Source organism: Sminthopsis crassicaudata, chromosome 1 (assembly GCF_048593235.1).
Source record: "Sminthopsis crassicaudata isolate SCR6 chromosome 1, ASM4859323v1, whole genome shotgun sequence".
NCBI classification, from domain to species: Eukaryota; Metazoa; Chordata; class Mammalia; order Dasyuromorphia; family Dasyuridae; genus Sminthopsis; species Sminthopsis crassicaudata.
In genome coordinates, this window is record NC_133617.1 from 240,738,305 (window position 1) to 240,810,393 (window position 72,089).

Genomic DNA, 72,089 nt, shown 5'->3' on the forward strand with positions numbered 1-72,089 from the left:
ATTATTGGAATATCTTCCTTAATATTAGGACAATATATGTAGATCTAAAGCAGAAAGGGCACAAAAACATTAAAAGACTGTATTTGGCCTAAGTTAATAATCAGTTTATGACATTTAAATTGCACTTCTAAACATCTCAAGAAAATAGGAAAAAAAAAAACAGTAATGTGCCAGCATTCTCTCATGATCATAAATTTGAAAAAAAAAAAAAAAAGTATAGTCCATGTATAAATTTCAGGTAGCTTTCAGTAAGCCTTCATTGCCAATTGAAAAATGTAGGAGAAAGATATCCTAGACCTTTGCTTCTTAAACTGTGGTTCATGACTCCATATACAGTCTTATAACTGAATGTGGGGGTTGCAAAATTTTGATTTATTATTAGTAAACGTTTGACTTTTATACCTATTTTATATACTGCTATACCCAGGGTCGCATAAAAGTTTCTCAAGCAAAAAGGGGTCACATGGAGGCAGAAAAAGTTTAATAAGCCCTGTCCCAAATTACAAAAAAAAAAATGCTATGAGTCCCAACTTTACTGTCCTATATCTGCATGATTTTGAACAAGTCGCTTAGCTTCACTGATCTTCATTTACTGGAAAAAATAAAAGGGGGGAGAGATATTGAACTAGATGTTCCCTAAAGTCTTGCCACTTCTATAATATCTAAATCTAAATAGTATTTTCCACAAATTCCACACTAATACTATGATCATCCTTGAACAAATAGCAAATCCTACTGTCTTTGTCTTGCTCTGACAGTAGTCATCAATCAGTGTGTTAACACAATCATCAGGAATGAGAAAGAACTTGCACCCAAATTGAAAGATAGATGGTATTTGTGTCATAGCACTTAGTTCAATCCGCCTAATACATTTAGCTTTTATCCTGCTCAAAAACCCAGAAGGGGACTTGGATGTGAAGTCAGCAGATCTGTCTCTTCTTCAAATACTAAAGTGTTTAAAAAGGTGTTTATCTAACAAAATGACATATTCTAAACTACTGCTCTGTTCTCCTTGGCATCTGAAATTGGGTTTCCTTGTCAAGATACTGTTTGGTGAATTCTAAACATGGTACCTTCAATATATTCAGTAGACTTGGGGAAACCATTTCATATTCAGTGAGGATCTCAGACTGAACCTGAGGTGGCAAAATCAATTCATAGAAGATTTGATAGCCGTCCAAGTGTTCACTGCTTAGATGAAGATAATTGTCCTCACATGTATCCTACACTTTTTGGACAAGACAAAATAGGTATCATTAAGCAACTCATTTTTCATAGGTAATTGTAAATAGATTAGATGATATATAAAAATGATTTGGGCTTTATTTTGAATTGGTCTTCAATCATTGCTTTTGTCAACTCTTCTTCCATCTTCTTCTTTGACTTTCCTCCATTCCTCTCAAGTTGTTTTTATTTGGGACTCTCCATAGAGGAATTTTTCTTATTAAATGATAAATAGAAATGGAAGAACTGGAATTTGTAAGCACTTGAATGTTCACATGACTAAATGTAGTTAACAACAAATAACAAATAACCAAACTTGTAAAACAGAAATGGAGGATTGGTATTATTGTTGTTAAAATTATAATCAGAGTAAAATGCTTCTGATAGCCAAGACTGCTAATAGAGAGACAGATAAGGCTCCTGGGCTAATTTCCCAAACTAGTTCTTTTATATTGACGAGTGATGTATCTCTGTGTGTATTTCCTTATGCTATAAATGTTCTTGAGGAGATGATGTGTATTCATCTGTGTTTTGAGTTGTTCTGAGGTCTTAGGTAGAGAGTATATAAAAATGTGTAGTACACATGATTCTAATTCACAAAACCAGTGACCACATTTTCTGGATCCTACTATATTGTTTCAGAGCTGTCTGTGTCAGAGCTCAGGAGATGCTAAGAGATGGCATAGGTTTTTCGCTTCATGTAATCACCATCTTATACTCTGATAATTGGTTATATTTCATATCCTGAAGGAGTAAAAAGATTCACCGTATGTTTGGATATGTGTGTGTGTGTGTGTGTGTGTGTGTGTGTGTATTTCACTTACCCCAACATAAATTGATGGTATTCTATAAGTTTATCAGATAAATTTGTGTTTAAGTTTAATTTATTTTCCTCTTTCTCTTTCATAGGTAAATAATTATTCTTTGGAGACAGTCATCTTTTAAGTATAGAAACAGTGGTCCTTTCTTTGTATGATTATCACTCTAATTAAGAACATTACCATTTTCTGAAGAAATGCAAAGATTGACAAAACACATAGTTCAAAGAAAATAGAATTCTAAAAAATTTTAATGAACAGATTATGAAGAGATCTGAGTTGTTTGACAGCATTTATTTGGTGCTTTAAGATTTGGTAAGCACTTCATAAATATTTTATTTCCCATGATATCATTGTCACATAAGTGGTATTCTTATCCCTTATTTTTTTACAAATGAGGAATCTGAGGCAATCAAAAGTTATGTGATTTTCCAGGACCATTTGAATTGAACTCAAAAATTTGATAGAGGTCACAAGAAAATGAACACAAGCATAGGATACATTAATAGAAATATGATGACCAGAATGAGAGATATACTACTGTATTCTATCTCAGTCAGACCACAGCTGAATATTATGATTAAGTCTAGGCACCCTATTTTACAAAGAATATTGGCAAACCAAAGTGTGTTCAGAAAAGGCTTCTGGTTAAGCTGTCCACATGAAAAGCCCATTGATCCCCTTTTCCCAACAAGCACCCCAGCACAAATGTAAAAGGCAACAAGATAAAGTGGTGATCAATAAGGCTAAAGCTGAGTTCATGCGCTACCTATGACATACACTGGCTGGGTAACTGAGCAAATCACTTAACTTAGCACAGTGCCTGTCACACAGCAGGCTCTTAGTAAATGTTGACTGATTGATTGACTGATTGATAAAGGGAAACACCAGTAAATTACTTTATGTTGTCCACAACTGTTCTGGAAGATGGCCAGAGGCCAGCCCCACTTCCAGTAAAAAATAAAAATAAAAAAGGTCTGTTTGCTGAAGAGAGTATCATCCTGAGTAAGCAAGATCCAAGTTAGCAGTTCTTCTGCCTATGGACTTCTGGGATTTCAGGTGGAGGGAATGGGAATGGAAAATCAGGTCCCCTAGGTCACTTCAAGGGAAGCAAGGACAAGGCAGGGCATGTGCCAGGGGGCTCTTCAAGAGATCTAAAGTCAGTTGTCCTGAACAAACCATAGCAATAGACAAATCCAAGTCTAGGTTGATGAATGCCCAGAAAAAAAGACAGCACAATGCATGTACAGAAAATGCAAGGAGTCTTCTAAGTAGCTTGAGATCACCAGAACTGCAACATTTGGTTGAAGCTTTTCAGCACTGCAGCTAAGATGGATCCTTCTCCTGGAAAAGACAGAAACTGGGACAAAGCCATCATTGGCATTAGGTAGCACTGAGCAGATATGTCAAAGGTGGGGAGAACTGGTATAAAACCAAAATTCAAAGTCAGAAGCCTAGAACTGTCATATATCCTGACTCAACCAGACTAAAAAGAGCTAAGCGGGGTCTGCTCATTCCATCCAAAAGTAGAGGAGGGAACAGAACAGGTCTTGGCACAGTCCCAGTCTAGTAACTGATTCCAAAGTTATGATTATACAGAAGAAAACTCTAAATACTAAGAAGAATTACTATGGATTAAGAAAAGTCCAAGAAGTAAATACAGAAGAGAGTAAATTTCATAATAAGTATAAAGAGATACTTGGGGTAGGGATGGAAAGAATGGTTTGACCAGAATGTTTTCAAGACTGGAGAGAATAAATGAAGCAAAATTTTTAAAATGAAATTAAAGTTATCAATTATATATTGAATCACTGAAATAGTTTTGCACAAATGAAATCATTATAGTCATGATTATAAAGGGAAATCTAATTGGGGGACAGTGGGAAAGAACAGCTTTGTATTGAATTTCTCTGGTAAAGTTCTGATAGAAAATTGCAAGGCAGAATCATGATATAGTAGATGCAGACCCAACCTTAAAGATAGGAAGACTTCAGTTCCTGATTCATCTATGATATACTGCTTTTATGACTTGGCAGATCAATTAATCTCTGAGTATTCTCTGCTAGGACTTTTTAAACTTTTTCCACCTGTGATCCCTGCTTGCCTGAGAAATTTTTATGTGACCCCAGTATATGATTATATTAAATAAACAAATCAAATGTTTACTGATAATAAATTATAATTTCATGACTATACATTCAGTTATAAGACCCTTTTTGGGGTTGTGACCCATATAGTTTAAGAAGCTGGTTCTGGCTCTATCAGTGTCCTGGACTACAACAAACTCTAATCAATGCAATAATCAATCAAGATTCCAACAATCTCTTGGTAAAGAGGTAGTAGACAGGAAATACATACATTAGATGTAGTCAATTATTGAATTTGTATTGTCCATTGGTACACATGTGCTATCAGGGAGAGATTTTATTTGGGAGAAATTTTGGGGGAAAGTGAGAAGTGATATTGATGTTGAAGAGAAGTAAAGAAGAAAAGACTATTAATGAGACATTTGAAAATACAAAAGGAAGAAGAAATTTCAGGAGGAGACACCAACAAGAAGTTTCCTGTTGTTAAATCATGTCTAACTCTTTGTGATGCTATTTGGATTTTCTTGGCCAAGATATTGAATTTGTCATTTCCTTCTCCAGCTTATTATACAATTGAGAAGGCAGAGTTAAGTGACTTTCCCAGGTCAAATTTGAACTCAGATCCTTCTGACTTTAGGCCCAGCACTCTACCATCTGTGCACCAACAGGAAGCACAATGGTATTAAAACTATGTTAAATTCCATATACATCATAAAAGAAATTTATCATTTAATATATAGTCCTTTTCTGTTCTTTTTTATGTTGAAATGTTCATGTATATTGATCTTTGTTGGATTTATGATAATTTTTTATTTGAAATTAAGTGTCCTCAAGAGAACAATCAAAACCTGAGATGTTTAATAAGGTTGAAAAAGAATTACATAAAAATGAATGGGAAGAAGGGAGAACATGGTATAACCAAAATGGTAAACTCTCATTTCCCTGGCAATTAAATATGTTTTCCTAAAGTGGTATTGAGACCATCCTTGAGACTTGATAGTTCAGTGGTCTAAAGGTTAGATGCCCTAGTACAAAAAGCCACAAGAAAATTGATTTGCTCTTTTGTGCTTGGCTTCTGGAACATGGCTTCTTTCTACTGAATCAAATTCGTATTACCCCAGTGTCTATTCTTTTTGAATGTCTTTCTGCTATGGCTAAGTAAATCTACTCAGGGAACACTAATTTGAGTTAAGTTCAGCCCAAAACAGGGAAAGAAAGGGGAGGGGTGAAGGGGAGGAGTAATAAGATAGCCATCTTGGATTGTTTGAAATACTCTATTTATTAAAATACTGATTACTGAACTACTCTGAGTATTGAATTTGACATTTAATAGACTCCATGGGACAGAATTAGAAATAATAAATGGAATTTTCAGAAAAGCAAATTTTGTCTTGAAATTAGAGGTATTCCAAAATGCAAATGGAATGGCCAGCCTCAAGAAATAGTATTTACCAGGTAAAGGTTAAATGTTCTAGAGGGAAACTTTTGTTCTGAACAATTCTGAGATGAAATGTTACTTTTAAGGAGAAATTTACAGTGGAATCACAAATTAGGTATTACTAATATAAAAAGGAAACTTTTAGCTTGTGAGGAGAAATGTTTATCTATCACACATTAGCTGATTATTATAGAATGTTATGCCCCCTAATTCCTACAATGTGAAAGAGATAATTGTAATCCCACCTTTCTACAGCCACCAGAAAAGAACTCTTATTTATAACAAAGTACAACTAAGCTAAAGATCAATATAGTGGTTGAGTTTGACAAGTCCACACCCACATTTATATATCTTCTCTCTCTATTGAGATGGAGTTCACCATGTATATTCTCTAATAAAGCCATTCTTAACATTGAATAGCTTTCAGAATAGTTTTCTAACATATTTGATTGTGGCTTTTATGTAAAATGCTTTCTTTTTTATTATAGTAAGTTTATTTTTTAATACACATTGCTTTATGAATCATGTTGGGAGAGAAAAATCAGAACAAAAGGAAAAAACCATGACAGAGAAAAAAAACAGAAAAAAGAAATGAAGACAGCATACATTGATTTATATTCAGTCTCCTTAGTTCTTTTTCTGGATGCAAATGGCATATTTTGTCTTAAATATATTGGGATTGCTTTGGATCACTGAGAAGAACCAGGCCTTTCATAGTTGATCATTGCTGTTATTGTGTACAATGTATTTCTAGTTCTGCTTGTTTTGCTCAACATCAGTTCATAGAAATCTTCCCTGCCCTTTCTATAATCAGCTTCTTCATCATTTTTGTAGAACAATAATATTCCATTACCTTCATATATCAGAACTTGTTCAGTCATTCCCCAATTGATGGGCATCCACTCCTTTTCCAATTCTTTACTACCACAAAAAGAACTGCTACAAGCATTTTTGCACGTGTGGGTCCTTTTCCTTCTTTTATGATTTTCTTGGGATACAATCCTAGTAATGGCACGTCTGAGTCAAAGGGTATGTACAGTTTTATAGCCCTTTGGGCATAGTTCCAGATTGCTCTTCAGAATACTTAGATCATTTCACAACTCCACCAAAAATGCATTAGTATCCCAGTTTTCCACATCCCCTCCAACATTTATCATTATCTTTTCCTGTCATCTTAGCCAAGCTAAGACATACCTCAGAGTTATTTTAATTTGCATTTCTCTAATCAATAATGATTTAGAGCATTTTTCATATAACTATAAAACACTGTTTTTTCTACTTCTCCAACTTATCAACTCATAAAAATTTTCCAAACTGTCTCTGAATTATTTATATTTTTTCTTATAGTATAATAATATTACACTCCATTTCTGTACCACAATTTCTTTGTTATTCCCTAACTGATGGGATTCATTCTATTTTAGGTCTTTATGGCAGATAGGAATTATAGCTATGATTTAATTGATAAGAGTGAACTCATAGGTAAAGAAATTATCTTTACCAATACAGTTATAACCTCTGCACTTAGATTTTAAGAGATTTCTAGAAGCAATTGGGTTTTGGTGATTTATCCAGGCTCACATAACTACTTTATGTTAAAAGTAAACTTGAACTCAGTTCTTAAATGACAACACTTTGTGCTATCTTTAAGGTTTTGTGCTCATATAAAAATTATGTAAAAGTCATCCTTAGAGCATATACCTAGTAGTTATATCTCATATTTTTGTCAGTTTTTGGTCAGTTTTTTATTTTGATCACTTTTTCCATATAGATGAAATAAGTAGTCATCTCTGTGGTACAATGTGAGGGTCTTGGGCAAAATTACCTATCTACTGTGAGCCCTAGTTCTTGCAATTCCCATTTTGCCTTCTTTAAAATAAAGCTCTACAGATTTCTATTGAAATGCAAATTCCCATGAAGATGTATTCTGATGGAAGTGGATATCTTCAACATAAAGAAGATCCAACTCACTTCCAGTTGATCAATGATGGACAGAAACAACTACAGAGAAGGAACACTGGGAAGTGAATGTAAATTGTTAGCACTACTGTCTATCTACCCAGGTTACTTATACCTTCGGAATCTAATACTTAATGTGCAACAAGAAAATTGAATTTACACACATATATTGTATCTAGGTTATACTGTAACACATGTAAAATGTATGGGATTGCCTGTCATCTAGGGAAGGGAATAGAGGGAGGGAGGGGATAATTTGGAAAAATGAATACAAGGGATAATGTTATTTAAAAATTTACTCATGCATACATACTGTCAAAAAATTTTATAATAAAGTGACTTTGTTTTCAATAATTTTTTTTCTGTAGGTACCAAACAAAGAAAAAAAAAAGAAATGCAAGTTCCCCCTTTTTAATGAATCCTTTATTCTTATAATTCTCTCTTTCCTTTTTAAATTCCATAACTCTCTTACTATCACACACTTTGTCACTTAATCTTACCATTTATTGTGCTCTAATTAATTCATGATGCAAGTTTTGGATCCTAAATTATAAATTCCTTGAAAAAAGTAACATGTGGAGATAACAAAGTGCTTGGGAAACCTTAAACTGTAATGTAAATGTCAGTTATCATCATCATCACCATCACCACTATTGTCCTAGAAAGAAAGTATTTCGATACTGGCTTGAGTGAAGTGGGTACACTAATAATGCTTTAAACCTTTATTAGCTTTTAACACTGTAGTTTGTATCATCAGATTGCTGTGGAATTCACCTAGCAGACACCTGAAAAAGTAGAACACAAGGCAAATAAATTCTGCTTTGGGGAAAGTAGAAAGGACCAAAAAGTTACCAAAATCTAAGAGTCATGATAGGTAAACTGGAAGAACAGGAAGGCAGCATTTGCTGTCCATAGTCCTAATGCATCTCCCCAGATCTGAGGCTACTTGTGTGCAGCGTATAAAAACACACAGTATCAAAGGCTCTGAATAATGCTCTTAAGCCAGCCTTTATATTATGGCTTGAACCATCCTTTATACTGTGCTACGGACTTGATAATTTTGGACAGATGGAGAACAAGAGAGTCAGGTGTATCATGTCTCTGACAGAATCATGCCCCTCTAGGGAGACTGGTTGCCTGGTTGATTTTCCTCATGTGTCTGTGTCTCTCTGTGTTCACCAGATCACAGAATCTCAAAGTAGTTTAATAAATTGGAAAAAATTCCTCATCCATGTTTGCCCTATATACCAATCGGATTCCACTCAACCTCCTAGGCTTAAACAATACTACTGTTACTTTCTATATTATTTATTAACATTAGAACAAACAATAAAGCAAAAATAAAACTCTTTACCATGAATCAGCTCTGAAAAGGAGCATGGCCAAAGTCACCTTTAATCATAATTTCAATTTCTGACCTCAATTTTCCAAACTCAATCTTAATGTTTAATTTTCACAGTATACCAATTGAAGTCCTTTTGCAAAAATTCTCTTCCATGTTTCTGTGCAAGATAAGGGTTAAACTAAGTTCTCTCAGAAAATAAATTATCTTAGTTCTTTTTCTCTGTTCTCACTTCAGCCATCACAGTTAATGGTCTCTCCAGAACAACAGTTAAAATTCTCTCTATCTCCTCACTTACTCCTCACAGTGATAGTTAAACTGTCACTCCAAGAGTCCATTGCCTCTTAAAGATACAGTAACAATATCTACAATCTCTGTGGGAGAGCTTTTGAAGCTGGTATTATAGTAGTAGGAAGGGACCTCAGAAACCATTTAGTCCAACCTTTAATTAAACAGGGGGAATCCATTATATTATTACTGACAAGTGGTCATCCAGATTCTACTTAAAAACTTCCAGTGAGACAAAATTCTCTTTATTCTAAGAACTCTGATAACCTCATCCTTGACAATACATTTGAGCACTGCCCTGTGTGATCAGAAATGTCTGTAACCAGGGCTCATGGAACATGGCAGTCAAATATACTTTGAATGTTTCTTAAAGTCTGATTGGCCCAGTCTGATCTTTCTTCCGTCTTATTTTAATCCATTTTTATTTTTCTTTCACAATGACAAAAGAGACAATAATCACAGATACAGGAAAATAAAGAGGTATATTGGTTCCCCAAAACTGATCATTAAATTTTCAGTAAGAACATCAACACCCTTAAAATTAGCAAGTGCTACAAATCAAGATTGAATTTGTTGTTTTTTATTGTTTAAAATCAAGAAAGTGATGAAAAATGTTTAAAATTATAGATGCAATGTATGTCATGTGTATTTTTTAGAGGTGACGGGAAGAAGGGGACTGGTTGTTAAACATTTACCAGAGCATCTCCAATTCAGTGCTGTAAGAATAAATTCTGAAGCTACATCAAAAATCCCAGAAAAGTAAATAAATAAATTTCTAGCCAAAATCACCTTTTCCTTTTCATACACGGCTATTCCCCTCTCTACCACTATCCCACCATATCTAACAAAAATATCAGAGGTGCTCTAATTATTCATCTATGATATAATTTATTAAAATTTCTAAGTGACAAATCTGAGATTTGAAAGAGACCTCAGAAGCCATCTAATTAAACCCATATTCAAAAAGAAGCCTTGGCAAAATATGTCAAACAAGCCTCCTCTTAAAGCTTCCAGTGAACATGATCTCATCACTTTACAAAGCAAGTCATTGGTTACATAAGCAACTTGCATCTTCCCTTTCAATACGGAGTGGACTAGTAATGAATCCTTGGGGAAAATGGGTTGAAGAAAGGGGGGAAATGCTCCCTGCCTCCTCCTTTATCATCCTATTATTTAAGCTTTCCTTTTCTTTTTTTTCTCACTATAGATGCAGATAACAGCACATAGCATCTGATTCAGCAGGATACTGAAAGGATTGATCACCTTTTAGCATTTAAAGATCCTCGGAGAATAGTGCTGGAGACATTTTAAATAAAATACAATGAAAGCTTGATTTCTATCAAGGATTGGCTGTTTCATTAAAATGTTTGCTTCAGGTTTCCCTATAGAATTTCCCCAAACATGATACCTGATGGTAGGGATACTAAAAACTAAACTAAAGATTAGGACAGCTTGCCTAATCCTAGTAATATTTCCATTGAAGATTTTCTTGTCATCCATAGAAGTTTGTGTTCCCTATCCCCTGAGTCAGAGAAACCAAGGTCCTATTTAAGACACATATTGGCTAGTGATTGGGGGAACGCATTAATTCCATTTGCTCACCAAGAAGCTGAATAACTAAATGTTGTAGAACAGATGCTGATATGCACTGGGAAATAGATTTTTCCCACCAGGAACTCTCTATACTAATCAGATCTGTCCAAAAAATAAAATAACATTAATTAAAGCATCTTTAAAAGTACCTTTCCCAAAACAACACTGTGGAATGGGTAGATCAAGTTTTATTATTAATTCTATAGATGAAGAATTTTGGGCCTCAGGGGAATAAGCAGCTTGCTTATAATAAAGTCACATGAGAGTAAGTAATTTATAGAACTTGTAGGTGACTGAACAAGAATTCAAACCCAGAGCCTTAGAATGAAGAAGTCCTCTGGTGTTTCACCATACATATTGAAATGTTCATTGGGTATGCACAATAATCATTTAATTGCCAATAACAGTTATTGCAACATAGCTATTCTTTCTTTTAGTTGTTCTTGCATGCTCTTGAGTCTCAACTATTTATGCTCTTGAGTCTCAACCTGTATGACCTTGAGAATGTCACCAGAGGCATTTTTAATATTTATTTATCTAGTTATCATAGCTCTCATTTCTCAACTTGGTTCAGAATTGTAGACCTTTTAAAGATAACTCAGATCTGGATATTCAGTTGCTGATGGCTCTCAAGCTGGAAAAAAACACAGAGACCATCTTGTCCAGTCTCTCCCCTCACATCTTATGAGGAAATAGAAGCTCAGGGAAATTAATAATTTGCCTGAAGTCATACACATGGGATAATGTTCAATTTGACCCCTAATTCCTGATAGCCAATAATCTTTCCATTATCTCATTTAAGATGAATGTAAATGATTAGTAAATAAGAAAATGATCAGTTTCCTTCTCAAATGAATCACTTTTATTGTCCCTGTAGAAAATATGATCATACAAAAAACTGAAAGGACCATTTATGGGTCATGTTCTTTTCCAGGTGGACTGAAAGGTATGAAATATCCAACTATCCCTTCCTATTTATGCTAATCACCCTCATTGTTTACACAAGCATTTCAGAAATCTGATGGAATTCTTAGCTTGACTTTCCTCAAAAAAACTAGCTTCTCCTCAGAAACCTTTGTTTCTGACTGGATTCATCTATGTTTCCTTGTGATCATGAGCCATAACACTCCTCCATGTTGATGAGAAGACTTTTTTTTATTAAACAGACATTTCATTAGGGAAAGAATCAATAGCAGCCCTACTCCATTATTTAGCCAAAAAATCTTCTTCCTCCACACTCTACAAGTACACACACAAAAGTTTTTTCAGCATCTATTAAGGTAGGAATAAAGGGAGTGTTCCTTAAAATGATAAGGAACATCTAGAAAAAAAGACCAAGGTCTCCCACTGCATCCAGGGCCTTCCCTAATCATCCTGATCTATATCATGACATTAAACCCAGGTATCTCTGAAGGAAAAAGTAGGGAGGTGAACAACATTGCACACCCTCGCTTAAATAGAACTCTCTTAAATGTGATAGAATTTCATCCTTTCTTTTCTTCCTTCCTTTTTTCTCTTTCCCTCCCTTCCTTCTTTCCTTCCTTCCTCTGTACCTTCCATCCTTTCTTCCTTCTTTCCTTCCATCCACATAGAATGCTATTACCTTACCTCCAGGTGCTCTGCCCAAAGGAATTTATTTTTTGTTGTTGTTGAGTACTGAAATCTCCCAAGATATTGTTTATCAGCTAGATTTCCTTCTTAAAAACCAAGCCTTAAACCCAAATCACTCTGACCCTTATTGACTGGCCAATAATAAGTTCTAAGTCAAGCCTCATTTAGTCATTGTTTAGGTCCTGATTGTCTCAGAGTGAATGTAAATACCAATTATTTCTGTTCTGGCCAGAAATCCTGGGTGTCTCCCCATCCCAGATTGATTTTCTTAACTTGGCAAAAGAAATCATTCTTTGTCTAAATTTTTATTTCATCTTAATGACTGAATGGGTGCTGCATCTCCATGAGATCTGCTGAAGACCTTAGCTTAAAAAAGCATCTTGGGCCATCTCCAATGGTCCTGATCTAGATCTTGTTTCTGGATTCAGATGGCTTTGTAGGAGAAAGTGAGGCTGATAACTTTGCACAGTTTACACTATTTCTCAATGTAGAGATACTGACTATATATTCAAGAAACATTTACTAAATAGCCTATTAAGGAGCTCCCCTAGTGCCTCTTAAAAGGGAAAATAAAACATAGCACCTACCCTCAAAGAGTTTAGAGTACTGGGAGATGACTTCAAATAGATTAATTAATTATTTCTCAGATACAAATGAAAAAACATAGGGACCTAAGAGTGGAGAAGGGATTGGGGAGGGGAGAGAAAGGGTAATTATTATTTCTTAATTATTCTTATGATGGTGCCTAAGGTAGTATTCTCAAATGTTATTTTCCTTTAGATAGTTCTCCCTTGCTTACCAATTTCCTCATAGTTCCTTCCTTTATTTTATCTATATTAAGATAAACCATTTTGTGTAGTTGCCTTAACATCTGATAGGTTCTATGTAATAATGTTATTGTGTGATAAGCAAAGGTACCAATAAATATAAAATGCTCCTGTGTTTTTTTTTCTCTTGCCCTATATTTTCTAGATTAACAAAAGTATCAAAGTATACTGGGAAATCTCTTAGAAAACAAATAGCACCAAACAATATTCTGATAAGCTAAACATTTTTAAATTAAATTCAGTCAGCTAGACTTTCTTTCAAAATATATAAAGATTTGAAGGTAAGGTTTTTGTTTGTGTTTTGTAGGAGGTGGTAGAAGAATTGTGAATTTCTCTCAATTTTTCAAAAAAAAAAAAAAAGAAGAAGACTTAAGGGCTCAACAAACAAAGAACATTTTTAAATTGACTTAATATGTGTAGTGAATCCAAAATGTAACCAATTCCCGAATATAATTTCTATAATATATTTCCCCAGGAAACTTCATCCACCATGACTTGGGTAAAAAGAAATAAGGTATTCTGAAGAGCAGAGAACCCATCGGTAAAATTCAACATACTGGGGCTAATTATTTCCCCTTTTATTCAACATTCAAAAAACAATAAATACCTACAATGTGTTTGGCTATACACCAGGTTCTAGAGACACAGAGACAAAAGTTAGCAAGCATTTGCCCCCAAGAAGCTTACATTCTACTAGTAGAGATATGTTTATAGTTAAGTAATATACAAAATAAATATAATATGATTTTAGTGGGAGCAACTAGTCAATTAAGAAAGGTCATTTGAAAAAAAAATAGAATTTGAACTGAACTTTAATAGGAACTAATAGTTCCAAGAAAAGGAGATGAGTGAAGAGGTATATGTGATAGTGTGAAAAGGTTAGTATGAAAGAGAATAGAAACCTGCTGCTATTCTTTATAGAATATCCTAGAGGGGTTGCAAATTATACAGATTAGGAGGCTTTATTATCTCAGTTCACCCCTCTAGTTGTTTTCCATGGAGAGGAAGTGAACACAATGTGAGGCCTTTGCTTCCCACTTCTGCATTAAATTATCATAAATAGAATTGACCATAGACATCTTTGAATGTTCCATCAATTGGAACATTCAATATAGATCATAGAATGGATGCAAATGGGCCCTATCTTTGGCTTCTAATTATCTATATGATAGATATCACAAGTATCTGCTAATTGATAGACATGCATTACAGTTATAAGCATATTATAAATTGTGATAATTATAAATTTTGGCAATGACCTCTGGAGTCCTTTAATCTTCCCCTCTGTTCCATTGACGATGCCCATACTTTCACAGTTCTCCTTTTCTGACCCTGAGACAGCCTTGAAAACAACCTGGGTTCTCCTACTTTACTCTTAGTGATTTTAGTCCTTCTCATTATTTGGTGGTTTTTACAACTATCCCAGCCTTCCCACATGGGGGTATTGACTAGGAAGACAAATCCCATTTATTTGCTTGAAAGAAGCTGTGATATATCACATGGATAGTGTTGTTATTGGTTGTTCTTTGTTTTCAAAGAGAATCAATGACACACAGGATAATGTCTTGATTTGTGAGTGAATTCTATTTAAGTGAGTCAGAGTTTCACAGTCATTAGCCTCTCTTTTTCCTCCTAAGCCATCAATGTCCAGTTGTAGGACAAAAGTCAAAATGACTGATAATGACCGAGAATGTAATGGATGACCTTGGCATCTTTGTTACCTGATCAAGCTCTAAGACATGCACAGAACCTGCTTCAGCTGCTTTCATAGACATTGGAACAGAATATTCTCCTTCACCCATTCTGCCAGCAGAACACTTCATATGCTTGGGGTAGACACTCCCCTGTCAGGTTTGAAGTTCATTATTTACCCTCAACCTTATTTAGCTGATCTGCTGAGATGTTTTATCAAGGCATAGTATTAGTATTTTGGAACCTCAGATGAAGAGCTGAGTGCCAGCCAGATGGACACTGAAGATGAACAGCCATAAAAGAGCTAAGAAAACCTTCACACCAGAGGTTCTAGTCATCCCTGACACCCCATATATGCTCACATGCATACTGAAACATGAAACCGTAGCATTGTAACATATCTAAGCATTTAATTACAAAGGTAAAAATTCTTACATATTTAATATATAAATGTAGCTCAAAGGGGGACCAATAGAAATAATATATAATTTTTCTAGAATCATTAGTCATCCAAGGCTTGAAAGATTTTTAGAAGTAGTTTAGTAAGAAGTTGAAGAAAATATAACTATAAAGTTATTACTGATCTTTTATTCTTTTGTGAAATTTTGTTGATGTTGCATAAATTGAAAATGGTTAAAAATATTTTGAGGAAATTTTATGTAGAAAAAGAAAGAATTTGTAGTGGGCACAAGTTATGCAGAAACATGTAAACATAGGACAAAGAGTTTCATAAAAACTCAACCTTCTTCAGACAGAGGTCCTCAAACAAATTGGAAAGTCTCATCTTATCCTTTTATGCTTCAATACTGATATGAAATTCTCATAGATGTGAGTACTTCATTGAATGATACAGAATGCCTTTTTTCTCAATTTATATGTAAATAGGCAAATGACAACCTCTTTTATTTCAATTCTCATCTATAAAATGGAGATAATAGTAATACCTACCTCACAGGGCTATTGTCAGAATCAAATGAACTGTTTTAATACTTGTAAAGTGCCTGACACAGTGTTTGGCATATAGGAGGTGCTTAAGAAATGCTTGTGCTTGCTTGATAGATTGAAGTCATCTTACTAGGTACAGCTTACAGTCTAATAGAGGGGATAAGAAATTAACACAAATCACCATGATAAAAGACACAATGCTGCCATTTTATATGACCTTGGCATGTCAGTTAAATTTTCTGGATTTCAGTTATCTAATCTATGAAATGAGCAGTTTGAACAGAATTAACACTAATGTCTCTTCTATTTCAGAGAATAATATATTGGAAAGTACCTGGGTCTAGAATTAGGGTGTGAGAAAAATATGAGTTCATGGGGATTTTCTGTTTTAGTACCAAAAAAATGCCCACATAGTGCTCTCTAAAAGAGAAAAAAAACACTTTCCATTAATAGAACCAAGGAGCCTTCCTGGATGAGGTGGCAACCAAGTAAAGGAACACTTTTTATAGGTGGAGATGAGAATGAAAGTTGGGCAGGGGGTACATTCCAGGAGAAGAGGGAGATAGGAGGAAAAGATGAAGAGATCACTTCATTCTTCGTCTGCTGCCCTTTAACTCCATGGAACAAGATGCCCTTCTTAGGTTAACCTTTAACCTTACCATCATTCCATTAACTCAATCTAAACTTGACACCACTTCCTCCAGTCTCTTCTCCCCTCTCACTGGAGGCCATAGGTGTGTAACACCAAATTTCTCTCAATGCCTTCCTCTCTGAAGGGCAGAAACTGAACTCGGTGACTCCACTTTGTATCTGCTTCCTTACTGGTTTCTACTACATAGAGCAACATGTAAGGTTATTTATGGTCCAAAGCAATGGACCATAAATCCATTAAAAAATTGGGTTTTTCAGTAGGTTAGGCAAAAGAACCTCTTGACTCCTTGCCAACTAAGGATACTCATTTCACAGGAAAAGGCCCTGGTAGAAGTCTCTGCATGGGCACCAAACAGACACACACACGATCACCCTTATACCAAACACTTCCTAGCCAATTGCTTCCACCCCGGTGCAGCTGGGCAGACTGACCTGTTATGCAGTGGGCACGGGCTGGGGCATAGCTGGTTGCTCTGCCTTCCCACTTTTCTGCTCTGAGATGGGGGTAGTAGGAAGAATCTCATCCTTGGGCTCTATGATGCTCACATGGTCAGGCAGGGGCTTCTTAGGGCCAATCTTGCCACTTAGGTCCCAGGGCAACATGATTTTGACTTTAATTCCCAATACACCTTCCTCTTCTTGGAGATATGCACTGCCATCTTGCACCGACAGGAAATTCCTTTGTTAACACATTAACAACTCCTGGTGTCTCTTCTCCACACCCCCATTTTTCCTGTCTCCTTTTGTGTTTTGTTTCCCTTTTAGATTGTAAACTCCCCAGGAGGAGGAACTGTTTTTCTTTTGATTAATTGTATTCTTAGAGCTTAGTAAGGCACCTGGACATAATAAGGATGCTGATTGGATTAAATTCAACTGGGTCAGATTCTAAAGGGAATAGTACTTCAAATTGGTTAGAACATACATGAGATAAGAATGGGAAACTAAATGGAGTTCATATTTTGGAAGGCCTTGAAGTACAAAGTAAGGTATTGGTAGGGGACACCTAAAATATTTTTTAATTGAAACAACATAATCAGGAATTCAGCTAGTTGCTAAATGGGTAAAGCACTGGGCCTGGAATCAGGAAGACCTGAGTTCAAATGTAGTTTCAAGTCACTTAATCTCTGTGCATGGACAATACTGGCATGATATGATATACAGGGTCACAAAGAGAAGACATCAAGCCTGATATTCTTTAAAGTGCTCTTCTTTCAGTTCTCAGATCTAGGAAATGCCACTTTTAGAGGGAGATGTGACCAACTGGAAAGGATGCTTGATTTGACATTAGAAGACCAGGGTTTGGGTAATGGCATTAATATTTTTAAGCCAGTTTCCTTCTCTGCAAAATAGAATAATAAGCAAAGCTTGCCCTATTTAATGAGCAGGAACATTGTAAGGATAAAATGAGATAATGAGTAACTACTATTTGAATAGCATTTGACAGTTTATAAAATTCTTTCCTATAAATTATTCAACTTACAGATTTGTATTAAATTGAACAGGAGATAGACATTGTTTTAGATCACATTTGGGAAATCAGAAAACACTTGTAATAGTCCCAAGCTGCTAACTGACACAAAAGCCTATTTTTCAATCAGTAGTACTCTTCAGGTGATATGATTTGTCTATCTATCCATCTATCCAGATATCTATCTGTCTGTCTATAACTATCTATATCTACATCCATCTATATCTATCATCTATATATCAATATCTATTTATATATATATCTAAGTATCTGTCTATAGCTATCATCTATCTATATCATCTATATATCTATATAGATATATCTGTATACAGACAGATATATTTACACACACACACACACACACACACACACACACACACACACACACACACATATACCAGAGATGCTAAAACACCATAACACAGAACATAACAATTAATAGATATCTGGAGGACATGGAGTCAGAAAAATTGGAGTTCAAACTAGTCTCAGACACTTACTAGCTATGTGGTTCTGAGAAAGTTATTTCACTTTTATCTGTCTCAGTATCTTCATCTATAAAACTGAAATAACAGCATCTACTTTCCAGTGTTATTGTGAAGATATAATGAGATAATATTTGGACAGCATTTTGCAGACCTTAAAGCACTAAAGAAATGTTAACTAACATCATCATCATTATCTTATGTATATCTTATTTAATTCTCACAATTGTGTACAATAGATACTATGGGTAATGTTACCCTCATTTTACAGATGAAGCTGAAGTTTAGAAAGTTTAAACAACTTTCTAGTGATCATACAGCAAGTGAATATCAAACCCATTTCTCCCCGAAACCAAATACAATATTCTGTCCATCTCATCAAATTGCCTCCAAGAGAAAGAAAATCTCAGGTGACCCAAAGGATAATAGAAAGAGAAGCTATATAATAGTGACATTTTCAATCATGTCTGACTAGTGATTCCATTTGATGTTTTCTTGGCAAAGGTGCTGGGGAAATTTGCCATTTTCTTCTTCAGATCATTTTGCAGATGAGGAAGCTGAGGCAAATAGGCTTAAACGATTTGCCCAGGACTACCCAAATAGTGTCTGTGGCCAGATCTGAGCTCATGAAGATGAGTCTTCCTGATTCCAGTCCTAACATTCTATCTACTACAATCATCTAGCTATCCCTATAATAGTGAAAAATGTAAATATTATTATAAAATACATCATCAAGGATATATAAATGCAGAAAAAAGTAAGCCAGGCATGGAGTGAAAAGGGCCAAGGTATATATTAATTAGACAGATTAGGTATTACATTGTTTCCCACAAAATATTTAAAAGGGCTAGAGGAAGTCTTTCAGAGCGTTGTTTAGGTCCCCAACTTGATATGAAAATAAATTCTTAGTATGGTAAAGCTCACAAGGTATGTAAGCTGTACTGATATAACAACAAAACCTTCCTAACTTCTTTTCTCTCCCCCAACACAGAATAACATTTCGGAAAATGAATTTGTAAAATATTAGAACAAAAAGATATCGCTACTATTCCTTATTCTAAAAAAGGGAAATCAGATATTTATGTATTTATTTTGTGCAAAATTAAATGCATATTATCTCTCCTGATCATTGATCAACAAGAATTTAAATTCTTACTCTGGGTGAAACACCTGACTTCAAAGACCTCACATTCTGACATGAAAGTTCTTTAAGGACCTGAAATGTTTCTTTGTTGTACCTAGCACAGTGCTTGACTCAGAGCGGGTTCTCAGTAAATACTTGTGGATTGAGGAGCTGACCCAAGGGAACTGACAAATCATCTGATTTATAAAAAAGAAAATTGAGTGAGAAGCAGAGAAGTACAGGGACTTTTCTAATGTTGCCTGTCTAGCTACATGATATATCTTTAAGAAGAAAGAGTAGAAGACCATGTGAAGGCTCTCCTATTCAGTCTCTGCTGTCATCAAAGCAATTTCAGTTACAATCCTGAGTGGTTTTGTGTCTGAAATCAAAGGCAAATCCATCAATGCAAGAAAATGCCAGCTGGAGTGGAGAATGAAGGCAGTTTGGATTAAACAGGTAGTCCATAAGCCAAAGCTGTCCTGCTGGGTCTTCATTACCAAAGAGTAGATGGAAAGGGCATCTTTTTAGTCTTCAGTCCAGCCATAATATGAGAACTCACACTGCATGCCGCAATCAACGCAAAGCAGTTCACTTGCTGTGGGCATTTTATTCCTTGATGGCTCCTCATCATTTTCTTATGTGATGTTTGGAGGAAGAATTGCTGGCGAGTTCATTAGCTGATTCCCTTATGACCTTAGGGTGAATCGTTTCCCCATCTGCTAATTGTGATGCCCCATGCTCTTTTCTAACTAGGATTCTCCACCTGAGTTTTTATCAACAGTTTTATGTTAGAGTTGTCATTACACCTTCTCTTTGTTTTTGATGTTAAGGACAAGTTTTAAAACATTCCTTTGTACAGCTCAGATTCTCAAAATCACTGTTAAATTGGATTTTAAATTGAAAGTTGCCTACTGTCTTTTTTTTCCCTCTTTGACCTTTTCTCACCTCTCTCCAACACTGACCACCATCAATCTTGAATATGATTGAATAAGCCCCTCCTTTTTCTAACTTTAGTTCCCTTTGGTGACTTACCATTTGTTCACACCAGATGATGATTATTACTGTGTTCATCATCATTATCAATAAATGATTTCTGAATCCTCACAGACTATACATCACTCTAGAGTGATGGTTCTCTCTGATGTGAAGGTGAACATGGGCTAATGGATGGAACCTTGAAAACAATACAGACTCTATCAATTATAAGTTGTATGATGCTGAGTAAGTTATATTGCTTTCCAGAATGATTCCAATTCTCTAAGAAGTAAATACATCAAATGTTAACTTGTAAGAAATTCTATTGGAAGTCATGCAGTGAAGTCTTTAAAGCTCTTTAGAAATAAAGATGATATCAATAGGAGATATAAGCTGTTGTTTGTATTTTTGCATCATTTCTTTCATTTCCATTCTAGACCTTTATTCTATATCCAGCCAGCACCATTTACAAAACAAAATTTTAAAAGTCCAAATCCATGTTTTTATTAGTATGGAGTATGCCAAAAAATTCCAACAATTCATCTATTATTAATCTTAGAGAGTTTTCTGGGACACTGAAAAATTACATGATTTGTCCTGTTACAACCCTACTACAAGTGAGAAGTGAGACTCAAACCCATTCTGATCCAAATCCTGATTCCATAGCCAGCCCTCTATCCATGCTAATGACAATGCATGAAAATTTAACCTATGAGCATGAGGAGTTGGGATCTACCTGATGTCAAGTAATTAATTTGAATGAATTTTTCCACTGATTTCAGATTCTGACCAAATTGAACAATTGATTCTGGTGTCAGGTGGACTACCTCCAATAGTCAGGAAATATAAACACCACCCATGGATACAGTTTTCTTTTTTCAAAGCAATTAAGGTTGCTTAATTACAATATCAGGCAATTTACATCAAATGTCAAACTAGTCAGTAAATTTAATCAAGTCAGTAAAAAAAAAAAATAGTTAAATTGTTACCTAAAAGACAGATCATTTTAATTTATATAAAGTATTTTTATTGTGTTATGTTATTAATAAATATGATAAGGATTTAGCCTTTTTTCAACATTTTTATTTTTCAATACTTACAATGCAGTGCTCACTTGGCACTTAAATTCCTCCACATTGACTTTGTTCAGAAACACATGCCCACATAGCTTTGTGATTTCACTGATTCACTATCAAACTGGAGGTCATTGACCTCGAGGTTTCCCATAACCTTCACTTCATTTATTGATTCTTTTCACTTCAAGGGAGCATCTCTGCTTTTCAGTATAGTTTTTTCTTTAAAGCCAGAGCCACTTTGATGCTTAACTCTTTACTGCTCGAGTGAATTTTATAGCATTCTTAACTTGTCAGGGAGGCAATGTATTTTCTGGTTCCTGACATTCTTATTCTATATGTTTTTCCATCCCCACCTTATATTTTCACCTTGGCAAGGTATATATACCATCCATATATCATTTAGAGCTCTATGTGGATAGAAAGAGAAAAAGGAAAGGAGGAAGGAAGGAAGGAAGGAAGGAAGGAAGGAAGGAAGGAAGGAAGGAAGGAAGGAAGGAAGGAAGGAAGGAAGGAAGGAAGGAAGGAAGGAAGGAAGGAAGGGAGGAAGGAAGGAAGGGAGGAAGAAGCTGCATTGTCCAACTGGCCAATTGGGTCCCCAGTGGGGCAGCTATTACTCACAGAGCATTATTTGTCCTTTGTTCTCAAAGAGAACTGTGACATCAGGAAAGAATCATGAAATGCAAGTGAATTGGTTTTAAGTGAGGGAGGACTTTCCAAAGTCACCAAAAGTGCAAAGATTCCTCCAGAGCCATCTGGGACCAGTGGCAAGTACTGATCAGGATGACTGGAGATGCTTCCATTTGTAGCAGGAGCTAAAGTTTCTCCCCAGTCTTAGTTTGTCTGAGTCTATACCCATTCAATGATTAAAGCTGGGTCACAATGAGACAAAGAATGGCCTTTTGTACCTGGTTAAAAAAAAATCAATCAATCAATATGGGAGAGGAATATCCTCAAGATTTTTTGACCAAAACAGAAACAACTGCTATTTAAATTCACTCTGAGCTATCAAAATCCAAAGTATGACCAAGTAAGACTTGGGCTGGGACCCACTGTTAGTCAATAAATGAGAGCCAGAGTTATTTGAATTTATGGCATGGTCTGTAATAAAAAAATCTAGCTCATAAACCCCCAATATACTTTGCAAGGTTTCATCGATCAAAATTTATATTCCTTTGGATAGAGGGCCTGTCATACTCTTCCCTGAAGGTAACAACAACAACAACAATTAATTAGATTAGCATATAAGAAAGAATGTAGTCAGTAGTAACTTCTATTCTGTGTTTAGTGCTTCCCCACATCCCAGTTTGAAAAGAATAAATGTACTCACCTGGGCAAGAGCTAAAGGAAACGATGGGTTTATACATAAATATGTATGATAATCTGGTATAGTTATACCAAGTTTCTTTACCTTTCTCTAACTCATCAATCTGGTCAGGTTCCCAAAAAGTACATTCCAGAGAAAATTGCAGCAATATGTTAAATCTTTATTGCTAGACTGAATATCTGATTCCTTTCTTCCTTTTCTATCCTCATGAATTGGGAGAGACAACCTAGAAGGAAACCTGAAAGTCCTCTTTCCCTTAAGCCTTGAGCAAATCTTAAGCAGTCATTGTCAACAATACACTGCTGACACATTCCGATATGTGCTGATAGCTATGCAAGGTCACATTAGGGAGGGAGATTTAGAAATCTAATGGGGTAGAGAATGTACAAATTTAGTAGCATAGATGGGGGAAGGGAACCAGTAGCCACAGGCAGCTAGGTAGTAGAGAGAATAGAAACTGAATGGGGGAACAAAAGATGGTCAGGAAGGCCTCAGTTCAAATCTGGCTTCAGACCTTTATTTACTGTACAATTTTGGACAAGTCATTTAACTTCTGTCACTCAGTTTCTCCCTCTGTAAAATGAGCATAATAATACTATCCATCTCCCAGGTTTGCTATGAGGATAAAAATGAGATGTTATTTGTAAAGTATTCTGTAAACCTTAAAGCACTATTTAAATGTGGACTATAATTATCACCAAGCAGCTAAAACAGTTGGTATTTCCACACACATACACACACACACACACACACCTTCTCCCCAACCTCCTATCAACATCAAAAACCTAAGGCTGATGATCTGATCTGGCAGCTGATGGTCGCACATTAAAAGCAAGTTATCATTGAGAGACACTGTTGGTCCCCACAAATGGAAGATTCATAACACCAGAAGGAACCCCAAAATCTCCTCACTTGGAATGTATATTGTGGCCTATCTTCTACATAAGTCAGTGTGTCTCAAGTGTGGAACAATGTCATATCTGGGTTTTCCTAGTAAGGTTTCTTTATGAAAGGAACATTCTGATTCTATATGAAAGTAGAAGGGAAATCAGGAGGAAAGCCTATATTAGAAGAACAACTACTGTGAGATATGACACAGGCTAATCTAATTAAACTCTTGTGCTCTTAGGCATCCGCTGGGTCTTTTCCATCAATACTATACCTAGGGGAGAACTATTACCTTAAGAACCAGCTGTCTGACTTATTTCCCCTAGATCTCATCCAATCTCATCCTTCTACCACACTCCAGCCAATGTTCCCTCTCATCTAAAACAAAAATAAACAAGCAATAGTTAAATGAATGAATGTATATGCATATATATGTAAACATATTATGAATGTGTGTGTATATATATAAATATACATACATATATATATATGTGTGTGTGCGCACACATTTACTTATTATTTACCTGTAAGTATATCTATACATATACTTAATGTATACATGTATGTATTCACATATGTGTGTATTTTTGTATTTATAATCTATTCAAAGACCTGAGGAATCTCACATATACCCAAAGATTATTGGGATAAATCTCAGGAACCCCAAGGTCCTTAAAGTCCAGAACCACCCCCCCAAAGGTCTATTATTATCTCTCAATCTTATAATATGTTCATTTCTCTGGCAAATTTTTGTCCTTCAGTCTTGCTATATCTGCACTTAAAGAAGGCAAGAATATCTATGACCCTTTCTGCCCCAGGATGGGAAGTTATTCCATTTCTCTGAATATATTTTTGTCTCTAATGTATTTATCTCCTTCATTGTTCAGGCTGATTAAATTTCTGTGGCAACTCCTTCTGTATTTAAGCTCTATTCAAACTGATCTAAGTCTGTTACTTTGGGGATAAAACCACAGCAGCCCCCAAAGGGACAAATTGCATCACATTCTTTTTCCTATAGAAATTGTTAAATATCATACATTTCTTCACTGCCTGAGTATGTTGCTTTTTAGTTCAGCTTCACAATAAAATAGGCGGCCTACAGTCCTAATTATTGCAGTTTGTCCCTCTGATTTGGTAAGATTTGTGCGGAAATTATCATACATCTCTTTTCACATTACCGGTTCTCCTCAACCCTTAACCCACAAATATTAATATATGAATTATGAAAAAGATGCTGCTAGATCTTGTTGTAAAAGATTGTGTTAGGTCTCATTCAATGTCACTTTTTCCTTTAATAACTCTCTTTTCTTGCTCTCTACATTACTAAGTTGTATAAAAGCATGCTTTTGAATCATTTACCTTTTGTTCTATAATATCCCCTTGTTGATTATTACTAAAATTGTAACTCTATACCAAGTCAAGTTTAAACTGCCTTGGTTGAAGATAATACCTTCTTTTACATGAGGATGAAGCATGCAGCCATTTCTTAAAACTGTCTTTTTCCTTCTGAAGATTTGGGAATTTTAAAATCTTAGCAGGTAGAATATATGATTATGAGCCTGATTTTAGATCATTCCTTGACTATTAAATCAACCTAGGGCAAACTAGCTTTCTTAGATCCTCCACTGAAAATTGCATCAATGACTCAGTATCCTCTTATAGGAATATCTGATAATGTTACAAGGGTGTTGGTAAGGACTTAATTCAATTCAACAAACATTCAATAAGCATATCCTTTGTATAGAGCATTATATTACTATGAGCTTGGTGAGACATGTTTTTAGGTCATAGGATCAGAAATTCAGAGCTGAATGGGATGTTAAAAATTATTTAGTTCAAGATATGACCACCCTTATAAAATGAAATATTTTCTTAATATTAGAGATAAAATGCCATATGTTCACATAGCTTCATAGAATAAGACCAAAATACTACATGAGACCTATTGGAAATGAAGAAAGAAGTGGTCAAGATAAACTGGGGCAAATAAGACACATAAGAAATTTCTAGATATCTTTCCATGATCTGAATATGAAATTTCAGATAAAACTAGAATTTACCTCTTCCTACTAAAGAACTCCTGGAGTTGATAGGTTTCTGGAGGCATATTAGCTTGCCATAAAGAGTTGCAAAATCAGTGAACAACATTGATGCTTAATATAATATGAGTTGAATCAATTTAAAAGAACTTATATAATACCAAAACAGTGAAGGGAGAAAGTAAAATGTCACAAACAAAAAATACTATTTTAGAAAGAAAAGAGAAAGCTATTTTAAAATGAAACTAGAAAGTACCTACAACCCATAGTAACCTACAATCTGAGTATCAGCCATGTCATATTCTAGCTAACTGTTAAAATCCCTTTAACTTGTCAAAAACCCTTATGAATTTTTAGCCTACTGTTAGCAGTGTGAGAAAATCTTTGCCTCTTGATTTGGAGAAGCTCTAAACCCACAAATTCTTTTGAGACATTTCACAATACCAGTCCAATTCCCTAATATACTTTGGGGTACAATACTCCTGAACCCCAACATTTGGTGCTCCATACAGGAGTCTTGAAACACCAACATATTTGGTGGGCTTCAGCATCCTTGTACCTTCAAACCCCAAAAGTGCCATCAGCTAGCCTAAATAGCATAATACCTTGAGCAAGTAATTTTACTTCTCTGAGAATCAGTTTTCTCAAGTTTAAAATAAGGTGATGGTGCCATATCATTTCTAAGGCCACTTCCAGTTCAGATATTCAATGAATCTCGAGTTAAAGTTTTCATTGATTGTTGCATCTATGAAGAAAAAATAAGGATGCTTTGGAATGAGAAAGGAAAGGGTAAAGAAAAAGATAGTAACAGACTTCAAGTATATCAGGATTATTATACCAAAGATGATTATCATCTATTTTTTTCTAGGAATTGACCTAAAAAAGGTTTAGACAAGCTGCAGCACCAGAAATTTGGTAGATTATAAGGAGAAATTGTCTTTTGAAGTTAGCTAGATTGTCCTTCAATTCCACGAGTTATTACCTCATTTTTTTTAAATATGTAAAATAGAAATATGAAATATGACTTCAAAAGCCTTAGAGAAATGCTTTATAAAAGTTGGCTCCTGTGAAATTGCCTTAACTAAAAAAAAAAAAGTAAATGAGGCGATTTAAATTATAAATACTTGGAGAACTTTAAAGTAAAAGTATTATACAATTAGACAATTTCAATATATTAGTTTTCATTTTTATTACTAAGACTTCCAACATAACTACCAAATTTCTGTATCATCAGTCTTCCTTTTTAGTATGTACTTAAGATTAAAAAAAAAAAAAAACTTCAAGTATACCATCAGTGTTGACCTTTTAATTTATTTGACCAGATTCTTAAAATTGTTTAATATTTACTGACTTGCTTTTCACATTTTTGCTGTCTTTTCACTTACCTGAAATGAGCAGGAACATTTAAAAATTCTGCCACGTGCCATAAAACCCTTTGGCATGTTTCCAAACCCTTACTGCCTCCCCAGAATGTCGGTGGCTCATTGGAACATACCACCATCCCATAAATGAGAATTAGGTCATACTTCATTCTTCTACAGTTTTTCTTTTCTTGGCATTCAATTACCATGACTTATTCAGTAATAATTCTATAACATATTCAAGAGAAAGAACAATGGGTGGCTAGGTAGATAGAATCATAGACATATGAAATTATAAAGATCAAAAGAACTTTAGAGACTGTCTTTTCTAAACTCTTTCATTTTATAAATAAGGACACTGAGCTAGAGTGGTGAAGTCATATCCAAGGTCACAGATTAATTTATTTGGGGAATAGGGATTAGAATAGGGGCAGCTAGGTGGCGAAGTGCACAGAGTACTGGGCTTGGAATCAGAAAGTTTCATCTTCATGAGTTAAAATCCAGCCTCAAATACTAGTTGTATGACCCTGAGCCAGTCACTTAACACTGTTTATAACAATTCCTCATCTGTAAAATGAACTGGAGGAGGAAATGGCAAAAATCCCCAAATGGGGATAATTGGATACAATTAGACAAGTAACTATAAAAACAACAAAGAGACTAAAAATCAGATTTCTTATCTTTCAAATAAGACCTCCTCCTTCATTGCACCTGCAGCCCTGATGGCACCATTCTGATGGAGAGTCAAGAAGAGAGAGAATCAGAAAGACAGGGAGCTAAAGAATTAAGACATAAAATAATAGCCCCTTCCTGAGAAGTATTTTAATTCATCATAATTTGATAATTTTATACAAATTAGAGAGCTTGATTATAATAGATTTTTAGAATTACAATGCCCTACATAAAATCACGTTATCTGATCTTCACAACAACTCTGTGGGGTATTTTGTGAAAGTATTTTTTGCATTTCACAAATGAGGAAACTGATCTCAGATAACTTAACAAGTGACAAGATTGTAACTCTAATCAATTTTTCCCACTCTCATTATTTTTCTTTCTTTCACTAATCAGTCTGTTGTTTTATTTCTTACTCCATTTGAAAGGGACACCAAAAAAGGAAACAAACAAAATAAATGAGTCTTTAAGTTCACCTTTTCCTAGACTTGGTTACTTCATGCTACAAATTATTAAATGTCAGAAGGTAGAATAAAACTAGAAAAACTCTTGAAAAAATTGGGAGGTGGGTGGGTTGAGGGCAAAAGTCACAACAATAAAAGCATTTCTATGGCATCCACTTATTAGAAAGCAAAGTAAATGTGATGCTACATGCTAGCTTCCTCCTCATTAAAGATTCATAGTGGAAACACCTTGTCTACAGTCAGGATGTGACCCTATGGGGGAGGGGAGCAAAGGAGTGCAGCATCAGCCTATTAATCTGTCTGAGGTACTGTAAGATAAAACTTTAGGAAACCATTATTCTATACAGTCTGAGAATCTGTTCCCCTATGCAGTCTGGTTCTCCAAACGATGAACTACCTTAGAGGAGTACTGAGAAGTCCAAGAGAGAACCCGAGAAGAAAATGAATTAGCTTGCTGTCTTCCATGCAGAGGCATGTAAATAAAAATCAAAAGTGGCCTTTTATGCTTGCTGCTGACATTATGGTATGTGAAGCCACTTGGTCTAATATATTAAGAGGATTAGACTAAAGCTGCAGTGAACTTTGAAATGATTCAACCAAGCTCGTGAGTTTTGCAGTTTAAATGGGTGCTCAGCAAGACATCTGTGATCATTAGGAATTTGGCAGTGCTAGGTATTCTCTCTCATGCTCTGAAGCAAAGCCAAGCCCCCTGGGTACCAATTCTGTGGCTTCTCTATTCATTTAAGGAGAAGACTAAAAGAAGAGGCTGGATTACCAAGCAGGTCAGTTCTCTATGAAAGCCAGAATCTAAAATATGAATCTTTTCATGCTTCACTCAAAACTCACATAGCTTAAGCTTGTCAATAAAAATACATCAGAGCTATTTTGTGTATCTTCAAGGGGCCTACAACCCCTACTGAAGGCGAATATGACTTAGAAATGGAACACAGAAACCTCCTGGCTAGACTAACAGTGGGCAAGTGATACACAGACTAGACTTCTTCTATATCAACTATATGGTACCCATTCGGAAGCCCAGGTTGACAAAGAAATGAGAGGCAGCAGATAGACTCAGCTATTCCAGGGAAAAGTGACTGAGACCTCCATGAAATCTCAGCATGGCCAGCAAATGAACAGTAATTGAAGTCACCAATGTTAGAAGCTTAAGCTTAGAGGACTGTCAGTAAGGGAGTTAGCTGCACAAAGCAAACATTCAGAGATACAGAATCATATGGAGGTCATACTTCAGGTGTTCGGTTTTCTTGGGGACATTTGGCATCTCTTCAAAACTACTATACAGTCAGTGTATAACTCATCTTCCCAGCAAAGTTTTTAGGGCCACTGTGAATATTAAGTTGAGAGGAAAGAGAAAAAATAAGGATAGAAGGAGAAGTAAATAGTGAGAAGAAAAAGGAAAGGAAGGGAGAGAGAAAAAAATAGAGAATGAATGGAAAAGCATTTATTAAGTACTTATTTATTTGTTCAAATCCATGCATTAAGTGATATAAATATGGAGAGAAAGATAAGACAGTCCATGTTTTGGAGAAACTTATATTCTAATGGAGGAGAGAGAGAAGAAAGTAGAAAGAAAGGAGGGAGGTACTGAAAATAAAAGGGAAGTGAGAGAGAGGGAGGAAAAGAGAGACAGAAGAATGGGGGAGAGAGAGTGTGACAGGAGAGAAAGAGAGATAGGAGGGGGGAAGGTTGAGACAGGGAAAGAGAGGGAGGAGACAGAGAAAGAGAGGGGTGGGGGGACAAAGAGAAACACAAGTAATTCTAAATCCAGATTTCATTAAATCCTTTGTTGCATGATGCCAAATACTTTGAAACCAAACCAGATGAAATACAGTATTGAAGAAGCATCTGGGGGAAATAATTCCACGTGACTCTCCTGGGTCTCCTCTAAAACTCAAGCTTTAGCTTCAAGGGTGTAGGATGACAACATCCATTCTCTGTCTCCTGCAAGCAAATCTCCAGATGAAAAAGTATACAACCCACATAAGAATTTGAACCACTTTTATGCCATACTTGCTGCAAACAGAAGCTGAAAATTTCTAGGCAATTCCTGGCCCACCAGAAAACATTTTTAAAAATTAATAAAACTTGTCAGGAAAGGGAAAACCTCCTGGATTCAGAAATGATTATTCTTTTCAACAAAGAAAGGGCAATTCAGATGATTTGTGGTAATAGAACAAAGGGAAAAGTGAATTGATATAGGAAGCTGGTCCAGGATTGAATTGAAAACAATGAGGCTGAGTTTATTTCCTTTTGGTCTTTCTCCACAACAAACCTAATAACTCTATCGTGTCCATTTTCTACCACTCTATGTTTATTCACCCTCTGTTAATTCATGAGAAAAGCAAAAGTTGGTTTGACAAAAATAGAAAATCAGCTATTAATGTAGAATTTCTCTCCATGGAAAATACACTATATTTTTAATAAACCTTGACTTCTCAGCTGAAGAAAACATTATTCAGCAACAGTGCTGTGGGCTGGAATATGTGCACTTACCACAGATGTATTTCCATTTATAATGATGTCATGCAAAGAGCATGAGGGGCAGCATAGTCTATGCAAAAGGGAATACCCTAGCACATAATGAGACTTCAGGCCAGAGCTGAATCCAACAGCAGTTATCCTGTCTCCTCTGGGATATTTTAAGCAAGGGTTTATTATCCAAAGGACCCAAACAGATTTTTAAAAGCAAATTTCCCAGAAGTTCCTAGAAATAGAGAAACTTGTTTAGGTCACTCAGATCCCAGTTGTGCAGACAACAGTTTTCTGGAAATTAATTTAAGAATTGCCTCATCATTCTGTGAATTTCAGATTTCCCTTTCTATATTTACTTTGATGGGAGCATCATTAAAAATGAGGCTGGAGAATTGATATTGTTTGTTTAGTTGGATTTGTGATGTTATCATTGAAGAAAACTGTTCATGTGAAAAGTGCTTCTACTGAAGCTCATTAAGAAACTGTTCTATAATTTACAGTCTTAGAGAACATTCGCATATTTTGTATATGTCAAAAATAGGATTTAAGCCCATCTTTCTATCTCCAAGGCTAGCCTCCTATCTATTGAACTATTTAACTCTAATACAAATTATAATATATGCACATTCTATAGATATGAATATAGGAATAGATGCAATATGTATATGTAGTGATACACATAGACATATGTGCAGATAGAGTATATATTAAGCACCTACTACATCTCACACACTGTGCTAACTGCTAAAAAGAAAAATCAAATAAAAACAGTGAATGCCCTCAAGGAACTTATATTCTAATGGAAAAATACAATACATAAAGGAGAGCTGGAAAGTATATGTGGGGGGATGGGGAGGTAAAGGATGAAGACACATGAGATGTCCTGGAAGTTCAGTAGAGGCTTATGTCTTAGCAAAATAATAACTGCTAAAATAAAGGTAGTTCCAGGACAGAATTTAGTTCTCAAGAGGAGAGGGGATGAGGCTATTGCCCAAGTGGAATGGAATGCATGGATGGAGATATCCAGGAAATCCATACCTATACATGCTACTATATACATATAATTATATATTCCTTTCAAAAATGAATGAAATTCCATTAAATGGATAAGGCCTATATTCAAGGGTTGTCTATACTTAAATAACAAAAATTCTAATTCAGTGCTGCCTCCTCCTAAATTCCCATTTTGGCATTAGAACAGAAGTGCCAAATCTCTCTTATCACCATAATGGTTGTAGCAAGTGCAAATTAGCCTAATATTATGCATTCAGGATCTACAAAAGTCAGTTAATTCTATAGTAATTTCTACCTTAAATCTTACCTGAATGTTACAAAGAAGAGTGGAGAGAATGTGGAAAATCTATCAAGCTTCCTGGGAAAGTAATACCAGTCCTATGATCAGGACCATCTTAAAGGACTTTTTATTCAAACCTTTTTTGTCTTGTCAGTTTTATACCAGTCTAAAAGTTTTTCTTTGTAACCATAATACCATCAAACTAATTTAATTCAATTCAATTCAGCAAATTTTTATAATTAACTGTGTGCACCACCATACTTGAGGAGATTAGAAATTAGGGTAGACTGAAGGTTTCTACCATCATGGCGTTTACAAGTTAGTTGTGTCTCAGAATATTAATCCCCTTTGCTTATCTGTAGCCTGAAAATCTTTATAATTATTTCACAGGACTATCCTGTATCCATTTTAGAGTCATTATGCCAGATTCAAAGCATTAATACAAAGGCACCAAATTTTGAGTTGAGACCTGTGTTTAAGATTTAACATTCACTAAGCTATATGATCTAGGCAAAGAAGTGGAAATAAACATTTCACAATTGTCTATCCAAGGAGAACTGGGGGCAGTGGAGAGAAAGAGAGGAGGATGTATGTATGTATTAAAATGTTTGCTGATTTTGAGGTGTAAATGCTCACATTGAAATTTTAACAATCATATACTGGTTCAAATTTATCCCTGAACTCAGAGTGAGATATTTATTTCCTGAGCCTCCTATGTGCAAAATGTGGATAGTCTTGCCACTGTCCATTGGGAGGAAAGTATTTTTTTAAAACAAAAGGGCTGTATACATGTGGGCTCTCATTAGGATTTCTTTTCTGCCCAACCTAACTGATGCTTGTTCTGAAGACAATCTACTTAAAACACAGGACCTAAGTCTTGCTCAACTTGAAGTTAGACACAGGACCAAAACTCCTGCTAGTGATATGGGATCTTCCTTCTTTCCTCTCCTTGTAGCTGTCATCATCTCCAGGCTCCATCAAAAGACACCACATAAAGAAGACTGGCATGTCAAGATCAATCTTTCTCCAGAGACACTCCTTGCTTGAACATTGACTGGCAGTGCATTTGGAAAACTTTACCTCTGAGACCAATTATCTCTCTTCTAAAATGTATTCAGCCTTCACCAGTCTAGCTTCTGGAACCAGCTGCTTTCTATGAGGCCATATATAGATATGGTTTGGTTTACAGATGTGATTATTTAAATGAACTAAAAGGTCTATTTTCTTTAAATAGGTATCTTTATTAACTCTCTAGGGAATACAATCCTTAGATGCTTTTTCATGTTAAGATCATTCTAAAACTTACATAAATTGATAACTTATTATGAACTTTAGTCTTCATATCATAGACACATGAAAGAGATAACCATTCATCCTTCAAAGCAATATGGTGACACCTGAACATAAACCACAACGACCCTACTTAATTTTTAGAAATAGATAAAATTAGTAAAAAGCTTTAACAGTTAATGCTGTGTTTAGAACTCATTAAATGCTTTTGTTCCCCCAGTTAGATTCTTGCACATGTTGTATTAATTTGGGGGAGAGGGGAAAGTTATAAGAATAAATCATATTTTCAAGAACACAAACTGAGAGAGCCCATATAAACATCAAATTATAGGAATCTAATCAATCAGAGCCACAATTAGCAGGAGTTTTGTCGTAGGAGATAAATGGGAGAAGCATACTTTCATGCCTCACAATCTCCTAAAGGAATGACCCACAGCTGCTCCTGCTTAAAGTAAGATACCCAGGGATAAACTGCCCCATCCTGGCACAAATCTGCCCACAGCGGAACTATTCTCAGTTCTGATCCACCATAGTCCTACTGTGAATATATTGTGCCAATTGCCCCATAGTCCTACTGTGAATATATTGTGCCAATTGCCCGATGAGTACAACAGGAGCAATTGTACCCTACCTCATTCCTGCCCAGGAGAATGTGAAACAAGTTATAGCTAGATAAGATTCCCATGAAAAAGGAATTCTCTTTCCTTACCTCCACCAACATCCTCATCACATATGAATTTGTTGCTGTAAATAAAAGTGGCATGTAACAATACCTTCTATTCATGTTGATCATTAAAGGTCACAGTGCTTTCTTAAGCTTTGTATATATTCAAGACAATTTATTTAATAATCTTATCAGAGAGAAGCTAGGATTAGAATAGATATGAAGAGCAAGTAACTAAATACAGTAAAGTTAGTCTAAGTAACTTGGTTAGGAGACCTTGAGCTAGTTTGTAGAACAAAAATTCATTCATTCTTCTGTATTAACCATTATATTTATGATTTCTTATGATGTATTTTATGAATCATGTCAGAATCTACCAGGACAGAAGACAATGAGAGCTTTGCCCACATGCCCTGTTTACTTGAATGATAAAATAAAGGTCAAAAAATCACTAACTACTTTATATTTTCTTTTGACCTTCTCAAAAGTATCAATGGAATTAGTCACAATTTAATTATTTGCCTATTCATTGAGTTCCAACAATATCAATATATTTACATCTTTGTGTTGTTCAAAAGCAAAGTATCACTATACATATATATATATGTAATATATATATATATGTAATATATATATATTATATATATATATATGTATGTATATACTTTTGATACCAAAGAGTAAAACGGATCTTGTTCTCTTTTTTTTGGAGGAGTTTAAACTTTGCTTGGTTTCTTCATCTGAATGTCTAATCAGGAAGTCTTCATCTCTCAAGGGTTTTCATTTAATACCACTACATAACAAACAAGTGTTTTCTTTTTAAATTTTTCATGACATCAGCATAATCTCTAATCATGAAAAGTGATGGAAATGGTGAGAAAATTAGCTTCTTGGAGGGAGGAGATTGAGGGATGGGGAGAAAGTTGAAATGTATTATGGGTGCCAATTAACAAAAACCTTGGCTATCTGCACCTCAGAAAAATGATCAAAAACAAACGTACCTCTACAAAATCGTAGACATCACTGCTTACTCAAAATTTTTCATTTGGCCATAATGAAAGAAGAGGAGTTTTATATCAACAGCAGCATTGTTTAGTGGGACATTTTGTCCTGCTAATACCAATTTAAAACAAAGAAGTATACAAGAGTATTCAAGCAAGAGAAATGTTCAGTTTCAAATGTCTTGTATTCAATCTCCACCAACCCAAGCCTTCTCCCTGTCACTCATTCTTCTACTGGAATTAAGATTTTAATAAGTTCAAGACTGTCACAATGGATCAAATCAAGAGCAAATTTCATCCAGGAGTTCTAAAATGAGGGGGTTAGAATAGAAGGCCTCTAGGTTTCTTTCAACTTCAAATCTGTGATTCTGTGATCCTTTATTATCTCTGACAATAGCACTAACAGTTTGTAAGGACTTCCATTTGTCTTCATATTGTTAAATTCCAGAATTTAGGGATACAACTCAAACATCCCTAGTTTCTTTTAATAATATTTTGAATTAGGAAACATTATGAGGAAATTGCAAGACTTTGATAAAGAACTGATGATGATATTGGAAGACCATGAGGGATGGACAGGGTAGCAGAAAAGGATGATCTAGAGGGGAGGAATGAGAAATGGAAGAAGTGTAAGAGCACAGAGCTGAAGTAGAAAACATTATAGCTGCCTCTATTCATCTATAGCAATAAATGCTTTATTATTATCTTTTATTATTGTCATGTTCATATGAGATACTAGATATAAAATGCTTTGTAAACCTTAAAATATCATATATTGTATGTTGCTGTTATTGTTATTAGTATTACTATTAACTTATAGTCATTAGAACTCCAGTCTGGTAATGACTTCATTTGCTGAGGCTTCTATTACACTATTCCTAAACTCAAATAATGTTTAAAGAACTATATTGGTGGGGGAACTAGGTGGTACAATGGATAGAGCACCAACCCTGAAGTCAGCAGGACCCGAGTTAGAATCTGGTCTCAGACACTTAATACTTCCTAGCTGTGTGACTCTGGGCAAGTCACTTAACCTCAATTGCCTCAGCAAGGAAAAAAAAAAAAAAAAAAAGAACAATATTGATATATTATATGGTGTTTAATCTGCATCATTAATGCTTCTTTAGCCTAGAAAATGAGTTAAACAATAAATCAATTCCTGATTTGCAGGATTGCTGATGTTTAAGCTATAAATGCTCACAATGAAATTTTAACAATCTCTCTCAAGAGGATTAGAGCTGGCTCCAGCACAGCTCTGGCTATCACCATTTTATAAGTGAGGAAACTTAGTCCCAAAGAGGTAAAATGACTTCTTTAGAGCTTCATACTTAGTATCATCAAAGGCAGGGTTTAAACCAAAGTCTAAGTCCAATGATCTTTCTATTGTGAAACATTGCCTCATCTGTGAAGATGGGTTAATTCTAATAGCCTAACTCATAAGACCACTTTTAAAAATGTCTATGTCTTCTTTACTGGCTATTGGATATGTCTATCTAATAATTCTCTCTCAGCCCCAGCTGCTTCTCATTTTCTTTGCTCTTCCTGCTGTGGGGGAGGAAGTGGGAAGGAGAACACACACTAATGAGGATCCAGCTGTCACTCAGCTCGTTATTTTCCTGGTACTGGACAAGACATCTCTGGTTCACATAATAAAGTCATTTGTACACAATTGTTTAATTCCATCAGGCTCAACCTCATAACTATTGTTGAAATGACAGCTTCACTGGTTTCATAGAGCTCCTCCTGTCTCTTCAGTGTAGCAAAGGAACATGGCAATAGTTTTGAAGATGCCTTTGGCATATCTGACCAGAGAGGTAAGGCCAATTCCTTTCTAATACACTGACATCCAGATAACTTTCTTCATACAACTTTATAGAAAATCATCTGGCAAGTTCTCAAAAAGACTTGCTTAAAAAGATAAGTACTCAACATCCTTTATTCAGTATAATTGTTTATTTCTTGAGCATGAGAAAGGATACCATCTTGTAAAATAGTTTTGAAATGACATTGTATTGAAAACCTCATATATAATACAATGATACTAAAAGACAATATAATGTAAACATATTAAATGTTAACTAATTTAAGTTAATGCTTTATTTTTAAAAAATTATTCTCAACTCTGGTACTTACCAATCATGTGATGATGGATAATCCATTTTCTTAAATGTCTTCATCTTTTTAAATGGGCATAAACCCATCAATTAGGGAATGGCTAAATAAGTTGTGACATATGGAGGTAATAGAATATTATAGTTCCATAAAAAATGATTAACAAGCTGATTTTAGAAAGGCCTGAAAAGATTACATGAACTGATTCTGAGAGAAACAAGCAGAATTAGAAATACATTATACACAGTAACATCAAGATTGTGCAATGATCAACTATGAAAGACTTGGTTCTTCCGAGTTCAATGATCCAAGGCAATCCCAATAATCTTTGGATAGAAAACACCATCTGCATCCAGAAGAACTATGGAGAGTGAATGTAAATGAACACATTCTACATCCCCTTTTTTTCTGTTTTCTTTTTCTCTCCTATGTTTTTTTTTCCTTTTTGTTCTGATTTTTCTCTCTCAACATGATTCATAAAGAAATGTGCATTTTAAAAGCTAATATACATGTATAAACAGAGAAATCAATCAATCAATTAATTCAAAATAAATAAAATGGGCACAAAATTTGCAATATTTACCTCACAGAGTAAGGAAAATAAATTGTAAACCTTAAATATATAATATAATAATTGTAAAATATCACAATAAATTTATTTGCTTATAATATATTTATAAAATATCATATATTTGCATACATATACTTATATAATACATTATATATTTATTGTATATTTATCTTCCTCATTCTATAACCATAAAATAAGTTGCTTTCCTTGTGATCATTATTATTATTATTATTATTATTAAACAGAAAGACCATCTGATATAGGTATGAATCACAGGACTATAAAACTGTGGAAAAAAACTTTAGAAATCATCTTCTCTGACTCCTTCAGTTTCCAAGTATATTGTGTTTGGAGAGAAGAGAATGATGGGAAAGAGAGTTGACACTAAAACTAAAGCACATAATGTGATGACTTGCTGAAAATCAACCACTTTTAGCATCATAGAATTCCCATGTCTTTTCATTATCAACTTAGCTAGAATTTCCTAAAGTAGAAGTTCTCAAAAATTTTTGGTCTCAAGATCCCTTTACATTCTTAAAAATTGAGGACCCCAAATAGCTTTTGTTAATGTGGGATTTATCTATCAATATTTTCTGTATTAAACATTCAACATGATAAAACAAATACATAAAAATTTATTAATAAGGATAGTAAATCTATTACATATTAATATAAAGAACATTTATGAAAAATAACCATAATTTCTAAAACAAAAATATTTAGTGGCATTTTTTGAATTTTTTCAAATCTCTGTAATGTCTGACTTAATAGAAAACACCTGGTATCTCTTATCTGCTTATATCTGCTTCTGCATTCAATTTGTTGTAATATATTGATTTCATTGAATTATTTGAAGACAATCCGGCATCATACAAATCTATAAATTTAAAAATGCAGCAATATTTTAATAGGCAAATAATGCTTTAATATAATTATAAAAATAGTTTTGAAAAAATAATGTCAACATCAAGATCTCTCCTGAACAAGACTTAGGGACTCCTCAGTAGTCCATCCATATCTTAAGAACCACTATTCTAAAGGAGAAATAAGTACTATCCTATGGTCTGTTATAATGAAGATTTTTAGGGGACAGCAAACATACTGTTGATCAGTGATGGCCTGCCAATAAGTGCTGAGTTTCTTTATTGCTAGCACTAACTTTTAGTAGTATCACATGGCAAATCTCAGACATACTACCCCTGATATCTCTGTTCAGGTGCTTTAGAATTTGTCCCGCCAGCTAGGCAGATGTAGCTTCATTATATCAATCATTACTTATGGTGTGTATTGTAAAAGTAAGGCTGAAAAGTCTGGTGATCCGCTTTAACTCATGATCAGTGTAACTGGAAGTTTAAATATGCTAATGTTTATTGAAAGAGGTAGAATGACAGAATCATGCCAAGTTTTATTTATTTGTGCCTTCAATTCAGTTCAAAAGATGACAGACCCATTGCATATATAAGAAAGAAAACACTGGTCTTGATTTGCAGAGAGATTTGGTTGATTGAAAAGTTAATTCAGTGACACAAGCTTTGATGTACTTGGTCCCTTGAATGTGTGCAGAATATTTCTCTGACCATTTCCCCCATTGTCAGAATGGGTACCTTGGACCCCAGGCATCTAATCATGTTCCCTAATCCTTTGCTTTCTCTGACCCACTCTGAAAAAACAAAAGCTTCTCACCTGTCAGATACAGGAAGCCTGCTTACATGCTAATTAGATCCAAGCTGTGCTTTTTTTTTGGGGGGGGGGGTTATTATTATTTTTTTTTTGCTATGCTTTATTCTGGGTTTAATTTTTTTCTCCAACCACTATCTAAATTCATCTCAGTTACAAAAATTCAGCATCCTTGAATTCCTTTTGTTAAGGCATTTAACATCGCCTGAGCTGAAAGTTGATCTTGTGTGGATTGGGTGATGGAAGAGGAGAGAGGGAATGAGAAAGAGAGATGAATTGTAAAGGATGGAAGCTTTGTTGCTTAGAGACTGAAACGACCGACTCATTACCCCAGTTTCCGGTCCACTGGCCTGTAGAATGAGAGTTCATTGGGTCACCCTCAGTTCTGGGGCACCAGCTGGGTTCTCGCTCTACTCCTTTCAGTTGCTGGGCTGTTTCCTACTCTTGAGACTTTCTTTTTTTTTTACTCAGAAAAGAAGAAACCAGGACTTCGTGTTTTTCAGGGAAGAATACACACATGGTCTGGAGTTTACATGTCTGATTATGAATGAAATTAGAATAATCACCAAAAAACAAACAAAAAACAAAAAACAAACAAACAAAAAAAACTCTCCCTTCCCAGGGATAAAAGTCACCTCCACCAATCTCCAATTAGCTGACCTACAGTTATAGATAATTTACCAACACTTCATCTTAAAGCATGCAGGACCTTGCAAAGATATACAGATGATACAAGTGAGATAACTCACAAGGTGATTTGTCATTGTTACAGATCATTAGTTCTTTTCATATTTAAACTTGCCCTTTCTCTTTGTTGTAGTGCAGGGGTCATGAATGAACACAGAAAGCTGGGCTTTATTAAGAGGGAATTCATCAGACCTTATTTATACCTGCTACCAATTATATGGCCAAAAAAAGACAGATGAGAATGAAGAAACTTAATGAAAAATGGCCAACTGATAAATTGGTCAAGGTGAAAGGGGGTAAGTAGGAAATATTCTTTCTTATATATGAAATTATAATGCAACACAAATGTTAAACTTTATTCCTCTGTTGACTTTTCTCTGATAAAGCTTCATTTTTTTTTTTTTAAACTGGGAGCCTCTAAGATCAATCAACTTAATAAAAAAGAAAATGAAATTGTTTTGTGGTTTTTGTCTCTTTCTTAATAACGCCCTATCCAAGAACTGGGAAAGGAGAGCGTGCTCCTCCTAGCCCCCGGGTGGGATAATGTTACTGTACTGCCCTCTATTGGGGGCGAACTTTCCGTGCATTCAAGGACAGGACAGATGAAGGTTGCCTGCATGGAGCAGAGGAAGCACATTTCCATCAGAGGGGGAAAAATGGACATTGCACAGGAGAAAAAAGAATCGCTACTAGAGACTACAAACTGGAGTCATCCTCTAATTTAATTTAAGAGGATACCATCTCATGTAATATGTGTCAGATCCTGGGTCAATGAGGACATTGATTAGTGGAGCCAGTATAAGGTTTCTTCATTGAAACAAAATAGATCTTCTGGGAAATAAGCAAGACAGAGAGTGGCTCTCTGTTCCTTTAAATTTGCTGAGTAGTTTTATTTATTTATTTATTTATTTATTTATTTTGGGTTTTGTTCTTTCAATTATAACTGGTAGAGTCATTACTATAAACCACTTAATCTTTTATCAGTAGTTCCCTTATGTTGGCTCCCTTATTGTCATTCTCATTACCCCTGAAACTGTCCAAAGTTAAAGCCAGCATCTTCGTCCACGATTGACAGTTTCAGCTTCCAGATTTCCTCCTTTCTGGCCTGTTTTAATTGACTCCAAAAGACCCAGAGGAGAGGCAGAGGAAGCATTAGGGCTTGGCTGCATTCAGCACATTTTCCAGCTCTCAGGCCTGACCTCCCACTGCCCCTGAAATTTGACAGGGAAAGGAAACAGCTTCATAATTACGGCTGAGCTAAAATAAGGAGGAGGCTTCTTCCACAAGCTCAAGGAGGACCTGCATCAAAACTAGCTGATCAAGTCCCATAAATATTAATAATGCTGTTTAAAGTGACACGGGGCTGCCACACCTCGGCCCAGAGCTGCTAGAGCACAGCTGCTACTTGCTGTCTTGGAGTTCCATTTATAAATAATTAAAACGTTGTGTGGGAAATTACCACCCTTCCTATGAAAGCTCTCATTGTGTAGGTATCAAAGGGGGAATCCCAAATTAGTGGGAAGTGGGAGAAGATGGGGTGGGCTGGGTTATTTGGGTATATATGTGTGTGACATGTGTGTGGGGGTGTGGCTATGTGTATCTTTAGTAGAAGATGGGGAATATGGGGGGAGACTGGTCCTTTGGCTTCTTGAGCTTCTTTAAGAGACTGACTAATCTAGGTCAAAGCACTTTAACCCTTTAACCCTTGTTTGTTATGCTTTCTCCCAAGTGAGTGGAGAAGTCAAATGAGAAATGGAAAATGATAGGACCAGATCCAAGGACAGAGAGGTACGCTTTAAATAACTAAGGACAATTTCAGTTCATACAAAAACATACATTATCAAAGGAGGAGGTTGGGATGGAAGTGATAGTGTATCGACAACAAAGAAAGAAGAAAAGCTCAGTCATTGTAGAGTCTAACATAAAATCAGGTTTCACATGACATTAACTCCTATATGTTAGTTAAAATGGCAATTTTTAATGCTTTTTTTCCTTAGAGGCAACAACCATCAGCCTATATGTGGTTGACAGCTGCCAAATGCAGACTAAGTTATTCTACTTTACAAAGTTTGAAATTTCTCTACTCATCTCCCAGAAGCAGACTACATCTATTCTGGCTGAGAGTTAGAGAGGGAATTTATGAATAAATTATATCTTACAAATACTAAAAAGAAAAGATATTAATGAAACTTGTTTTTTTTTAAGTTTGATTCAAAAAGTTTAAACACATAATTACCTTTTGTAATTTTCCTGAATTTAGCCATTTTTTTTAAAAAAAGAAGCTGATTTAAAGCAAGTTTGTTCTTTTCATTTCATTCATTATTTGAGTCACTCATCTAAGAAATATTTATCTAATGTTATTTATATATAAGTCAAGTAGATGGCATAATGGACAACATACAGGGCCTGGAAACAGGAAGACTCATCTTCCTGACTTCAGATACAGCCTCAGACATTTACTATCTGTGTGATAGTAACACAGATATTATCTGGACAAGTCACTTAATCCTGTTAGCCTCATTTTCCTCTTCTGTAAAATGAGTTGAAGAAGAAAATGGCAAACTACTGCAATATCTTTGCCAAGAAAGCTCCAAATGCCATCATCACAAAGAATCAGAACAAAAATGACTGAAATAATAACTGAAACACCTACATATAAGAGACTGCGAGGAATACATACATGTGTGTTTGTGTGTGTATTACAAGAAATAATTGGTATTTCTATTCTGATATTTGTAGTTCTCTCTAATTAAAATTTTTAGGCATCTCTTTTCCCAAAAACTATAGCTAAATGCTATAGAATTAAAATTATGATCGTTGCTAGGACAACTTGCTAAAGAGATTGCCCTGATTTTTTTTAAAAAATGAAAAAGGGGAATTGCTTTATTAATAACTCAAATTTATATGTCACTTTAAGGGTTACAAATCCCTTGGTGTAGGACAATGATGTAAGGTGGATATCACAAAAATAACATTTTAAAGATGAAAAAATTGAAAGCCCAGATGGACTCACACAGCAAATAAAAATGAATTTGAAGCCAGATCTCCTTATTCAAACTTCAGCACATTTACTAGAACAATGATTTCTAATGAGAAAGTTAGAGGCCCCAGCCTAGCCAGATACACTGCACATGGGGAAAAGAATAACATAGTAAGTAAGACTATTCTCAGGCTTTCCCCCAAAATATGAAGGATCTGGATTCAAATGTTGATATTGATACTTTCTATCTATGTGATAGAGTAAGTTACTTTATCTCATCTTGAAAATGAGGAGAATAATATCTTAAGTACGCCTACAGGGTTGTTTTGAAGCTCAAATGAAATCACAGTCATTGCATATGCTGTTTTTTATATATAATGTTTAGTTGCTTCAGTCTGGTCTCCGACTCTTCATGATCCCATTTGGGCTTTTCTTGGCAAAAATACTGGAATGATTTGTTATTTCCTTCTCCAACTCATTTTACAGATGAGAAACTGAAGCAAATAGTGGTTAAATGACTTGCCTGAAGTCACATAGCTATTAAGTATCTAAGGTCAGATTTAAACTAAAGAAGATCAATATTTCTGATTCTAAGCCCTGTACACTATACATCCATATTTGACTTGTATATAAGTACGATCTACTCTGCCACATAACTGCCTATAGAAGGGACCTAAAAGGAAGATCTTGTTTTATAGAGAAGGAAACTAAAGATTCACTAAGAGGCAAAGTGCATTGCCCAAGGGAATACAGGTATTAAAAGGTCAAAAGGCAGAACTGGATTTGACTCCTGAAATTCTCATTCTCCAAATCAATTTTTTTTTCCTCCCACCATTTATCACACTGACTTCCACATATTGGTTCCACTCAGAAGATCATAAGCATTGTTTTATTTTTGTTTCTGCATTCCTAACACCTAGCACACAGTAAATACTCAATGAAAGTTTGTTGAATTTCATTGACTTAAGCTTTAAAGTACTATATAAATATCAGTTATTATTTTATTATAAAATCTCTATTTGACCAACTTATAAACTCCTATTTTCTTCTAAATAATAGAATAGTTAGTTATGAGGATTTCTGGAACAATAAGGTATTTGATTATTTCATGAAAATCACAGGACCTATGACTGGATAATACTACTCATGGATCATGGCCCAAAATGAATAAAAAAAATAAAAATAAAAAAGACCCTCAAACACATTCCTAGGAAAGATAAAACATAGAGCTGAGAGGATTTTTAGAGCTAAATCTGGCCCAATCCCTTTGTTTCATAGATGAGAAAAATGAGGTAGAAAAAGTAATTGAATTACCTAGTGATTAGACAAGCTGATGATGAAGCGATTCAGTTATCTGAAATTATTGAAATAAGTTTGCACTTGGAAGAGACAGCTGCTATCATTGAAGCAAATCTCATTTGCATCAGCTCACATACTGACTTGGAGCTGGACTCAGTAACTGAGCTAAACATTTGTGCTACCAAGACTTACTCTCAGAGTTCAGCCAGACTATTTAGCTGACACATATCTAGGTTTCTTCACGTTTCTATGTCCCATGAAAACCATGGGGGTGGAACGCATTCTTTCTTGTATTCAGCCTTCTTTGAGAATATGAGATGCATTTTGTGACATGTTGTGGGAGGTAAGGGTATTATATCTAGAAAGGCAGCTGTGTAGTTCTTAGACAAATGTTGTTCTTTCTGTCTGTGGAGTTTGTTCAACATAGGAATATAGAGGCAGAGTTTTAGAAACCTAGAATCCCATGGAACCTTTGAAGTGAAAAGGACCTTTGAGGTCATCTAGTCAGATCTGTGAAATATAGACAGAATCAACACTAAAATATCCCTGAGAGTTTCCTAGAGTTGGGACACCTGGGCTTAAATCCTAGGTCCAACATTTATTAGCTATACATTTATGAGTAAATCATTTAAATCTTTGATATGCTGTCTTCTCTGATAGAATACAAACTTTTTGGTAACAGAGATTGTTTCGTGTCTGTCTTATGCATTCCCATTACCTAGTACCATATCTGACACATAGTTATCATTTAATAAATAATTGTTAAATGACTAAATCTGACCTTCAGTTTCCTCATCTACAAAATGGAGATATTGATACTTATACTGTATACTTCATAGGAATATCCTTAGGAAATTCTTCCAAGAGGAAGAAAGGGAAGAAGAAAGGAGATAATTTTAAAAGAAATTTCTTTTTTGCCTTGATTCAAAATTTACTTACCTGCAGCTTCCAACCCATTGTTCCTAATTCAACTTTCTGGGACTAAGTACAAAGAATAAACCCTTTTCCATGTGGTACTACTTTTTTAATACTGAAGGAAAGCAGAATCTGTCCCTCTTTTCACCCCAGTTTGCAAAATATCAGCAGTTTCTTTAGTCATTCCTCCTGCAACAGGATTTTGTAATCACCAACTTAGTCACCTTCTACTAGATGTATCCTAGTGAATCACTGCTCTTTGTAAAAATAGAGAGACCAGAATTGATTACAATATTCTAGGTATACTATAAGTATCCCAAGGGAGACTATCATCTACTACAATGAGACTATAATCTCCCTTCACCAGAGCATTATATTGTTGTGTTGTGGAGAATAGCAATTATTACTGCTGTGAGAAAAGTGTTTTGTAAACCTTAAACATTCTATAAATGTGAGTTATTATTATTATTATTGCTACTATTAATGCAGCCTAAAGTTTCATTAGTGTTTTTTATCTACTCAATTAATTCATTGATTCATTCAACATTTATTTTTATGTGCAAGATGCCATGCTAGGTGCAGAAGAAACAAAAAAAAAAAAAAAAAAAAAAAAAAAAAAAAAGAAAGAAAGACAGTCTCAAAACATGGGAAACACATCCATGGACAAAGAAGAATGAGTGATTTAATGAATAAAATACCATATGTTAAGTGCTTACTATATGCCAAGTACAAGACCTATAGTAATATCCTACAAAGTGTAATATAAATGGATGATTAAGTGTATTGAAGAATTCTGGAAAAAAAGAAAAAAACACTAGGAGAGTTCAGAGAAAGGAGGGTATTGTGTCTGGTTCAGGGAATCATAGATAGCCTCAAGGAGGAGAGGAAGACATGGGATGTAGACTTTGAAAAACAGATGAGACTTCAATGGAAAGGTAGGTATTCCAAATATATGGGAGTAGAAGAACAAAGATACTTGGGTGGAAAAGCCCAGCAACTATCTGGGTAATAGTTGTTCTGACCAATGTCTAGGGTAAGTGAAGGGCAGGACAACAAACTGATTAGAGTATTCATGAGGGAAGCCTGATCAGTTAAATGAGTTTAAAGTAATAAGATCATTATTTGGGATTATGAGTCCATGTTGTTATGGAAAGTTTGGACATAGACCTTGTTCTTAAGAAGACTGTCTCTTAGGGCAGGGTATTTGGCCCATTCAGACTTTATTAAATCACAACATTTTGAGATGATTTAATTAGCAATTACCATGTATTGGAACCAGCCTTTTTAATTGTATTTAGAAAAGAGAAGTATTCAGAAGCCTTTTAGAAAGTCAGAGAAAAAGAACAAAGGGAGAATAGACCTGGACCTCAGTGAGTATGGGATATGGACTTTATATCTGCACAGTCTTTCCCATAACTGGAATATCTGGAACATCTGGCAGCCTTGGAAGGACAGAAGGAGAAGCACATTATAGTTGCACATATTCTCAATTATATGTTCCTATGAAAAGTGGTTGCACAGTTTCTCAAATATGTGTTCCTAGAAGAAAACTGAGACAAATGATTCAATATCCTAGGTAGAAAAGAGGAAGTTTAAATGATAAAATCTTGGAAAGTTTCTGAAACAACATTCTAGAGAAGGAAAAAAATTATTCTTTAACAGTGTGAGACTTGGAAAAAAATACAGTTAAAAGATGTAGTCCTGAAGCTAAAGAAGCATTGTATCATTTTTAGGGGATATTATATTTTAGACATTTTACATTTTTTGTAAAGTGAAATGAGATTTGTTTTATATCTGATATGCAGATCATCTTGAATGTTTACATGGACTTTGAGACCCTATGTCTTTGGAGACATACATATGAGTCTTATTTAGGAGTTCCTGGAGGAGCCAGAGATTATTTGAGGGCACCTTCCAGGTTCAATGTAAGTCCAATAGAGATCCATGTAAATCCAGAGCTTGGGAACTGAACCAGAGATAATACTTAACACACAGTTGGAAAGATAGATAGACAGGGGTAGATCCTGAATGAATGGTTAATTCAATTCAATTCAACAATTCTGAAACACTACATACAATATTTTGTCCATCCATTCAACCCATCCATAAAGATTTATTAAGCACCTGCTATGCACCAAACACTGCTAAGTGCTATAATAAAAACAAAAACAGTCCTAGCCCTCAAAAAGCTTGTAATCCATGAGGATGGGACAACACATAAAAAATGATTAAGTGGTAGTTAACATAGAGATTAGTGTGCTAAACCTATAGTTAGGGAGACCAGAATTAGAATTCTACCTCAGATAGTTACTAATTGTGGGACTGAACAAGACTAAGAAACTATGTTAATCTAAGTTTCCTCATCTGTAAAATGGGAATAATAATAACAGTCAGTCAACTAACATTTATTAAGCACTTACTATATGGCAGGCACTGTGCTAACTGCTGGAGCTATGAAGTTTAAAAAAATAGTACCTATCTTGTGAAGTTCAAATCATATATTTAAAGAATTTTGAAAATCGTAAGTACTTTATAAATATTAGCTACTGTTGTTTTTATTAATAAACACCAAAGATACAAAGACAATTTTTTAAAATCCCTCAAAAAGCAGGTTACCTGATACTTATGGTACAACTCCTAATAGATATGTAAATACAAAATAATATGAAGAATAAATTTAATTTATTTCAATTTAGCCTTTTTTATAGAAAGAAAAGAAAAATAACACTCCAAAAAAAGTGTAGGAAGTGAGAGCCCAAGGATTACAGAGTATCAGAGCAGCCTAAAGAGAAAGAATGGGAGGAATACAGAAAGAGTATCTTGGTAATTCAGACAAAAATAATAATAAAAAATGTATGAGTTGTCCAGTTAGTCATGATGATTGTACTGCTGTTCATTACCTTGTGAGAGCAGTGTATTTCATCTTTTCTCACCAGGTTAAAGACCAATTAATCAGTTGCAGCAGCACAGAAGAATAGATGAGAGTCATTTGTGTTGACCCATCATTTGCCATGCACAAGATGCCAGATACAATGTCCTGAAAGAAGCACAAAGTTTTCATGCCAAATTTCTCCTCATCAATGGGTTTGTCACCAGTACCAATGTAATATAAAAAGTTAGCAGCTTGACATAAAAACCCAGGATACAGGGTTTAGATTTTACTTGGAAATTTCTAACTACTGACATTTATATAGTACTTTAAGGTTACATCATTTAATCTGTAGAACCACTCTTCTGAGATAGGTACTACTATTATCCCCATTTTACAGATGAGGAAACTGAGGAATAAAAGTTAAGTGACTAGCCTAGGATTAGACAGATAGTAAGTTTTTGAGGCAGTATTCAAACTTCAGTCTACCTAACTCCAAGTCCAGTCCTCTGTGGACTTCACTATCTAGCTGCCAATTAATAGACTATGAGGAGGCAATAAAGGTTATGGAGCAGTGAAGTAATAGGATCTAAATTCCGCAACAGAAATAATATTTTAGTATTGATGCATAGAATGGATTGGATAGGAGAGAGAAGGGATACTATACAGGCAGCTATTATAATCTATTACATAAAGGAGGGGAGGGGTAAAAGCCCTGAACTTGGGTGATGCCAGAAAGAATAAAAAGAATGAAAGGAATGAAAAAGATGTAGTGAAGGCAGAATCAATTCTAAGGTTTCAAGCCTGGATGACTAGGAGAATGGTAGTGTCATTAACAGAAATAGAAAAGTCAAGAGGAGGAACAGATTTTTCAGGGAAAGATGAGTTCATTTTTTGAAATGTTGAGTTTGAAGTGTCATCAAGATATCCAGAGAGATATTTCTAGCAGGTAGTTATACATGTGGGTCAGAAACTCAGGGAAATGGTCAAAGTGGAAATATAGATTTAGAAACTTTTTTTACAAAGAGATGATAGTCGAAGTGGAATAAGTGGATGAAAGAGACAGTGTAAAAAAACTGGTTGGAAAATGGTTATATTTAGGCTGTGGGAAGGGAGAATACATAAAACAAAGAAGAGAATCAAGGATTGGACAGGAAGGAGAAGAAACAAGATAGTTGTAGTATCATCTCTGCTACAATGGGAAAATTGAGTTCACAGTAGAAAATGGTAGCTAGATGTCAGAGATGAAGGAGGAAGAAGATTGAAAATAGGTTCTTGAATTTGGTTACTAGGAAGTAAATCATTAATGACCTTCAGAGGGTACATTTAACAGAATGTTGAAGATGAAAACTAAATTATAAAGGGTAAACCTAAGACAGTGCAGAGAATAGGTATGGATTACCCATAGATTACCAGAAATTTGATGATGAAAAGGAGGAGAGAAACTATACAACAGCTAGAAGAGTTAAGAATTTTTTGGAAAAAATTTGATTTAAGTATGTTCAAATATAGAGGTGTTCCTGTAGGCAAAAGAGAAACCAGGAAAGAAGAAAAGATTTAAGTTGATTGAGAGACTAGGAGAGAGATACAAGTTCTGGCAGAAGTGATCAGGTCAGCCTTGGGCATCAGGAAGAACATTTCCTTCTTTGAAACAGGAGGGACAAAAGATAGTATATGTGAAGAAAAAATAAATTCTGAGGCAAATTGGGTAAGCTCATTTATGATAGAGTGACTCTTATCAATAAAAAAGGATCCAGAGATAACCATTAAGAATGATAAGGGAAGAGGTGGGAGCCTGAGGAGAGGAGGAAAGGTCTAGAACAACCACTTTGAGGAATGTGATAGAAAATCAATTAAATGTTGACTCATATTGAGTTTGCAATTCACTAACCAATTTTTATCATAAACTATTAAGCCAAGCCTTCTCTACCTTCTACTTGTGCAGTTTTTTTTAATCTAAAAATTATTATTTTGCATAAATTCCTATCTAGGAGGCAGTTAAGTGGCTCAGTGCACAGAATGCTAAGTCTAGAATTAGGAAGACCTGAGTTTAAATCTGGCCCCAAACTTAACCTCTGTTTGTTTTAATTCACTGGAAAATAAAATGACAAACAATTCAAGTATCTTTCCCCAGAAAACCCCATAGACAGCATCATTATGAAGAGTCAGACATGACTGAACAACTGAACAACAACTTTCTTCTACCTAAATTCATGCTGTTACATTTGGCCCACGTTTCATAGCTTTGAAAGTCCTCAGATGCCACTTACTCTATCTATATTTGAACAAAAACCACTCTACAATGTCTCCTGAAATGGTCATCAAACCTCTACTTGAAGACCTCCAGAGATAAGAAATGCCAGCCAGTTGTATACTGGTGAATGTTTAACAACCAGCTTTCCAGGAGGGAAATTGCACAATAAACATTTTCCATTGCTTTCTGAATTCTAGATAATCAGCAAAGCAATAAAAAAGTACTGACTTGAAGCATTTTTTTTTATTTCCAAGATGTATTTGTAACAGCTGAAAATTTAGCAATGGGTGCTCCAACACACACACACACCTGACCTATGCTACCTATGCTAGTCTCCATCAATTTTGAACTTTCTGTTATTTGACATTGCTAATCATCCTTTACCTTACAGACCTTCTCTTTATTAGGTTTTTGTGATACTGCTCTACTGATTCTCCTCTTCACTGTCTACTTGCTTCTTTTTAGTCTCCTTTAAAGGGTCATCTTCCATCCTATGACTGTACATAAGTATGGGGTGCTTCCAAGAATCCTCTCTAGGGTCCAGAATGTTTCTCTCTGTGTGTCTCTCTGTGTTTCTCTGTCTCTCTCTCTCTGTCTTTCTCTTTGTCTCTTTGTCTCTGTGTGAATGTATTTCTCTCTGTCTCTGTCTCTCTACATATATATATATATATATATATATATATATACATATATTTTTTTCCTCCACATCGTCTCCAATATTTATCATTTCCCTTTTTTATCATATTATTTAATCTGATAGTTGTGAGATGGTAACTTTGAGTTATTTTAATTTAGATTTCTTTAATTAAAAGTGATTTAGAGCACTTTTTCATTTGCCTATAGATAGCTTTGATTTCTTCATCTGAAAACTATCTGATCACATCCTTTGAACATTTATCTCAATTGGGGATAGCCCTTACTTTTCTACTGAGCATCAAGCTAACATTTCCAATTGCCTGGTAGATAATTTTATCTGAATGTACCATTCTCAATCTCAATATTATAAAATCAAACTCATTATCTTTCTGCTCACTCTTCCTCCAAACTTCTCTATTTCCATCAAATGTACTACCACCTTTATAACACCCCAAAATTGCAGCTTTATAGGCAATCTTGATTCTCAACTCTGTCCTTATCCTCCTCCACCATTAATCAAATAAAAATAATAAATGGGCTAGGAGGAAGGTTGGTCAGGCATTTGGTTGGTTTGTGCTATTATTATCCACTATTCACTACTCATCAAATGCCCCTTTCCCCAATACATGCACACACACACACACACACACACACACACACACACACACACACACACACAAATTTAAATACATATCAAGGGTGATTCAAATGTCAGAGAATCATGACATCATAGAACCATATTTAGAAACTAACTCAAAAGCCACAGAGCACAACAAAACAAAATCCCCTTTACATTACATATCAACTCCTGAGGCAGTTCCAAATCTTAGTTTTTCTTCTGTCAAGTTTACATTTACTTTTTTAAATCTACTACTCTTTGTTCTCAGTTTTGTCATGGAGTTATAAGTACAATTCTAAATCCTCCACCATGTGACAACCTTTCAAATACCTGAAGACAGTGATTGTGCTTCACTGAAGTCTCCTATTTCTCAGACTAAACACCCCAATTCATCCAGTTGACCTTTCTATAAAGACACGATCCTTTACTATTCTAGCTAACTTTCTTTACATATACTTAATTGTACTAATACTCTTTCTAAAATGTAGTGCCTAGAAATAAACATGTAAAATGCAGATATGGTCTGATATGGTCAGACAACAGGGATATTATCATCTCTTGGACTCTGTCTCTTACTTAATGCAACCCAAGTTTACATTTGTTTTGTTGACTGTTATGCTATACTATATAGACAGCTATATGGCACAATAGATAAAGCTCTAGACCTGAAATCAAGAAGATCTGAGTTCAGATCTGGACTCAGACACTTACTAGCTGAGAGACCTTGGACAAGTCACTTAACCCTTTTTATTTCAATTTCCTCATCTATAAAATGAATTAAAGAACGAAATAATAAGCTGGTTCGGTATCTTTGCCAAGAAAATCCCAGATGGGGTCATGAAGAATTAGCCATAAATGAACAAGTTGTCACTTGTATAGAGTTTCCAGTCCAATAAAAACCACATATTCTTTTCAGATTAATCTGCTGCTTAGCTACACTTCCCCCAACTTGTACTTGTGAACATATATTTTTTTCAATCTGAGTTTAAGACTTTATATTTATTCCTGTTAACCTTCCTCCTTAGATTAGCTTACTATTCTAGTCTTTAATAAATTAATAGCAGTTTCTAAGCAACAATTCTATGCAAAACACTGTACTATATATCAAGGATATAGACAAAAAAGCAAGATAATCTTTGCTTTCAAGGATCTCAATGATGAGATTAGATTCAGGGAAGCAAAATGATGAAATTAGGGTTAAGGTGGTCAGGGAATTAAATGATGAGGTTAGTGGCAGGTTCGGGGTTCAGGGAACCAAATGAAGAGGTTTGGCATCCTTAAATCCCTTTAGGATTTGGCGCAGGGTAGGAAGTTGTGGGAAGTCTCTTTTGGTGGTGCAGAGGTCCTTAGTAAAGGAATTTATGAACCTGAAAAGCTAGACTGATAAAAAGAAGTTTATTATTGGCATTAGAAAGTCAGCCTTTGCCATGTATGAATAGAAAGACTGAATTCCTTAGTGGTAAGGTCCTGACAGAGAGCTATAAAGTTTTGTTAGGGAAATAGATAAGGGAGATAAAGAGAGGGTAATGATGAAAGAGAATATTACTTCAGCAGGTAGATTTTCTTGGCTTAGCATGGCATGGCATGTTAGGTCTTCTCTAAGGACTGAGCTCTTTTTATAATAGAAATCTTGGCTACAAGCTGGAGTTGCTCTTGATGGGGCTGGTGGGTGGAGTTTGAGCTGGAATTTGAGAATTGAATGAGAATTTCTTGATTAATCTCCAATTCAATGGGGTTACAATTTCCAACTCCAGACTCAACTAACCCCACCTAGATAACAGAATGCCTGGTTTCCCTCAGGTGAGGTCTTTACAGAGACCAGGATTCAAGGAGACTTTTTCCTTCAAGGAGTTTTTCAAGTGCTTTATTTCATGGCTTAGCCACTAAGTCAGAGAGAGTTTCGGGGCCCTCTTTGTCATCAATTCCATTAGAAGTTAATGCACAGAGATATTCCAGGTGTAAGTCAGATGGAAAGATCCTATTGTTCTTAGAGTATAACAGCAAAGTAGATGGTACTATATCTTCTTTAAAGTCATTACCCTGGTAACTCCTCTGTGGGTAATGTTACCAGGTTACAACTTCATAAGGCTTGCTCCAGTTGATGATAAGTGCAAGAACTGGCAGGAAGTAAAGCTACTACTCTGGTGCTCCTCAGCTTTCCTGTGCAACTTGATCAGCAGTTGGTGTCAGTGATAACAAGAAGGGGAGATGCATCCTAAAAATATACTTGTCCCCTTGACGATGTCTACAAGAGCCAGGCTGGAAGCAGGACTAGTAGTCTGGGGGTACTACTATTTCTATGGTTCTCAGGGCCATGATTCTCCTGTAGGATCCTATAGGATCTGAAGGGAAAAGGGGAGGAAACTAGCTTTTATTAATCACCAGGTCCAATGCTAAGCACATTACAAATATCTCATCTAATCTTCATAGTTATCCTATGAATTAAGTGTTATTATTATCCCCATTTTACAGTTGAGAAAACTGAGGCAAAAACAAAGTGATTTGCACAGGAGCACATGATTATTAAGTATCTGAACCTGGATTTGAAATCAGGCCTTCCTGTTATATGTTTGATATAGCTTATGTAGCAGAAGGGTCAGATGGTACTGTCCTCCTCAGATAAATTGGGTTCTCTTTGAGAGAAAATAGACAGTCCCTGAGTGGGTTTCAGGCACTGGACTTGCTTCCAAAATAATTGATAGAGAATCAGGACAGATTTTTGGAGAAGTTATCTCTCTGACCTCTTTATCAAAGAAAGTAAATTATTGCCCTCATCCCTTTTCCTTCCTATATTTCATGCATTCCAAGAACAGAAAGAATTGTGCCTGAAATTGGGGGGCTCATGCTGTGGTAAAGAGGTTGCTGGGCAAATACTACTAGCACTTTAATGTAGTGATTGACTCTAAAGTGAGGCTGGTGGCTGGTCACAGGCCCCTTTGTTCAAAGACCTCCAAGTTAAGTACTTTGTCCCTTCTCCCTTGGAAGCCATGTTTTATGTGGTTGTAAAAGTCACTAGCTTCCCTAGTAACTTAGACTGTCTATAGTATCACTATGCCCTGACATCATTCATTTAATACCACGTCTATTCCAGTTATCCCATAGAGAAACTCAAGATCCAGTCAATCAGTCAAAAGCATTCAATAAGTGCCTACTATATCATTATACCAAGCACTAGGGATACAAAGAATGGCCATAAACAATTTCGACTCTCATAAAGTTCAAATCCTAATTCCACTCTCTGACCTTGTTCTATTGCTATAATCAGCTTTCTGTGCACAGAACACCTGGTTTGCCAGCAACTAACCTGACCACACAATATGCAGTGAGAAAGGGAGATTGGGCACAACAAAGCAAAGGGTCTGGGGATTTCACTTAAGGATGGTGATTCAAGATTAGGAAGGAAAAATGATGACTGAGTCTCTCTATATTCAATTAAGTTGTTCAACCATAATTATACCCCTGCATTCCACCTGCAAGTAATAAGCCAAAAAGACTTAACCAGAGTTGTATATGCCATAGCCAGGAAGCAGCTGACTAGAATTAGATATTGTTGCAGCTGGCTAAGGAACCGGCCCTTATTCTCAAAGTTCTCCCAGCAGACTTAATTGTAACATTTTGAGTAGTCAGGAGTATGAAAATTTATGGGAGCCTTCGGGCATAATTATGAAACCATGATGATTGTTTGCCAAGCCTAATATTAAGGATATGTGCAGACCTCAGGGGTAGTGTCTAAATCTAGGCATCTGAGCTATATATATAGGAAATCTTGGATATACCTTATGTTTGTGGTAGGCTACCTGAAGATGGAAGAAATTGAAGGCATGTAGTCCAAGTGGTAGTTGTATTAATGTATTTATAGCATTCTTTTTACTTTGGGAGGGGTGTCACATAAAAATGCTGTGCACAACTAAAATATATTTGTAAGATTGACAACATTGCATTATGTTCCCAAAGCTAGGGATTCATTGAAATATATCAGACTAGTGAGAAGAACTAAGTTTTCATGTTGGTCCTTGGCTCAAGCGAAGATTCTAATTAAATAATTTTACATTGATCATAATTCTCTAGAGCCTCTACAATGGACAAAAAAAGTAGGTTTATCTATAGAATAACGGTAGGAACAATCCAAGGACCATTTTATATATAAACCTTGAGCTCAAACTAAAATTATGTACATAAATCAGATTTGGTTCTACCATAAAGAAGTTTAAAAGCCTCAGGTTAAAGATTAAACTCTCTCCTGATAAACGAGCAGAATCTGGATTTTTGCTTTACTTGATTCTTGTGCCTTTGATTATCAGTTATGCACATAGCATTTGAAAGAGCAGGTAAAACCATTGTGTCTTGTCTTCTAAATGTAAAAACAGAGGAGGAACCCTTAGAGAATATTATTTTTTAAAACTACAGTGCTTGACAATAATCCTTCCTTGTTCCATGATGTGTCAGTATAGAATGTCTCCATTCTGAAACTCATCAGGCCAAAATGTTATCATACAAGCAGATTCCTTACTCTTTGGGGAGGGAAAGCCTTAAAAATTAGTCAAACTCTCTTTTTATAGTACAGGAAACTGAGTCCTAAAACTGATTTTCTCTAAACCACATAATCCAGAGTTGTAAAACTGGATTCACAAATGATGTTTTCTAACTAAAAATCCAGTTCTGTTCCTATCATGTAACCTAGAGTTTCCCAGGCCAAAATGTATATGCAAAATGTTTTTAAATAGGTGAAACTATCTCCCCTAAGAGTATCATAAAATTACAATCTTGGAATTCACAATACCTCTTTCACTCTAGAAATTCAAAATTTATGAACATGAAAATGTTTAAGGTAATTGTATGCTGCAAGTTTTATCATATGTAGCGTATCCTGAATTTTGCTACCATCAAAGAAAGATGATGCAACAATACCAAATTAAAATTAATAAATATAGCTAGCATTTATCTAAAGCTTTAAGTTTTACAAAGCATCTTCAATTTCACTTGATTTTCACAAGAAACCTATAAAGTAAATGTTATTATTATTTTCCATTTTATAAATGAGGAAACTGAATCCAAAAGGAATTATCCTTTTTTTTTCCTTTTACAAATGAAGAAACTGGATCTTAAGTGACTTGTTCAAGATCACAATTTAAGGAAGTTCCAGAAGAACTTCCATTTGTTAAGGCAAATATATGTCATGAAACAATCTTTGAAGCATTTGTAAGTGTTCAGGACACACTAAAACAAAATTTTCACTGTTTTCCCCTTTCATTTCTTTGCCATATTTTGCAATCCTGAATCTAGAAATCAGAAATATACATGACACAATAGCACTAGAAGAAAGAGGAAGAGAGCAAGAGATGAGGGTTAGGGAGAGATAGAGGGCCATAGTAGGAAAGAGATTAAACTTTTTTTTTTTCCACATAGATGCTGTCTTGTCTTTTTTTATTGATGACTGATTACTACAAAGTTTCACTATTTTTCCAAAGACTGTCTATGAACAAAAGATTCACTTTGACCAGTCCCATAAGTACAAAAGCTGAATAGAATTCACTCAAATTTTCTCCCCAAGTTCACTTCTGAGTTGAATTGAGGCAATAAATATATCGGGTCAAGCTATTCTAACATAGAAAACAACAGAAAGATAATGATGGGAATGGGGCTTTGAATTTCACCAGACTGCTTAGGCTCCATTGTGACATTCACAGTAGTAAATGAGGCACCAAAAGAGTAGCTTGATGATGTAGAAAATACATACAGCTTTAGCCACCAAATTAACAATGAAAAATCAGTTCTGTAGAGAACCTGGGATACAGCCCAACTGTTAAGGTGGATACCATCAAAACAGATTTGAGATTCTTCCTGCAGAGGACAGAACTGGATGCTCTGGGGAAGACAAAAGTTTGTTTCAAAATTCTCTTTGAATAAGCATTCTTTGTTATCAAAGAATGTAACAGTATTGCCATAGATTTCAGATGAGAATTTATCCAGTATGGGTCAGCTAAAGAAGAAAAGAATAGAAATGGTTGTTAGTGATTTCCTGCTCAGGGGTATTAAAGAAGTTATTTGTCAGCCTGATAACAATGGGCAAATATAGTGTCTTCCTGAAACAGATATCTAAGACGTAGCAAAGAACTTCCCAAAACCTAACAAAATGAATGATAATTACGCATTTGTAGTGATTCACATAAAATTTTAAATTTTACTATAAAATTACAGTCAGAGGAAGCTAAAAAGTATTTACAATGATTATGAAATATTGGGCAAGAAACTGAATAGGCATAAGTACTATTGCCCACTGATAGAAAAGTGATACAGAAGGTAATCATAATAATAATTTAAGACATGAACAGTTGGTCAACATGATGGAGACTGAAAGTGGGATTTGGATTTCTAGACTATGGCCTAAATTACAGGGATGAGAGATTCCAGGACAAAGACAGAATAAATAACAAAGGCTGGTAAGACTATTTGCCAGGTGCTTTGCAGATCTAATCAAAAGGGCTTTAAATTGCAGAGAATAAGGGTAGAATGAAAGTTCCATGTATATATCCTCAGAATAAATATTATAAAAAGTGGCAATTAAGAAATAAAATAGAAGATGAGACACCCAGAAATTCACAGGATGCAAAATCCAAGAAAAGTGTCAAAAATAACACTTAAACAAATGTCCAAAGTTCAGGAAACAAAAAAAAATGGAACCAAAAGATCTAATTCCTAGAGACAAATAGGTGGGGCATAGAGTGTTTCATCTGGAGCCAGGAAGACCTGAGTTCAAATCTAAGCTCAGACACTTACTTGATTGTGTGACCCTAGGAAAGTCTATTTAACCTCTGTTTGTCTCAGTTCTCCTACCTATAAAATGGAGAAAATAATAACACCTACCTCCCAGGACTATTGTGAGGATCAAATGAGAAAACTGTAAAATATAAAACATAGTGCCTGGCATATATATATATATATATATATATATATATATATATATATATATATATATATATATGGCAAGTTTAGCTGTAATAATAATTATAATAAATCAAGAATAGAAATTTGATCTTACAGATGGCAATAAGACATAGTAAGATTGTAGGGTGAAACTTGTTTCTAAATCAGGATGTATATGTCCATATTTTCTTCAAAAGAAACAGGCTAGGCAAAAAAAAAAAAAAAAAAAAAAAAGAGGATCAAGCTGATACTCTATGTTAAGAAGGTTATACTTATGTGAGAAAACCAAAGAGCAGGGGAAAACATGACAAAGATTAGTGGTTAAAAAAAGAAAGAAAGAAATTATTTGTCATTAGAGTATCCTAAAGAACACAAAGACATAAAGAGGAAATAGATGAGAAATTTGGCAAATTGACCAGAAATCTGACACAGCACATGATATAATGATGGGGGGTTTCAATTATTAAGATATCTGCTGGAGCACTCCTTCCTTTCCTCCTCTCTCTCCTTCCTCTCTCTCTCTCTCTCTCTCTCTCTCTCTCTCTCTCTCTCTCTCTCTCTCTCTCTCTCTCTCTCTCTCTCTCTCTCTCTCTCTCTCTCTCTCTCTGTCTCTCTCTGTCTCTCTGTCTCTCTCTCTTTCTCTCTCTCTCTCTCTCTCTTTCTCTCTCTCTCTCTCTCTCTCTCTCTCTCTCTCTCTGTCTTTCACTTTACCTCTTTCTCATTAATAATCTCTTAACTTGCTTTAGTGATAAATTCATCATTTGGAAGAACCAACAATGAAAAACTTTATTCTAGATCATATTCTCACCCAAAGGAAAGAATATGTTTTGGGGACATGAATAATTAGAATTCTGGAGAAAAACACTACATACTATATAACACTATGGTTTGTGATAAAGAATGATAAAAAATACTGTCATAGACTGACATGTACCCTAGATTTAACAGAGCAAATTTCAAAGTGCTAAGAGGAAAGATATGTAGCATAAAATTCTAAAAGCAAAGATGAGAGATATTTAAGAATGTAATTGTAAAGTCACAGAAAAACACAACTGTAATGAAAATGAAAAAATGAGATTTGTCTGAACAGATCTATGTAGATACTCAGGGATGCAACTCAGAATTTTTTAATGTACAGAAAATGTAAGAAAAACCAGATAATAGAGAATGTATATAAGAACATGGCTCAAATATATCAGATATATTAAAGTTCAGAATAAGCTGAGTCTATTGATGAAAAATAAAAATTAAAAAAATAAGGAGAAAAAGAAGAATCAAAGAAGGTTTAGATCTTAGCTTGAGGTAGGCAAAATGGTAACTGACAATCAAGAGAAAATAGGTTTTAGATTAAACATAAATTTAATTAAATCAAATTGGTTAGATTTATTTATGCTTCAATGATAACATGGCAAGAAGCCTCCCAAGGAGTACCTTTAAGCTCTGCACTTTGCCCTGTGCTATTTAAATTTTTATTAATGACTTGAGTAAAGCATAAATAGATGACACATTGCATGACAAGTCAGGAGCCAGAATATAGACAAGCCAGTACACTGGGCTGAATCAAATCAAACTCAATGAGGATAAATGTAAAGTCCTGCACTTGGGTGTAAACTATCAAGTTTACAAATACAAAATGAGAAAAAGATGTGAAGGTTTCAATGGAATGATAACTTAATATGTATCAAGTATGGATCAAAAAAATGCTTGTGATCCTGGACTGAATTAAGAGAATGATACTTTTGAGCAATATGGAGGTAGCAATTCAACCACAGTATGCCCTAAACAAACATCATCTGTACATAATAAATATACTGAAGTAGTCATATGAATTTAAATTAACACTATTCAAAGTTATAATTATGTAAATTATGTAAAATGCATCAATTTCTTTCAACCCAATGAGAAATAATGAAAATGGAAATACAATATGAATTGGAATAATTTGTTATTCCACAAATCGAATTTTAGATGTGTGGTATTCAGTTTTGTATGCCATCATTAAGGAGGATATTAATAAACTAGAGAATATCTAAAGTAAAGCAACCAGGATGTTGGAAGGTCTATCGTATTTGGGGAAATTGGATATATACATACATACATACATACATACATATATATATGGAGAGAGAGAGAGAGACTAGAGAAGAAAAGACTTGAGCATAATAACACTTTTTCAAGTATTTTAAGGGCTGTCATGTAAATAAGAAATTAGATTTCTTTTCTTTACCTCCAGAAACAATAGGTTTAATAACTTCCTAATAATTAGATTTGAGGCAAAAAAGAGAATAAGCTGCCTTGAAAGGTAATAGATTAGCCCTCCTTGGAAGTCTTCATGACTAGATGACCATTTTTTTCTGATTGTTGTAGAAGTATTTATTTTGTAGCTTCTGAAATCCCTCAACTCTCAAATTTTGTGTGATTCTGTAATTGCCACAAAAAGTGTATCAAGGTTCAAAATATTTTGTTTTACATTCATTATCATGTCTTTTATAATGCATTTATCTCTAATAGACAGAGGGCACAATAAATGTAAAGCAAAAGAGCCCATTGAAATGGCATAGTAAGAAAAATTACAATAATATATTCCCTCCAAAACCTAAGATATACTCTCCAACAAACATGAAATCCCTATAGGGAAAAGTGGATGTGAATATGACATACACATTGAGGGGCACATAGCAAAGGAAAACATGTGGCTAGGATGCAATTTTGTAATGGCAATTTATTTCTTTACTACTGCAGGGAAAAATGCCATCTAAGATGTCATCATGCTGCTCTCACCAGGCTTTTGCTAGACATTGCTCTGCTGAATATTATTCCATTGAGTATGAAATCTCCGCCAGGTGCTTTGTTCCTGACCTGATACATCTTGCTACTAAGGACACTCTTCCTTTGGACATTATTCCACTAGATGCTAGTCTTTTGCATACATATTCTCTTCTAAATGCTACCAAGTATTTAGAATGTCACCACTGGATATATGACTGAAACTTTTCTGTTTCCCATGTTTGCCATCAACTAATATCTTTCGTTACTGAGCTTTTTCTTCCTCATAGAGTGGGCTCAATTATGTTCTTTTAGTTAAAAAGTGAGAAGTGTTGTTTTATAGCTCTTTTAGAAAAAGCAATCACTCTTGTCTCAGCCAAAGGTCTTTCCAGAAATGAAAATAACAGCAACAACGAAAAAAATTCCATTTTTATCCCCCTTTAAGAAGTATCTAGTCTATTCCCTTATAGAGTCTTAGCTAGTAAGCATGTCTAACCTGAGTAAATTATTTACTTCTTGGGCATCAAACTTATTAATTCATCAGACAGAATCCTACCTGCTGTGGTAATGTATCCTTCATTTTTGAAGAGGACCAATAATATCATAAGAATGATATCTTGACTTGCACATGAATTAGATTTAAGTGGAGCAGAGTTGCACAAAGTCATCAGCATTACTTTGTTTTCCTGAGTCATCAAAGTCCAGTGTCAATGCAAAAATCAAGATGACTGTTGATGGACCGGGATGCAATGGATGAATATAGGTCTTCAATGACTGACCAAGCACTAAGTCCACAGTAACTATTTTAGCCACCTCCATGGCTACCAGAAGAAACTATTCTCATCCACCCATTCTTCTGGTAGAAGTCTTCACATCCTCCCAAAATGTTTGTAGCAGCCCTTTTTGTAGTGGCTAGAAACTAGAAGATGAATGGATGCCCATCAATTGGAGAATTGTTGGATCAATTATGGTATATGAATATTATTGTTCTGTAAGAAATGACCAGCAGGATGAATACAGAAAGGCTTGGAGAGACTTACATCAACTGATGCTGAGTGAAATGAGCAGGAGATCATTATACACTTCAACAACAACACTATATGAGGATGTATTCTGATGGAAGTGGATATCTTCAACAAAGAAAAGACCTAATTCAGTTCCAATTGATCAATGATGGACAGGATTAGCTACATCCAGAGAAGAAACACTGGGAAATGAGTGTAAAATGTTTTCATTTTTGTTTTTCTTCCCACGTTATTTTTACCTTCTGAATCCAATTCATCCTGTGCAGCAAGAAATTCGGTTCTGCACACATATATTGTATCTAGGATATACTATAACATATTTAACATGTATAAGACTGCCTGCCATCTAGGGGAGGCGGTGGAGGGAAGGAAGGGAAAATTTGGAACTGAAGTGAGTGCAAGGGATAATGTTGTAAAAAAATTACCCATGCATATGTAATGTCAAAAAAAAGTTATAATTATAAAATCAAAAATTAAAAATAAATTAAAAAGGTAAAAAAAGAAGTCTTCACATCCTTGAAACAGATATCCCCCTAACTCCCAGAAAGATTTGAGATCTTTCAGTCACTCTTAACGTGGTTTAACTCATATGCCAAAATGGTTTTACTGGGATATGGCCACTGAACATATTACAGCTTCTTGGAGCCACAGATGAGAGTTGGGTGATAGGTGGACATCAAAGGCAAATTAGCTTTCTTTAAAAGGACTTAATAAGCCTCTCACCAGAAGTGCTAGTCTTCCCTAAACTCTTCCCCATACTGAAATGGATGGAGTACAGAGCCTCAAGTCAGAAAGACTCATCTTTGTGAGTTCAAATTTGACCTTAGATACATACTTGGTGTGTGATCCTGGGCAAATCATTTAACTCTGTTTGCTTCAGTTTCCTCATCTGTAAATGAGCTGGAGAAGAAAATGGCAAACCACTGTAGTACTACCAGAGTGCTAATTTCCTGAAAACTAATCTTTTCTTTAGTGAACTTCTTTGTCACTAGGCTTGTCCCCTCCATTCATTTCATATAATTGCCATTTATAATTTCTAAATACTAGGATAGATCTGTGTCAATCATGTAGGAGTACTCACCCAATAACTACCAAAGACTTCTTGAATTTGAATTTTTTCTATTCCAAATCCCTTTTGCTCTCACTTTACTATAAATTAGCAGTCTGAGGAAAAGTAGAGACAAAGTTAAGCTTGGGACAATATTATTGTCTCTTCTACCTACCTAATCACACACCTAACTTTTTATGTGCTTGTATATATGTGGATAGATTCTTTTCCTCAATTGCTACCTAGCCTTAATTACTGATATGGACATAGCCTCAGTCAAACTGAGACCCTTTGAAGACCTTAGCTTAAAAAAGACCCAGGTCTCCCATGGCATCCAGAGCCATCTCCAGTCCTCCTAAACTATATCTGGCCACTGGACCCAGATGGCTCTGGAGGGGAAAGTGAGGATGGTGACTTTACACACCCTGACCCCACTTAAATTCAATTCATTTGCATATCTTAGCATAACCTCCCTAATGTCTTGGTCAACAGAAATAAGTCAAAGCATAAAAGCTTTGAGTTTAATCATTTCATAAAGTTAATTTATTTTGCTTTAATGTGTACATAAGGAAAACTGGCACAAACTAACACTTTCCAGCTTACAAGTATAGAGTGCTAGGTATTGGTCAAATTTAAATACTTTTTAATTTATTATTAGCTCTAAAGGAAGTACAATGAATTAAATTGTATTTAACTTCAAACAATTTATCTTTTTATTTGTCATGCTAGGTTTTCTTATTGCATTTCCTTGTTAATGCAATTAATTTGTTAATTTCAAAAGTGCTTATAATTCAGACTAACTGAAAACCCAGTCAGGTTTCATTTGAGATTTGGGATTTAGAACCTCCATCAATATGTCCTGTAGAAGAGCAAGGGCATTGACTAGCAGCACCCAATACACAAAAGAAGAAAGCTCAGCAGCCCAGACAGTTTAAGAGCAATTATTTTTTTTCTTTGTTATAAAAAGACATTTTCAGACCTCTAATTGCTCCAAATTTAGCTGCTCAAGAGTTATGTTCCATTTTTAACCCCTTGCTGACATTAGTAACTAATGCTGAAATTGACTGTGTCATCATTGATCTCTACTCAAAAGCCTTAAAAGAGCCCTGTTTTCCCCTGTTCATTGTGGCCCCTGTACCCTCTCCCTAATCATTCCATGTCTGAAGATATGCAGTAGGCATATAACCAGGGATGAACTGTTTTCTCCATAGCTTAATGCAGCAGATGATAGAATTTGTGCATTAGAATCATTTTTGCTATTTCTGTGAACAGAGTAATAAGAATGGGATAGAAGTTCAGACTACTGCATTGTTGAAGTACTTTCACTTTTTCCTTTTTATCAGATATTTTTGTAACAGAAATGAACAACAAAAAATGTGTCTATATTTATAAGGAGAATCTTATTGCTATTTTTCAGAACATAACATCAATCTCATAACAAGTATTCCTTAAGGGGTATGAAATTTGCATAAGAAAGGAAAGTATCATGAAATGAGATTCACAGGAGAGGAGAAAATGAGCCTAAAGAATTGGCTATCAAGACAAGTTCTCTTATATTCTTAAATGTAGTAGGAATTTTGGCAGGACCTATAGAACACTAGCCAAGCCTTTGGTAAGCAAAAATGGCAATGGTGATTCAATGGTCTTTAAGATATCCAAAATATTTAGCATCATCTCTACTACCACAATGTTTTTGTTTTTTTTTTTTCATCAGCTAAGCATGGTATCTAGATGAGTTTTGTTTTTACGGTTACTTGTAAATATAGCTAATGTAAGTGGTCATAGAGAGAATATTTCTGCTCGGCCAACAACGATAAGGCACTAAGAAATCCCCAATAATTCCTCTGCAATGTAAATAATTCTGGAATAATGGGAGTGCTGAGACACCTCTTGGTTAATTTGGTATTAATACCAGGCAGGTCTTCTATCTTTCTGGGGAATATGCCTGAAATAAAACTCCTAAAGATTGTCAGACATGATAGCCATATTTGATAAATCAGGTGGGGTCAAAAGATAACATCAGAAGGGGCTCTAGAAATCGTTGCTAGACTATGAAATCTTAGAAAAGAAAATAAAGATCTTAGAAGCACATATAATGTTTCTATTGCTGCTACTGCTAGAAGGTTAAGGCTTTGGCAGGGGACAACTTTGGTTAAGAAGATAATCTCTGAGAGGATTTATAGGCTATGACTTCAATTTTTATTTTATTTTTTTTTTAAGTAAGCTCTTCTTGTGGAGGGTTTAAGTATGTGCCTAATGAGGACTGATTAAAATATATGTAGTTGTTCAATTTTGAAAATCTAGTCATGAGATCCTTAAATTGAAAAGGTCAGGGTAGAAGAGGGGAAAGACTTCCTAGTTTTATCTACCAAGTTAGACATCATAGAAAATAGTTACAATTTAGGGTAGGGGATCATAATGAAAGAGAAGATCATTAATCCACAGAGAAAAAAAAACAAAACAAAACTAAGAACTGAACTATCAATAAAACTCATGTCACACACACAAACTTACAAATTGGGAATTCCAAGATGAAATGCATTCACAGGGACAGATTTGACTCTGTAGGGATCACTGAAATTTTCTGGATGGGGCACATGACTACAATATGGCTATGGAATAGTGAAAAGGAATATTTAATGACTTTACTAATCTCCTTGATTTGCTCAAGCTCCTTTACTATCTAGAAAAGGCCAGACTTACCTGGAAATCAGATAAAGCTGAGCATTCCTTATGCTAAGTATATTGGAAGTTTCTTGTGGTATTGATATACTGAACCCAAAACATCCCCTGCCATTCCAGATAATCAACTCACACTGATTCATATCAATTCCCAGTTCTAAAAAACAAATCAGTCCAGAGATGACCTGATAAGATCATTATGAAATTATACCCCCCTTTCTCTGTGATTCTTGTCTTTATAATCCATGCTACCATGTCTATACTGAGCGCTATTCTAGCTGTGCTCCCATGAATACATGTCTGCCCACTTCGAAAGAATACAACCTGTTTTATCTTTCTTAGACAGAACTCTGGGGGGTGGGTGGGGAGGTTGATTTTAATATACTTTACTCAAAAAATAACAGATTTGAAGAAGAGGAGGAAGGTAATGTTTTCTATTTAAAAGGGTTTATTCATAAGGTGAAATTCACAATCAAATCAGAGAAGTAGAGAGAACTTTAAGGTGAAAATCAATGGAGATTAAAAACAGAAGCAATATTGATATAGGAGTATATTACATAACCCCTTGAAAGAACAAGGAAATACATGAAGAGTTTTGGAAATAGGTCACAGTCTGCAGAAGCATGGTGCTTTAGTGATCCAGAGGTTTCAATTATCTGAATATCTGCCACAGTTTTCTCTGCCTCTGTCTTTATATATCTCAGTCAGTCTGCCTGTCTATCTCTCACTTCCTCTTCATCTCTCTCCCTTATCAAGCAGATAAGGAAAAAAAATTGTTCTTAATGATAGTTTCATCTTTTAAAAGGTGGGAAAAGCAAAGAGGAGAATTACTATTTTCAACTTGATTCTCACTCACAGAGGGCAACTGGCAGCCAAATGAAATGACAGTCACTTTAGTTGGAGGAGGGCTAAGTGTCCACTCCATTTTAGACTTTGTAAGAGAGTAGAAAAAAGCCAGCCATGCTCTGATCTGCCCCCCAAATTAAAGGCAAAATTCAAGGCATTCAGGAAAAGAATCAGTAAAATTTTTACTATGTAAAGCTATACAAAGAAGGTTAGATCAGGTGCAATGAGAATTTCTTGCTAATAAAATACCAAAGAGGCAAAGAGAAAATTTTGGCTAGGATGAAGTGATATAGTAAGGGAGGAAATGCTGTGTTTAGAGTCAGGTAACCTGGACATTTGAGTTTTAATTCCAGCTCAATCATTTAGTACTTATTTATATTAAGTGTATATGTCATTTAACCTTTCTGAACCGCAATTTCTTTATCTGCAAACAAAGGGTGTTGGTCTTGATAACCTTTTAAAATAAAAATCCAATTTATCTTTATGGTCCTATGAGTTGTTTAAAGAGACCAATGTGTATTTATGGGAAACACATGACAAATGGATTTTTAAAAGACTTCTACAATGATGAAAACAGAAACACTTAAATTTCCAGTCCTATAAGAACAATGTCAGTAAAAGTAAATTTATAATAATAAGAAAACAAAGAGACTTTCTTTTTGATCAGTTTCTGGAAGTGAATGATCACAGACGGGGTTGAACCCTTCTTGAGGTAGATAAGACAGACTATGATAATGGACAATAGAGAGAAGGAAGAATAACTAAATTCTTGTTTTTGTTTTTGTTTTTCTACTTCACTTCAAAGGACAATAATGCTTCCTTAGATTGTAAAGAGTAAATTAAAAGTTTAATAAGAGTCGAAACTCAAGATAAGCAGAGAGATAAACAGTAAGAAAACACCTCAATGACCTTGACAAATTCAAATCACCAAGCCCAGCTTCTTAAAGTACTAGCTAATATAATGGAGAGACAGAGAAAGAGAAGAGAGAAGCAGAAAGAGAGAGAGACACACAGAGACACAGAGAGACAAAAAGAGAGACATACTAGATACATAGTAGTAACATTTGCTAAATACTTTGTGCTAAGTGCCTGGGATACAAATACAATCAAGCAATATATTCTCTGCACTCAAGGAGTTGTCTATATCCTAATGGAGGAAATTGCACACAATGTGGGAATCAAATAAAAAGTGAGAAGAGAAACTAAGCCAGAATTGTTCCTGAAAAAAAAAAAAAAAAAAGGAGTAATAGCTAGCATTTATATAGTGCCTGTTATGTGCAGATACTGATGCAAAACAGTTCACAGATATTATCTCATTTGATCCTCTGGACCAAAAAAGTTGCCAAAAGAAAAGTAGGAGCTATTTATTCTTGTTTTAGAGTTGAGTAACTGAAGCAAATAGTAGCTAACTGACTTGATCCTAATCACATAAATAGTCTGAGGCCAAAGTTGAATTCAGGTCTTCCTGACTCCAAGCCCTGTGTTCTCTCCACTGCACCACCTAAGTTGCCTCCAATTACTATCAATATGGGCAGTTTCCAATCAATTATATTAAAAAAAAAGAAGAGATCTAAAGAATAGATTGAAGATTGCTGAACCATTCTAATATTTTTTTTTCTGAAAGACTGTGGAAAATGAGAGAGGACTGGGGAAAAATGATGTCCCAATTGAATAATAATAATTATAATAAAGGATAGAGTCATCCAGCAAATATAAAATAAAAGCCAGCAAACCTAACAGAACTTCACAGATTGATTGTTTCTCAACAGAGTCATAGTCAGACCTACAACTATAAAACAAACAAATAAAAACAAAAACAAAAATTCAACAAATAGTTCTCCAAAATCTGGTAAGGGGAAACTCACTACAGGCCAGTGCACTTTTAGACAGATCCTTAAGTTTTTTCCTTAGGTCAAACCGGCAACTTTTGCCCATCTTTTTTTCCTACTTCTGCCTTCTGAAACTAAATAAAATAAGGCTGATCCTTTTTCCTTGTGAGAGCTCTACAAATTCTTGGACCCAGTTATTATATTCCCCCAAATCTTCTCTTCTTCAAGGCAAAACATTCCCAGGTCTTTCAGCCAAAACTCAGATGATATCAACTCAAGGTCCCTCAGATCATGGCTTATCAATACCCTATATAAAATGGAGTGCCCCAAATTGAATACAATATTTTGGAAATGCCCTGACTAAGGCAAAATGCTACCTGAGCTCTAATTATTAGTGTATATTGAATTGAACCAAATTGTTAATTGTGTTGATGTTAGCAGAAGACAACCAGGCATCCTATCTATACTGAACACACCCAGAGGGCAAAAACAGGAGGAAGTCTATTTGTAAAATATTGCTACCCATTAAATAGAGCTCTCCATTCCTATTGATGGAAGTTTATATTCTATTCTCCAGCAAAAAACAGTGACACATTTTGAAATGTCATTCAAGCCTCAGGAGGATGTATATGCATTTAATCTCTGGATTCCATCTGCTTCAAATAATAATACTTTTTTTTTTTTCCAAGTGTTTAAGAAAAACCCATTATGTCAATGCTAGCAGGCAATACTTTTGGATTAAATTCCTGGCAAAACACTAGTATTATCAAAAGGATGGTTAGTAAACATCTAGAAAAGTAAATGATGATTACCAAAAAAATCAATATGCCCATTCTTATTGTGTATAGCTCAGTTTTAAGAAGTGTTGTTCATTTTTTTGGTTGTTTTTTATATAAAGACCTTAAATGTCCCTATCTATTCTTTCCAGTTCTTCTCTTTAGTATTAAGCAAAAGCAGTCTTTTCTCTTTTCCTTTCTTCAGATACTTGAAAACAGTTAATATTCCTCTAGGCCAATAACTCCAGACCAATCCTCATCCAAGGCTTTTCTTCTTAAAATTGAATATTCTCATTTCCTTCAAATGATTTTTTTTTCCCTCTATGATATAAGTTCTGGAACTTTACCTATCCCAGAAGCTTTCTGAGTTCATAACATAACAATCACAGGACATAGTTCAGCTATTATTCTTCCCATTTAATAGATGAAGATAACATTTTAAAACAATTGATGAATTGTAAAACACATATACATTGGGTTTTGTACTAATCCCTAGCTAATAATAAAAGCTAGCATTTGTATAGCACTTCAAGGTTTACAAAGTGCTTTACAATTATTATTTCATTTGATCCTTATGACCCTAAAAGGTAATTCCTATTATTATCTTCCTTTTGCAGATGAGAAAACTTAAGGAGATAAAAGTTAAGTGATTTGTCAAGGATTACAAAGCTATGAAGTATCTGTGACTGACTTAAACTCAGGTGTTCCTTCCTCATTTGAAAGATCCAGTTCTCTGCTACTCTATCTAACAGCCATAACAGGTCTGAAATTCAGGACTTTAGGACTCCTTCACTTACCTAGGTGGGTTGGGGCTAGTAACTAAAACTTTACTTAATCCATTTAAATTTATCCATAAAACTCCTGAGTTACACCTGTAAGAATTTAATTTCTTTTGGATACCCCTCAGTTAAGGAAAAAAAAGTTTTTAAAAAAACTGGTATTTACTTCCATAGAACATTTAAATAGAAGAGGATTTTTTTTATGAATGCAAATGAAAATATTGAAAGTGCTAAATATATTCATGGAATAGATTGATAATTTTTATGAAATAATGTTAACCTGCTTTGACCTATGCAACAGCACCATAATTAAAACTGTTGGCATTTCCATTTTAAATAAAGCCACAGAATTCTCCTTGGAGCTATAACTTGGCATTTGAAGATTCAATACAGCAGTCCAAAACACTAAAGCATTAGAAAGCTTTACCAGGGGTCAAGAACTAATGGGTTATTCATTTAGGAGTTTTTCTGTCCATCCTCTAGCCCCCATACCTCAAATGCATTTCTGTCTTGTTACAATATATTCATTTTGTCATGTACCATGTTTTCAATGAATAGCTTCATAAAATAGGCAATGTATTTTTTAAGTTCAATAACCATCAAAAAAAAAAAAAAAAAAAAAAAAAAAAAAAAGGATGTTCAGTAAATTTCCTGCTCAAGTCCCTGGCAGTCTGCCTCATTTGTCAGTGTGTCTGGTTACTTTGGAAACTCTTTTGAGATAGACAAGACCCATAAGCTTTTCCTCTATAAAGCAACCTAAGCCAAGCACTAAACAAAACTCAGCACCATAATGAAGACTAATGAGAATGTGTGGAACCAATCTAATCTGAGCTTCTAAAAGTTTATTTTTGAAGGCCCAAGCACAAGAACCACTTTGGTTTGTTTTTAAGCAGAAACAAATTAGAATAGTTATATTAAGCTGTTAAATAGGATGTGTGTGCTCAAGATATTTCATTTGACAAAGATTAGTATATCAATTTATGTCATAATCAGATATCATAATTACAGATTTAATTTAATTATGTGATTGCAAGATTTATTTACTCTAGGAAATGTAATATATATATAGAATAATTAGACACCATAACAAGCTAAAAAGCCAAGTTTAGTGGGAAGCAAGGGTTCCTAAAAGGGATCGTTAAAAGGTCAATTATGGATGTTTAAATAAAGAGGTTTTTCAGAATTAAAGAATAATTATAGCTAAATCATTACTCTTTCTCCAATGTATTAGACAGTAGAGGGTTTGGTGGGGAAAAAAGTATGACGTTTTAAGGCTAAGTTATCTTCACAGGTCAGCCCACAGTCAGCATATACTTAATGGTGTTTTTCAAATCCCCATCTTTATGGAAATAAAATCAATAGAATGCTTAATAATCTATAAGTGATACCTGCCTCTGTCCTTTTTTTCATGAGATTTTATTTAACTTTAGTATGCTTTCAATGCATTCCTGATACTGAAAACTATTAGGTTTTGAGGGCCTATTTCTATTGCTATTTTAAACATATTTTAAAACATTTAAATGCTGTATGTTAACATCCAAGAAAATAATTGAATCAAAGAAATAAGTGACTAGTCACCATAACAAAAGCACAAGTATATTGTTGAATTCTTACTTTAGCTCAATCCAATGGATTTACTATAAAAAATATAGATCTGCCTCTACTTTGAGAAAATCCAACATATCATGTGAATATCTGAACTT